The sequence below is a fragment of the Mustela erminea genome, chromosome 2 (assembly GCF_009829155.1).
Source record: "Mustela erminea isolate mMusErm1 chromosome 2, mMusErm1.Pri, whole genome shotgun sequence".
NCBI classification, from domain to species: Eukaryota; Metazoa; Chordata; class Mammalia; order Carnivora; family Mustelidae; genus Mustela; species Mustela erminea.
Window position 1 is genome coordinate 145725684 of NC_045615.1, and position 72089 is coordinate 145797772.

At 34.9% G+C, this 72089-nt stretch overlaps 1 long non-coding RNA gene, 1 other non-coding gene and 1 pseudogene across 2 annotated transcripts; all 3 read right to left on the bottom strand.

Moving 5' to 3' along the window:
* Positions 1–17992: 17992 nt before the first annotated feature.
* Positions 17993–18623, bottom strand: LOC116582678 (annotated as a pseudogene).
* A 12173-nt stretch (positions 18624–30796) lies between these two features.
* Positions 30797–30910, bottom strand: LOC116585376. Its single transcript, XR_004283577.1, has one exon. It is a non-coding gene; the product is annotated as a U5 spliceosomal RNA (small nuclear RNA).
* An 8875-nt stretch (positions 30911–39785) lies between these two features.
* LOC116584045 lies at positions 39786–51814 on the bottom strand. The gene is made up of 3 exons (XR_004283034.1): positions 51798–51814; positions 43337–43340; positions 39786–39846 (listed from the first exon to the last, which is right to left on the bottom strand). It is a non-coding gene; the product is annotated as an uncharacterized LOC116584045 (long non-coding RNA).
* Positions 51815–72089: the final 20275 nt, after the last annotated feature.

Genomic DNA, 72089 nt, shown 5'->3' on the forward strand with positions numbered 1-72089 from the left:
TCAGATCTTTATTTAACTTACCTGATCCCTTCCATGTTATTCAATAAGTAACAAGAAAATGCCAAACAGCACTTTCCACCCACTGTCTCTTCTTGCTGGTTAGATCATTAGGTTTATTTAATTCATTTTTATTTCCCAGGTTACCACAGTCAACAGTATTGTTACACTTTTAGCCATCACATACAGGGAACACTTTTTCTTAATTTCCAACAATATTTTTTTTTTGCACTTTCATTTACATACTCACTATTTCCTCGAAGGTTATCATACTTCACTTCATAAGCTCTTCAGAACCATAGCTTGAAAAACATGTTTTTAGTTTTTTGTTATGGCATTGTCTATTCTGGGACTCCAAATCCGTTTAAGTTTTTCTGACTTCATAACACATTACCACATCATGCTTAGTAGTATTAGACAACTTTTTGTTGTTGTTTTGCTAACTCTGTGGTATAGGAATTAAGACAAGGAACAGCAAGAGTGGCTTTTTGGTTCATAATAGATGGGCCTCATAAAGAAGAATTGAAACCTGGGAACTAAATTCAACTGCGGTTTTGTTCACTCATAATGATAGTAGATCCTTGTTGAAAAGATGGTCATCTCAGTTTTAAACTATGGGACTCTGTATGGACTAAGTGGGACTTCCTTACATGGGGACTGGGTTTCAAGAGCAATGTTCTAGAAATATAATGACTATCACCTGGAACTCAGGTGATATTCTTTTTTTTTTTTTAACCTAGCTTCAGAGTTATACATTGTCATTTCCACTACATTGTATTCATTGAGGCAGCCATAAAATATTGCTAATTTTTAAGGTAAAGGGAAATAAGTTCCACTACATTTGGGGGAGTGGGGTTGTTTGGGACTAGAACTATTTCTGTGTTTGCTTTATGAAAATGACAATGTGCCACAAAATAAGATGTTAAAGTAAAACATTTAAAAACATGTAGTTATTTACAAATGGTTTGTGGATCTAAACATTTCATTGATATGTTGCACTAAATTAGACAAAAAGAGATATAACTATAATTTTTATCTAAACCCATGATATTGGTTTTACATAAGCCAAAACAGGTTTCTTATTCTCAATGCATGATGTTCAATAAACATTGTATTATGTTTTTAATCAAAACAGTATGGAATACAATAGTGCCTTTTATATACATGTAGTTAATAAGATGTTATTTCAAATAAAAAATCCTTTTGCTAAAATATTTGACAACCACTGTTACATCAGAGAAAAAGGGCTTCAAATAATTGTATGTAAAAAAAATGAAGCTTTCAATCTTGAGTCTTAATATACTTTGTGTTAACTACTATCAAGAAAATGTCTTAGCAGTAATATTAAAGGCTAGGAAATTTAACATTCTAAGCATATGTCAAAATAGACAAGGGGATATGTTGCTATGTTTGGAAGGTATGTTTTAAATAAATGCTTTTTCACAAAGACTTAAAGTTTATAAACTATTATGGTTTTAGGTGTAGCCAGTAAGGACCAATATACTAAGAGAGATCTCAGAACATTATCTTATGAATCTGATGGTTCTTTCTGAAGACAAATGGATTGGATGACAAGGAGTCATATGCATTAATGACAGGAAACTCTGTAATCATAATATCAGGAGTGCCCAATATTATATTATCACATAAGACAATAGAAAAATAATGCCACCAGTGTGGGGGTATTGTTTTCAAGGAGTACAATAGCTCTAATATCTATTCTTCACCTCCCAATAAGCAGGGAAACATTGAAAAGTTCTTTGGTCATTTGGTCAAAATAAAAGTAATTTTCCTTGGTAGCTGATAATTATTCAAAGATCTATAAGTAAGGAAAACATGTTAATAAATCAACCTTAAAATTTCAGAGTTTGTAATTCAGTCTTATTAAGTTGGCTTTTGTGTTTATCATTTGTAAAAATATTTTATTGAACTAAGAAACATAAATGGGATTATTAAAATTATGCTTACTTATGAACTAATTCATACTTACATGAATCATTATTTTGTTGTAGTTCTCTCTTCTTAACTGGTAATTGGGACCAAACTATGAATGAGAAAGCAACAGAGCCCATGGATGGTGCAATCAGTTTCATATCTGAGTCTTGGTTTTGGCTCAGGTTGTGATCTCAGGGTTTTGAGATTGAGCCCTGCATTAGATGCATGCTTCTCATGGAGTCTGCTTGAGATGTTCTCCCCCTTTGCTTCTGCCCCTCCTTACCATGTGCTCTTTGTCTCAAATAAAACAAAAATCTTAAAAAAAAAAAAAGACAGTAATGATCTCTGCCTTGAAATGAATGGAATGGAATGGATGCTTGGTGAAATGTGGATTTTCAAAATATTTTAGGAGACATTATCTGCACATAAGTAACTGCTGTATCAATTGCAACAAACACTACTCATTGTTACTGCTATGTAACTCAAAACATTTGACAAGCTTCCTCCTAAATACATCTATTTTAATACATGTTAAACTCTCACAGAACATATAATAATTTTTTCATATTTATGTTACCCAAACTCGTTTTCTTACATTTTGTCAGGAAACTGCTGTCATAGCCCACAGAATAACAAAAGATATTTCTGTAGTAGGGTTTATCAACCTTGCCTTTATTGACATTTTGGACTAAATAATTCTCGGTGTGGGTAGCTTGTCCTGTGTATTGTGGGATGTTTAACAGTATTGGTAATCTCTACCCACCAATAACATCTCCTTTAATTTGTGACAACCAAAAATATTTCTAGACATTACCAAATTTCCCTGGGGGTAAAATAATCCCAGTTGAGAACAACTGTCTATAGTAAATATAGGTTCTTTGAAGAGGAAATATGTGTTCTCTTCTGTGTTTACTAATATCAGAATTAGAAATACAAGGAGAGATATATTCTTCATTAAATGCCACCTTTATTAAAGCTGATAAGGATGGTTATGTGTAATATGTATAATTAACAGAGTTCATATTGCACTGAAAAGTATGAGTCTGAACATATTTTAAAAATCTAGCTCAATTGGGATAAGTACCTATAAGACTGACAGAAAATTAATACAGAAATATTTTATAATTAATTAACTAATATCATCAAAAACCCAATAGATAACAGGAAAACAGGTAATAAAATTAGCTAATTCAAACTTTGCCTCTCTGATTAAAAATTTCATAATGCTTACTAGGTAAGAGGTGGGCCGAGATGAGGAAAAAGAAATGAAAGAAGATCTTGAGTAACTACAGTAATTAAAGTCCTATAGTATAATTCAGGTATGTTTTATTCTCAAAACAAATCTTTGAGTACCATTCTCATATAGACATTATAAAAATAAGGAAAATAGGAGTTGTAGATTTTCAGTAACTTTTTCATGAACACTTACATATCTAGAACAAGAAATTTAGTATTTAAATCCAAATCCCTCTTACCCTGCCATGGTACTACAGTGCTTCCTTTCTTTCTACGTTAAAAAAAAAAAAAAAGAAAAAAAAAGAAAAAGAAAAGGAAAAATAACCAGATACAACCACTGTAAGATACTGGAAGGTCAGATACATGAATCTGCAAGTATAAGGATATGATATAGTCTTCTGTTTGTCTCCATTATTGATTTTTTCCTTATTACAAGGATCCTTTGACTTTTAACCAGACACACTACTTATTTATAAAAGGCTGTACTCCCTATCCTATATTATAGCTTAATGTTTGTTATCATGTAACATAACTAAGTTCAGAGCCAAAGATGTTTGTGAAAGTGATAGAGGCAAATATAAAATACACTCTTAAAGACAAAGTTGTTTATTCTATTTTCTTTATTCTTTTGTTGGTCAACAATGACTGAGAAAATCTTGGAAGCCATGGCTTAAGGACAGTGATATTTTTCACTAGCCATGAGTTGCTTATGGTTAGGCTGTTATTGGGAGCATGAAATATTTAATATAATATTAATATACTGTACGTTGAGTTTCTTTGCTGCAACAACTTAGCTAGTACTCTAATGAATGGAGGGTGCATTTGTAAAGAAGCAGTACAGTACTGAGTTGTTTTTTTTTTCAAATGCTAAATTTTTATTTTTGCAATATCAAGTAGTACAAAACTTAATTATAATTTCAAATGATCTGCACATATCTATTTTTCTGATGGCATACCCCTTTTATCAGTATGACTTTAGTTCTTATTTCAAAAATATCCCACTTCTTATAATTTAAAAATAGTATGAAGATTTCTACAAATATCCATGTGGAGTGCTTGATACTAGATTTATCTTTTCTTAGTTGCTTGAGAAAATTATTTAAGCTGAAAGATAATGATGTCAGGTGGATATTAGATCCACAGGCTTAAAAGGAGAACACTAGATATGGCTAATATATGGGTAAATATAAAATCCACTCTACTTTTTATCTCTTAATATCTTAAAAAATATGATAGGTAAAGAAAAAAATTAACTGTATACTGTGGGTCTTTAACATAGGTGGATCTAATATGTACATGACAACAATAGCACAGAAATCAGCTGGAGGGGACAATATTGTTACAATGTTCTTAAATTCTAAGCAAGGTTATAAAACACTGGATGGAAATAGAATATGATAGTTAAGATGTGTGGTGTAGTTGCTAAAACAACTAGAAAAAGTAATGCAGGGGCACCTGGGTGGCTCAGTGGGTTAAAGCCTCTACCTTCGGCTCAGGTCATGATCCCAGGGTCCTGGGACCAAGCCCAGCATCGGGCTCTCTGCTCAGTGGGGAGCCTGCTTCCTTCTCTCTCTCTGCCTGCCTCTTTGCCTACTTGTGATTTGTCTGTGAAGTAAATAAATAAAAATTTTTAAAAAAAGAAAGAAAAAGTAATGCAAACAGGTATGGGGGGAAAGTGAATATAAGAATTAAAATGGGAGTAGGAAAATGAAAATACACCCCAAAAGTGCAAGAGACAAGTAAAAAGCAATAAAGGTTAACAAAACAAAGAGAAAACATCTAGAAAAATGATCAACATACCTAAACATAATTACATTTAATATAAATGGAATAAGTTAATTAAATGCAGCAATTTTCTGACAGGATAAAATTAAAAACCAAACTTTATTAACATTCTTCTACTAGCACTTTTTAAATATGAAAACACAGACAGGTGTAAAGTAAGAGAATAGAAATAGAAATACTCTGCGAACATTATGAATAAGAATGAAATGGCTATAATAAGAGCAGACAAATTATCTTTGAAGACAAGGAGTATATCACAGCTAAAGGCTAATATTTAATGATGAAAGAAAGTGACTTAGTCAGAGACGTATCAATTATAAATGTGTCAACTACACTTCACTTAAAAATAACCATTAAAAAGTAAAAAAAAATTTATAGATGATATAAATAATCAAGAAATAATTGACAAAAAGGTAGACAAATTCAATAATATTATTTTGAAAGTTTAAACATCATTCTCTCATCAAATGATAGACAAACCAGAACACAATTTGTAAGGATATGAAAAATAATTATGAAGAGAAAAATAAGTTCATAGTGGAAAATCCTAGCGTTTACTATTTTATGCAAATAATCATTTAATACCACCAACATTGGGATAATAACACCAAAATGTACTTATTGATATCATGCATTGAGAGATATGCATCAATTTTGCAGTATTCCTGCTAAAAATGCAAAGCTCAAATCTAACCATGAAGAAACATCACACAAACCCACATTGAGGAACAGATCATAAAATAACTTTGAAAGACTACTAGAACATATCCTTTAAAGCCCATGAAACAAAAAATGTTTCAGACTAAAGGAGAAAAAATTTCTGAAAAAGAGATCTTCCTACTAGAGCACAGCAACTCTAAAGTAATGTCAAGTCAGTCTGACTCCTATTTCATTAGATAATTCCAACTCACATAATCTGAAGTCAAAGAACAAAAATTTAGCTTTAAATCACCATTTTTATACTGTATATTAACAACCATTAACTGAGAACTCAGTTAGCTATAAACTGGAATCTCTATTTCTCAAGACAATAAGTTTCTGAGTATATAAGGTAACACCTAGAATAAATATATTACCTTATATACTCAGAAACTTTCTGAGCTCTAATAATTAGGAGCTCTCTGGGGCTGGATCAGTCCTGAATCTGAAGCTGCTTTGGATGTTGCTGGGCCACTGAATACTTCTGGATTTATACCTTTTAGGAAGCCCATAATTACAGTATATTATTGTATGATCCTAGTTATACAAAGGGCCACTTTGTAACTTTCACATTGATCAGACTTATATTGAATGTTATCAAAATTATTCCGAAGAGTAAAGTTTAAATATGTGGAGTCCACAATGCTATATATAATTTCTAATTTCCTAAGTTGTTCTTACACTTTTTTCCCACTCTTCTTTCTCTTACATTGAGAATGGCAACTCATCTGGTAGTTTTTAAATTTATGGCTTAGGGGCTCCTGGGTGGCTCAGTGGGTTAAAGCCTCTGCCTTTGGCTCAGGTCATGATCCCAAAGTCCTGGGATTGAGCCCCACACTGGACTCTCTGCTCAGCAGAGAGCTTGCTTCCACTCTTTCTCTCTCTGCCTGCCTCTCTGCCTGCTTGTGATCTCTGTCAAATAAATAAATAAAAATCTTTTTAAAAAAATATGGTTTCATCATAAATTGATTTCATGTGTACTATTCCTGCAAGATATTGCATATAATCCAATTACACAATAAAACATGCTTAATTCATGTATTATTTTAGGAAAAAAATATTTCTCCATGATGTTGTAATTATTATTTTAGTATAAAAATACATTTACCCTGAAAAATAAATATCTCCTAAGTATTTCTAAATAGGAATTTAAACTATATTTATAGGTTCAATTAAACTGATGCCCTATTTCACTTTTTAAATATTTTATTTATTTATTTGAGAGAGAGTGAGCATGAGCATGAGGGGGAGGAGCAAGGGGAGAAGCAGACTCCACTCTAAGCAGGGAGCCCAATACAGGACCTTACAATCATGACCTGAGCTGAAGGCAGATGTTTAACTGACTGAGCCACTCAGGTGCCCCAAATTAATGCCCTATTTCAATGTGAGTTTCAAAAAGATTCTATATTTTGAATTTCTTCTTTAATGAGGGAGACAAACCATAAGTGACTCTTAATCTCACAAAACAAACTGATAATAATGAAAAGATAACCTGAATTATAAGTTTATATAAACTCAATAAAGAAATTGAGAACACCCTATTTTAATACACATTCTGACATGTTACTCTGAACCTTATTTTTGCTATGCTGTAACATAAAACTATTGTGCACAGGAGTGTCTGAGAAGGGAGAGAAAGTAGAGTACAGAGAATACACAAGGAAAACAAATTCTCCAAAACCATTGACTGGGAAAACAAGAGGGCCTGATTTTCATAAGGTTTTTCAACCAGTGGGGCTCAAAGACCGAAATTTTTAGAGTCAATGTGCATGGCTGGGACAAAGTCCTAAGGGCACTGTCCTACTCCAGGAGAAAACGCAGACAGAACAATCTGAGGATCACATAAAGCACACAGGGAGGGACTTTTCCCTCTTCCAAGAGTGCGTCTGTGAGAAGTGGCCTTCACACAGATGTCTCTCTAAGGACAAAAGACCCAGTGGGTGCCATATCCTTCCTCAGTCCCTTACCATAAGCTCAAAGACACCTGCTGAAGATGTGAACCTAGACACTGGCTGTTTAGCCTGCTTTGCTCCAAATTCCATGGCCCTGTGCTCTGGCACAACTGCCATTATTAGTGAAACCTACATCAGTCCCAGCCCAGCAAAACCCTCCCCCAGAAGACCAGCATGAATCCCTGCTACACCAATTCCCTTAAGTATTGAGTTTTAAAAGTGAGCAGGCTTGGCTGAGATAGAGTCCAAAGTACATTGCCCTGTGCCAGGCAGGCAAGAAACCCAGAGACAGGCAGCATGAAAAAAACAATCTGAAAAATGCTTAGGACACATAAGGGAAAATTATTCATTCTTCCAGGAGTGCTTTTCTAAGAGCAGCATGCACAGAGACTCCTCTCCAGGGACAAAGGAGCTGGATGGCACCATTTTCTCTCTTGTCCTTCAGCATAAACCAACTACAGTGAGCAGCAAAGTGCCTACACTGGTGCCAAACCTGCTTCCACCAAGCCCCACCCACCTGCACTTTGCTGGTATTGCTTTTCCTGGGCAAGTGTGCCTAAGGACCAGCACAGTAGGCTCTGTCCCCAGAAGATTGCAGACCCCCACCCCCAATACACACAGCACACACGCGCGCGCACACACACACACACACACACACACACACCACAATTATAGACCAGAGATTTCTACAAGATATTAGTTCTAATGGAAGTAACATCAGGTCTCATACAACAAGCAGAACAGAGCACACCTAGTTAAAACTTGTCATACTCTGGCCAAGTTCCAAATACTCCCCACTGTAAGCAAGAAGAGCTTGTGCAGACATCTGGCCTGATGGACAGAACTGTCAAAACACAACAGCAGAGTGCACACAGCACACATCAGAGAAACTCCTGAAGTTCCAGGCTCTGGAGAGTACATGACCTCTTCTTCATAAAGCCATTATTGGGAGTATGGGTGTCTCAGTCAGTTAAGCATCTGCCTTCAGCTCAAGTCATGATCCTGGGATCCTGGGATCCTGGGATTCTGGGATCGAGGCCTACATCAGGCTCTCTGCTCAGTGAGGAGCCTGCTTCTCCCTCTTCCTCTGCTCCTCCCTCCCTGCTCCAATTATTTTCTCTCCCTCTTTCTCTTTCATTCAAATAAACAAATAAAATCTTAAAGCCATTACTCTTAGAAGCAGGAAATATAACAGACTTTTCTAACACATAGAAGAAGACAGAGACTTAGAAGACATGTCGAGATGGAAGAATTCATCCTAAAAGAAAGAACAAGAAAGGGTTATGGCCAGAGATCCAATCAAAAGAGATACAAGTAATATGACTGATCCAGAATTTAAGGCAACACAAGGATATTCATTAAGCTTGAGAAAAGCATGGGAAACATTAAAAAACAAAACAAAACAAAACAAAACAACTTACTACAGAGATAAAAGAAATAAAATTAATCAGAATGAAAAATGTAATAACTGAGATTCAAGACTAACCAGATGTAATCACCACAAGGATGGAAGAACCAGAAGACTGAATAAATGATACCAAAGACAGAATTATGGAAAATAATGAAGCTGAACAAAAGAGATAAGGAAGAATTATACTTCATGAGAGTAGATTCAGGCAAATCAGTGACTCCATGAAACATAGTAACATTCATATCATAGGAGTCACAGAAGAAAAAGAGGGAGACAGGGGACAGTAGGTTTAGTTAAAGAAATTAAAGCTGAAAACTTCCCTAATCTGGGGAAGGAAACAGACTTCTAAATCCAGGAGGCACAGAGAACTCCCTTCAAAATCGACAAAAGTAGGCCAGCACCAAGACATATTGATCTGCAAAATATAGAGATAGAGAAAAAAATCTTAAAAATGGCAAAACAAAAGCAGCCCCTAACTTACAAGGGAAGACAGATAAGGTTAGAAGCAGATCTCTCCACAGAAACTTGGCAGGCCAGAAGAGTGTGGTATGATATATTCCATGTGCTGAATGGGAAAAATCTGTAGCCAAGAACACTCTATCCAGATTGACTATTATTCAGAATAGAAGGAGAGATAGAGTTTCCCAGACAAACAAAAACTAAAGGAGTTCCTGACCATTAAATCAGATCTGCAAGAAACTCACTGAGTGGGAAAGAAAGATCAAAGTGACAAAGACTAGAAAAGAACAGAGGAAGTTTCCAGGAAACAACAACAAAAAATGTAATAAAATGATATTAAATGTATATCTATCAATAATTCCCTTGAATTAAATGCATTAAATGCTTCAATAAAAAGACACAGGATGTCAGAATGAATTAAAAAAAGACACACACACACACACACACACACACCTATAAGTTGCCTACAAGAAACTCATTTTAGACCTAAAGACACATGCATATTGAAATTGAGGGGATGGAGAGACATTTATCATGCAAATGGAAGTCAAAAGAACACTGAAGTAGCCATACTTATGTTAGATGAACTAGATTTTAAGTCAAAGACTGTAATAAGAGATGAAGAAGGGCACCATATAATAATATAGAGGACTATGTAACAAGAAGAACTCAATGGACAGATTATCTAAGCAGAAAATCAACAAGGAAACAATGGCTTTGAATGACACACTGGATCAGATGGATTTAATATATTCAGAACATTTCATACTAAAGCAGGAGAACGCACACTCTTTTCAAGTGCATATGAAACATTCTCCAGAATAGATGACATACTAGGTCACAAATCAGGGCTTAATAAGTACAAAAAGATTGAGATATACTATGCATATTTTCTGACCACAACACTATGAAACTTGAAGTCGACCACAAGGAAAAACTTGGAAAGACCACAATGCATGCAGATTAAACAACATGCTATTAAATTACAAATGGGTCAACCAGGAAATCAAAGACATTAAAAAATATGTGAAAACATGAAAATGAAAACATGAAGAAGACGTTAAAAAATACATGAAAACGAAAACATGGAGGCAGCAAAAGTGATCACATACGGGAAGTATACTGCAATACAGGCCACTTAAAGAGGCAAGAAAAATCGCAAATAAACAATCTACCCTTACACCTAAAAGAGCTAGAAGAACAATAAACAAAACCTAAAGCTAGCAGAAAAAGGAAAATAATAAAAATTAGAAACAATATAAATAAATAAAGGAGTATATAAATGAAATAGAAACTAAAAATAAAACAAAACACAGAACAGATCAATGAAACCAGGAGCTGGATCTTTAGAAAGAGTAATAAATTTGATAAATGCCAGGGCACCTGGGTGGTTTAGTTGCTTAAGTGTGTGCCTTCAGCTTCAGGTCTTGATCTCAGGGTTCTGGGATGGAGCCCCAAAAGGGACACTCTGCTCAGGAGGGAGTCGACTTCTTTCTTTCACTCTCCCTCTGCACTCTCCTTCTCTTAAATAAATTAATAAATAATAAATAAAGTCTTTATTAAAAAAAAATTGATAAACTCCTAGCCAGACCTACCAAAAGAAGGGATGGAATGTAAATTAAAAAAAAAAAAATCACATAAGAGAGTGGAGAAATCACAATCAACACCTCAGAAATACAAATAATTATAAGAGAATATTATGAAAAATTATATGCCAACAAATTGGACAATCTGGAAGAAATGGATAAATTCCTGGAAACATATAAACTACCAAAATTGAGGGTGCTTGTGTGGCTCAGTCAGTTAAGAATCTGCCTTTGGCTCAGGTCATGATCCCAGGGGCCTAGAATCAAGTCCCATGTCAGGTTCTCTGCTCAGCCAGGAGCCTGCTTCTCCTTCTGCCTGGTGCTCCCGCTGCTTGTACTCTATCAAATAAATAAAATCTTTAAAAAACAAAACAAAACAAACAAACAAACAAAACTACCAAAACTGAAACAGGAAGAAATAGAAAACTTGAACAGACCCACAATCAGCAAAAACATTAAATCAGTGATCAAAAAATCTCCCAAAAACAAAAGCCCAGGGCCCGGTAGCTTCCCAAGGGAATCGTACCAAACATTTAAAGAAGTGTTAATACCTAAACACAACAATGGAAGGAAAACTTCCAAATTCATTCTATGAGGTCAACATTACCCTGATTTCAAAACAAGACAAAGACTCCACTAACAAAGAGAATTACAGATCAATATCCCTGATGAACTTGGATGTAAAGATTCTCAACAAAATACTAGCAAAATACTAGCAAATAGAATCCTACAATACATTAAAAGAGCCACCCACCATGATCAAGTGGGATTTATTCCTGGTGTTTCAATATTCACAAATCAATCAATGTGTTATACCTACATTAGATAAAGAAAGTATAAAAATGATATGATCCTTTCAATACATACAGAAAAAGCACTTGACAGGGAACATCCATTCATGATAAAAATCTTCAACAAAGTAGGGACAGAGGGAACATACTTCAACATAAAAAGGCCACAAATGAAAAACCAATAGTTAATATCCTCAGTGTGGAAAACCTGAGAGCTTTTCCCTCTACGGTCAGGAATAGGACAGGGATGTCCACTCTCACCACTGTTATTTAACATAGTACTAGAAGCCTAATATCAGTAATCAGACAACAAAAAGTAATAAAAGGCATCCAGCAAGAAATAAGTCAAATTTTCACTATTTGCAGAAGATATGATATTCTACATAGAAAACTGAAAGATTCCACCAAAAATTTGCTAGGACTTATACCCAAATTCAGTAAAGTCACAGGACAGAAAAATCAATGTACAGAGAAATCTGTTACATTTTTATACACCAATAATGAAACATCAGAAAGGGATATCAAAGAATCAATCCCATTTACAAGTGCATCAAAAAGGATAAGATATCTAGGAATAAACTTAACCAAAGAGGAAAAAGATCTATACTCTGAAAACTATAAAACAGCAGTGAAAGAAATTGAAAATGACAGAAAAAATGGAAAAAAAATACGTGTTCATGGATTAGATGAACAAATATTGTTAAAATATCCATATAACTAAAGGCAGTCTCTACAATTAATGCAACCCCTATCAAAATATCATCAGCATTTTTCATAGATCTAGAACACACAATCCTAAAATTTGTAAGGAGCCACAACAGATCCTGAATAACCAATGCAATCCTGAAAAAGAAAAGCAAATCTGGAGGCATCACAATTCCAGACTTTAAGCTATATTACAAAGCTGTAGTGATCAAAACAGTATGGCACTAGAACAAAAACAGACACATAGATCAAAAGATCAGAATAGAAAACCCAGAAATCATCCCATAACTATATGGTCAACTAATCTTCAAAGAATCAGGAAAAAATATTTAGTGGGAAAAAAGACAGTCTCCAACAAATGTTGTTCAGAAAGCTGGATAGTAACATGTAAGAGAATGAATCTGGACCTCTTTCCTACACCATGCACAAAAATAAATTCAAAATGGAAGAATGACTTAAGTGTGAGACAGGAAACCATCAAAATCCTAGAGGAGAACACAGGCAGTAACCTCTTTGACATTGTCCACAGCAACTTCCTTTACTCAAGTCAAGTGAAGCAAAGTAGTTATGAACTACTAGGACTTCATCAAGATAAAAAAAAAAAAAAAAACCCAAACCAAACTAAAACAAAACTTCTGCACAGTGAAGGAAACAGAAAAACTAAAAGGTAACCTACAGGATGGGAGGAGATATTGGCAAATGATATATCTGGTAAATAATTAGTGTCCAAAAATCTATAAAGAACTGATAAACTCAACTCAAAAAAAAAATCCAACTAAAAAATGGTCAGAAGATATGCTTAGACATTTTTCCAAATGAGACTTACTGATGGCTAACAGACCCATGAAAAGATGCTCAATATCACTCGTCATCAGGGAAATACAAACCAAAACTCCAGTGAGATATCTCCTCACACTCATCAGGAATGGCTAAAATTAATACCTCAGGAAACAACAGATGTTGGGGAGGATGCAGAGAAAAGAGGAACTCTGTCACACTGTTGATGGGAATGCAAACTGGTGCAGTCACTCTGGAAAACAGTATGGAGGTTCTTCTGAAAGTTAAAAAAGGACTACCTTACCATCCTGTTACTATACTACTATGTATTTACCTAAAGGATGCAAAAATACTGATTTCAAAGGATATATATATCGTGATGTTTATAGCAATGTTATCAACAATAGCTAACTTATGGAGAGAGCTCAAAATGTTCACCAACTTATTAATGTATAAAGATGTTGTGTTATGGGGTACCTGGGTGGCTCATTGGGTTAAAGCCTCTCTCTGCCTTTGGCTTATGTTGTGATCTCAGGGTCCTGAAATCAAGCCCTACATTGGGCTCTCTGCTCAGTGGGGAGCCTGCTTCCCCCTATCTCTCTGCCTGCCTCTCTGCCTACATGTGATCTCTCTCTCTCTGTCAAATAAAAATATAAAATAAAGAAAAGATGTTGTGTTATATGTACACAGTGGAATATTACTCAGCCATAAAAAGAATGGAAATCTTGTCTTTGCAATGACATGAATGGATGGAATTAGATAGTATAATGCTAAGTGAAATAAGTCAGTCAGAGTAAGACAAATACCATATAATTTCACTAATATGTGGAATTTAAGAAACAAAACAAATGCAGATAGAGGGGGGAAAGAAGGCAAACCAAGAAACAGATTCTTAACTATAGAGAAAAAACTGAGGTTACTGGAGAAGAACAGGGGAATATTAGAAAAAATGATGGGGATTAAGGAGGACACTTGTGATGAACACAGAGTACTGTATGTTTTGTTTTATTAAGTAGACTCCATGCCCAGGGTGGAATCCAATACAGGGTTTGATCAGGACCCTGAGATCCAGACCTGAGCTGGACACAATCAACCGAGCCATCCAGGTGCCCTGATCAATGAGTGTTTCATGTATTTGATGAATCTTTGAATTCCACACCTTGAAACTAATATTACACTGTATGTTAAGTGGAATTTATTTATTTATTTACTTGACAGAGAGAGAGAGACAGCGAGGGAGGGAACAGTGGAGGGAGAGTGGGACAGGGAGACTCTACACACAAACTACTAGAACTAATACAGCAATTCAGTAATGTAATAGGATATAAAATCAATGTACAGAATCAGTTCTTTCTTATACACTAACAATGAAAATACAGAAAGGGAAATTAGAGAATCAATTCCATTTACTATAGCACCAGGAACCATAAGATACCTGAGAATAAACCTAACCAAAGAGGTAAAAGATTTGTACTTGAGGAGCTACAGAACACTCAGGAAAGAAATTGAAGAAGACACAAAAAGATGGGAAAGCATTCCATGCTCACAGATCAGAAAAATAAATATTTTTTAAAATGTCTATACTGCCCAGAGCAATCTATACTTACAATGCCATTCCAATTAAAATTCCATAGGCATTTTTCAAAGAGCTAGAACAAACAATCCTAAAATTTGTATGGAACCAGAAGAGACCCGAATTGCTAAGGAAATGTTGAAAAAGAAAAACAAAACTGGAGGCAACACGTTGCCTCATTTCAAGCTTTACTACAAAGCTGCGATCACCAAAACACCATGGTACTGGCACAAAAACAGACACATAGACCAGTGAAACAGAGTAGAGAGTCCAGATATGGACCCTTAACTCTATGGTCAACTAATCTTCGACAAAGGGGGAAATATTATCCAGTGGAAAAAGGACAGTCTCTTCAATAAATGGTGCTGGGAAAATTGGACAGCTATGTATAGAAGAATGAAACTGGACCATTCTCTTACACCATACACAAAGATAAACTCAAAATGGATAAAAGGCCTCAATGTGAGGCAAGAATGTATCAAAAATCTTAGAGGAGAATATAGGCAGTAACCTCTTCAACATTGGCCACAGCAACTTTTTTCAAGCTATGTCTCCAAAGGCAAAGGAAACAAAAGCAAAAATGAACTTTTGGGACTTCATCACGTTCAAAAGCTTCTGCATGGCAAAGGAAACAGTCAACAAAACAAAGAGGCAACCCACTGAATGGGAGAAGATATTCGCAAATGACACTACAGACAAAGAACTGATAACCAAGATCTATGAAGAACACCTCAAACTCAACACACACAAAATAGATAATCATGTCAAAAAATGGGCAGAAGACATAAACAGACACTTCTCCAAAGAAGATATACAAATGGCTATCAGACACATGAATAAATGTTCATCATCATTAGCCATCAGGGAGATTGAAATCAAAACCACATTGAGATACCACTTTACACCAGTTAGAATGGCCAAAATCAACAAGACAGTAAACAATAAGTGTTGGAGAAGATGTGGAGAAAGGGAAACCCTCTTACACTATTGGTGGGAATGCAAGTTGGTGCAACCACTTTGGAAAACAGTGCAGAGGTTCCTTAAGAAATTAAAAATAGAGCTACCCTATGACCCTGCCATTGCACTCCTGGGTATTTACCCCAAAGATATAGATGTAGTGAAAAGAAGGGCCATCTGTACCCCAATGTTTATAGCAGCAATGGCCACAGTCGCCAAACTGTGGAAAGAACCAAGATACCCTTCAATGGGCGAATGGATAAAGAAGATATGGCCCATATATAAAATGGAGTATTATGCCTCCATCAGAAAGGATGAATACCCAATTTTTGTATCAACATAGATGGGACTGGGAAGAGATTATGCTGAGTGAAATAAGTCAAACAGAGAGAGTCAATTATCTCATGGTTTCACTTACTTGTGGAACATAAGGAATAATATGGAGGATATTGGGAGAAGGAGAGAAGTGATTTGGGGGAAATCAGACGGGAGAGACAAACCATGAGAGACTGTGGACTCTGAGAAACAAACTGAGGGGTTTGGAGAGGAAGGGAGTGGGGGGTTGGGTGAGCCTCATGGTGGGTATTATGGAGGGCATATGTTGTATGGAGCACTGGGTGTGGTGCATAAAGAATGAATTTTGGAACACTGAAAAAAGATATAATAATTAAAAAAAAAAAGAAAAGGAAAAAGAAAAATGAAGCAGGCTCTTTGCAGCGCAGGGAGTAGGATGAAGTGCTTGATCCTAGGGCCCTGGGGTCATGAGCTGAGGCTGACACTTAGTGACTGAGCCACCCAGCTGCCCCTATGTTAACTTTTATCTGAATAAAAATTTGGAAAAAGAAATAAAAATAATATGTTTATCCATGAATGTGTTTAGTTTGATCTAAATTAATTCTTTTATAAGTTCTCTGGTATAAATAAATACTTAAGAAACACTTGGAACTGCCATTATTCCCATGTGAGGTAGCAAGTTTCTTTCCCTGCCCCTGCCCTTTTAGGAATTTATTTCCTGGTAGAAAAGGAGAAGCAAAGTCAGGCTCCTGTACACTCTAGGAAGGGGGAGGGAAGGGGGAGGGAGGCACAGGGGAGGACTCCAACTTTGGCATTTAGTCCCACAGTTGTCCTGGCTGGATCTGAAAAGGGCCTGCAGGGATGGTGCCACCGAGTCTGGTGAGAGAGGTGGCAGGTCAGGTGCCCAGAGGACAGCCCATATAGAGGCAATAAATACTGACAAGCCACGCACACAACTCCAGGCCGACAGGCCCAGGTAGACAAGTAAGGCTCAGGTATTGGCTTTGTCTGGAAGGACTGTCTGCTGGGGTTGTGGGCTCTACTGTTGTCCACTGGAACAAAGAGGACATAGCTGTGAGGACACTTGGCCTCCAGATGGGAATGGAAGCTCCTTCAGTTTTGACAGTTTGGCTTTCCCCAAGTCCCTGCAGTCATCCCGATAGCCTTGGCCTGGAGAGGTTGCTGGTCAGTTTCTGGTGGACAAGAGAGTAAGACCAGCATGTCCCACTCATCCCTCAGGACTGCAAGTGAGGCAGGGACCAAAAGGGACCCCATGCTCACGCAAACATAGGGATTTAGAGTTTCATATCGGCCCCTACCGCACACATTCCACATGTTAAGGCATCATGGTTAGATGGTTACCCACAGCTGTAGTTGAATTGACTCAAGACAGGTGAAAGCAGGAGGGTGGCTGGCCCCCCAGAGGCCTCCAATCGTGCTCCCATCCAACCCCAGAAGAAGAAAAGGAAGATTCATGGCAACTATGAAGACCCACAGGGACCTAAGCACCCTATGATTCCCTTGGAAAAGCTAGGGCCTTGGATCAGGTTAGGACGGGTAGAGGAACCTGAAGGGTTACAGAAGGGAAGATGGAGGCCTGTGCTGGAGGTTCCCTCTTCCCAATACTCCCCTGAAATAGGCAGAAGCAGTAAGATGAGACCATCAAGGAGGTTGGGTCCTGAAGGCAGGGCCAGGAGGGATGGGAGGGCTGGCCAGGGAGCCGACCTGTCTGCACTCTGATAAGGTGTTGAGGTGAGGGTGGGGGTAGTGGGAGTGGGGCACATCAGAAAAGTCATTCATCTGTCCAAAGGCTTGCTCATCTCCCTGACCAGAACTCAGTCCTCCAATTCCTATTTGATGGTAAGATTCCACTCCCAGGAGAGGTGAACAGTCTTGTCATCTGGGAAGCAGGACTTGTACCTGCCACAATCCAGCATACCCTTGGTGTTTCTACCCTGAGGGCCAGAAACTTGTACTCCTCTGCTTGGGACCCATAGCTTCCCACCAGATCGTTTGTCTTGTCAATCTTGATGCCTTCCCTGTATGTGTGCTGGATGTACATCATGCCAGACATAGTTTCCCAGTTCACTGGAGAGAGATTTTTCTCTGCCCTCCTTCAGCACCAAGGACTGCTTCTTGAAGCTCTCCAGATCACCTGTCAGGTCCAGCTCCAGGGGACCCAGGGCCAGGCTACACACCAGGGTCAGGCAGGCCACAACAACACTGGGTACATTAGGGTCAGCAAACACTGCTACGTGGGCCCAGCAGAGTGTCTTTCTTCTTGTATGGACTCTTATCCTCGTCCAGCTCCTGGATCTCCTGGTTGCTCTTCTGGGAAGGGGGCTTACAGCTGACTGAGTGTTCATCCTCCTCATTCTTGGCTACCCTCTGTGCTAGCTGCTCTGCCACGGGCTCTTGCTTCACCCTGCTCACCTCTACCTGAGTCTGGGACATTGGAGACTCCATGGACCACTCTTGTGCTCCCTTGCTCAAAGAATAGCAAGTAAGTTCTTAACTGAGTATATAATTATATTAATTATTGCGTTAGGTTTTTGTCCGGTACGTTATATAACCTTTGTCTTTGTCTGCTCAGGCTCCCATAACAAAATCCCATAGATTGGGTGGCTTTAACAATAGAAATTTATTTTCTCACAGTTCTGAAGCCTGGAAGTCTACTATCAGGTGTCAGTTTGGTGCATTTTTAACCCCTAAATCTCATGTATCAGGAGAAGTTATTTGGAAAACACACAAAGTAATTATTCTTGTTCAAGATAGAGTAGGGCAGCATACAACCCTTGATGTTTCTCTGACCTCTCCAGAATAATCCAGCATAATTCATTTTAATGACCCCTTCATCTATATTGTAAGACTAGAAAGTTGTTAGTGACACTTTTTTAAATAAATGAAGTAAATGAGGTATAACAAAAGCTGTTCTATCCTAACAAGTCAGCCTCTCTACAAGAATGTGGTTGCTTCAGAGAGGGATTGCCTACAGCATGTAGGGATAATAATATGTTTCTCAACAGCAGAAAAAAGCTGCCTTGCTCTTCATTCCAGGAAAATAGTATTTGAAGCCATTATGTTTAAGTAACACAATATTTAGAACCTATTAATGTTGCTTTTTTTAATGTTTTGTTGTTGTTGTTGTTGTTTTCTGATTGTTTGTTTTTAAATAACGTGGCATTTTACCAAAAATAAAAGAATTGTCATTTTGTGTGTCTGAAAAAATTCTCATCTAATTTTAGAGTAATGTGTTCAGCAATAAAAATTATTGTTTAGATTTAAATTCTTTAAGAGATTTCAAATAGCAAGCAAAGTAAATAAAAAATCTCTGGGAATATAGAACCACATTTTCATATTAAACTATTCATATTTATGTTTAGTGGTTAGAAGGACAAAGAAGGGAAAAGAACTCTTCTATGCTTAACATGTGAGAATAAACATACCAGATAGGAGGGGAAAAAAGCAACTTTATCATATCCTATTATTTGGGAAATCTCTAAATATTTCCTCATATATTTTAGCCTTTATAATATTCTATTTTAATGCCTATTTTCTAATCCCAAACAATCCCTATATTTATAAACTCTGAAATCCATTAAAAAAATGCTTGTTGAATATGTATGCGTATGCATAGTTGTTCTTTCTAAATTGTTAATGCCTTTCTCTTGTGCCTCTGCCTTATTTATGCATATGTAAATATGTATGTAAATACTTAAATTATTGATTTTAATAGTAGTAAATTTAACAGTACTAAATATAAAGATGTTACTTTTATTTCACATAATTTTATAAATAAGTTTTCACTAATAATATAATACAGAAACTCTAACTTTTACGAACTCTGTTAGTAACTCTTTATTACTAACTCTGTTACCCACAGCCACCTATCATCATATATCTGAGAATTTCTAAGATGAAGAAAAAAAAGAAAATTTATTTCTTTCACTATATAGTATCTGCATGCATATGTTATTTATTTACTTTTACTAATAAAAAATTAAAGGAAGAACTATCATATAATTTAGCAATCCCACTTCTGGGTATATATATGAAGGAAGTGAAATCATTACTCAAAGAGTTATCTTCACTCCTATGCTTATTACCGCATTTTTCACAATAGCCAAGAAAAGGAAACAAGCTAAGTGTTTATCAAAATATGAATGCATGGGCGCCTGGGTGGCTCAGTGGGTTAAAGCCTCTTCTGCCTTCAGCTCAGGTCATGATCCCAGGGTCCTGGGATCGAGCCCCACATCCGGTTCTCTGCTCAGCAGGGAGCCTGCTTCCCCCTCTCGCTCTGCCTCCCTCTCTGCCTACTTGTGATCTCTGTCTGTCAAATAAATAAATAAAATCTTTAAAAAAAATGATTAAAAAAAAACAAAAACAAAACAAAAAAATATGAATGCATAAAGAAAATGTGCGTGTGTAATATTTTTAAAAGTTTTATTTATGTACGTATGTATTTATTTATTGGAGACAGGGAGTGAGAGAGAGAAACAGCGTGTGCACACAGGAGGGTGGGAGAGAATCTCAAGCAGACTTTCCGTGAAGAACAGAGCTGGACATGGTGCTTGATATCAAGACCCTGAGGTCATTATCTGAACCTAAACCAAGAACCTAATGCTTAAGTGACTGAGCCAACCAGGCGCCCCATGTGTGTATAATATTATTCAGCCATGAGAAAGAAGGAAAATTCTGCCATTTGTGATAACGTGGAATGACCTTGAAGACATTATGCTAAGTGAGATAAATCAGACAATTACTATATGGTATCACTTAAATGTGAAAACTAAAATATGCAAACTTGTAAAAACAGAGGAAAATGGTGCTTAGCAGGGGCTGGGAGGGGTGGAAGAATAGGAGAGATGTTGTTTCAGGGTACAAATTGCAACTAGTCGATAAGTAAGTCCTGGAGATCTACTGCATGGTACACTAAATATAGACAATAATGTATTTTAATCATCAAACTTGCTATGAGATTAGATCTGAATTATTCCCACTAAGACAAGAAATGATAATTATATGCCATGATAGAGTGCCAATGCTACAATCACAATTATATTACAATATATATAAAGAAATCAATACAATTGTTACACAATGTTTTATGTTATATATTTCAGTAAGAGGGGAAAAAACTGCTTTTATTCTAAAACAGAAAGGTGATAGGAAATTATTTAATTTTGTAATTAAAAACATCTCCAGGGGCATGTGGGTGGCTCAGTGGGTTAAGCCCCTGCCTTCAGCTCAGGTCATGATCTCAGGGTCCTGGGATCGAGTCCCGTATCGGGCTCTCTGCTTGGCGGGGAGCCTGCTTCTTCCTCTCTCTCTCTCTGCCTGCCTCTCTGCCTACTTGTGATCTCTCTCTGTCAAATAAATAAATAAAATCTTTTAAAAAAAATATCTCCAGACGATGTATCTAGTGTTGAATTATTTTATATATTTGAATATGTTCATATATGGGTATCTATACACATATTGTTTGATATAGATCAAATACTACCTTCAAAAAATCAATGCTTTACATCTGATTTTCATAAAAAATTCTGAATCATATGCATTATACAAATTTTAAAAATTTTCATTATTCTGAATGTTGGCAGTCTAGTTTCTAACAGTTTCTTCTCTGTTACTTGTATGCTTAGTGTTAACAAATAGTTGCTAAGCAGAAATACATTATTTTACACATGAAAGACAGATATTGAATAATGTTAGTAAACACCTATAGGATAACTTACAAAACGATATTCTGTTAATAATACCAAGATGCAGAGACACCTGGGTGGCTCACTCAGTTGGGTGACTGCCTTTGGCTCAGGTTATAATCCTAGGTTCCTGGTATCAAGTCCCACAATGGGCTCCTTGTTCACTGGGAAGTCTGCTTCTCCCTCTGCCTGCCCAACCCCTTGGTTGTGCTCTCTCTCTCTGACAAATAAATAAATAAAATATTTTAAAAAATAATTATCCCAAAATGCAGACAAAAGGAAAATAACTAATGGTGTATAGCATGGCATGTACCAATATTAAATACAAATCTGTAAAAAATATTTGTTTTCTATTAGAGTTCAGTGTATATTGGTTATTGTTTTACAAAGAAATCTCACCACTAAAATTAAGCAGTATTTTTTAAGTAAACTGGATATTGAGTAACTGTAGCTAATACTTTAGAGAGAGTATCACTATCTATTCAGTATTAATGGCTTTGAGGTTTCAAAGAATTCATACCATTCTTAAATTCAAAAGCAGAGTTTCCATACCATCATCTTTATCAAAGTATAGTCCGACAATGAATGATTTTTCTTGTGCTTTTGTTATGTATTTTGTTATTGAGCTGCAGGATCAAAATATTTTCTTCTGAATTATCAAAATAAAGTATAACTACATTTATAGTGAATGATCAATCAATAATAACTCCTTTAACTGGTACAGTATTCTAAAATATTTTACACATCTTCTTATCTTCTTCTGAATGCATATAGTAGTTGAATCTTTATTGAAATTAGGAACAGATGAAATCATCATAAAAAATATTAGAACCATTCTTACTAAGTTTTCAAATTCTAATACAGAGTTCCAACTTTACAGGATAGCATGCAGTTTTATACTCTACTCACCTATACTTTGTGGAAGTTGTTTGCAGATTGTCTCCTGGCTGCTCCAAAGAGCCAGTTTCACTGGATTCCTCCTAGGAGAAAGGTCATAAGGAAGAAACCAATGAGATGATATTGGATCGTGTCATCTCTTTTTTAGGAGCGGCTCTGCTTTCAACTGTGTTAAATATTAGATTTCTGAAAATCTTCTTTAAGTGTTCTCTGATTAAAATATCATAAGCAAGTTTAAAAAATAATGCCACTGTAATATGTTTCTAATTTTAACTTTAAATGAAAGATGACTTTCCCCCTTATAATACAGTTACTTTATAGTTTCAAGATTTTTCTTAAGATTATGGGGAATACAATGTTTTAGATGTTGGGAAAGAACATTTAGGCATACAGATGTATGCTCTCTCTGTCTCTCTCTTCTCACACACACACACATATACACACACATACACACATGCACACATACCAGCTGAGAAAGGAAGTTAAATTTATTCATGGTGTCACAGTATGAATCTTTCCTGAGAAGGTCAAGGAGTCTTTAATGCTAAGATGTTACCATTTCTATTACATCCCTCAAAGAGGTAATACCTGTAATACCTGTTACTACCTCCTTTATATAAATAATTTCATAATACAAACTGACTTTTGTCTTCATAATTGAAATCCAAACATCTCTGCTGCACAGCTTAATTTTTTCTAAAATTTTATGCTTTCTATTATATATCTGGGTAATTCTCCTGATTGTTCATTTACTTTATTTGCACAGGCTCTTAGACAATTTCTTTTATGAACAAATAATTTGTGACATAGAGGAACCAGGAAAAAAAAAAAAGGAAAATAAAACCTATGTCACCCTTAAGTACTAGGATGAACCGCATATTTTTCTACTTTATCAAATCCATTAATCGTAAGATATATCATTAATTCATGTATCCATGAGAAAAAAAGATAAACATTACCAATTAAACTATGACATGCTACCTATGCTAAAACTGATTCTAATTTTAGAGATGTCATAATGTTAAAGACATGTACTTAGAACAAATGTAGAAATCGTTCATTTGGTTTTTACAAAAAGCACCACATGGAATGAATTTTTTGTTCTGTTCCTAAAATGGGGAAAATTAAGGATGCTTGGATGGCTCCATTAGTTAAGTGTCCAGCTCTTGGTTTCAGCTCAGGTCATGGTCTCATGTTTTGTGACATTGAGCCCCAAGTCTGGCTCTGCACTCAGCAGTAGTTGGCTTGGATATTCTCTCCCTCTGCCTCTCCCCACTTATGCACACTCTCTCTCCTGCTCTCTCTCTCTCTCTCTCAAATAAATAAATCTTTAAATTAAAATAAGTTGGAGGAAATTAGTACAGAACTCTAAGTAACAACCCGAAGGACACACAACTAATATATAGTACAGTCAGAATTCAGAATCAAAGTTGTCTGACTCTTTGAACCATCTTCTCCTTACAGATTCCCACTTCTTATGAGTTCATTGCAACTTGTAATGTAAGGTAATGATGAAACACTGCTGCTTCACTTCTAGAATCGCCACTCAGGACTCTTATTTAATAGCCCATATGCCACAATCTATAAAGAGACCCTTGTATAACCAAATTATAGATTTTTAACATATTCTTAAGTCATGATTACTAAGAAAAAGATACTGCTTCTCTATACCTAAATCTCAATAAATATTTTTTAAATGTTCCATATCATGATACTTATGGCAAATATAGTACTTTCTACTTAATAGCTTTAAAATGTTTTGATCATTTGGACAAACTGTCAAAGCAGCCATGGCACTGAACAACCAAAGTTGTTTTAACCAATAAACCACACAATCCAATATAATATGACTTTGGCTTCAGCTTTCCATGTAATGAGTTTTAGTGAATTAATGAATCAATGAATTAGTCTTCAAATCATCGAGGCCTTATAAATAGTCAATGTCTTATATACTTAAGCTGGTAGCAATATGAATGTATGCAAATATTTATTGAGTCATTATTATAAACCAAGAACTAATCTAAATTACATAGTTCCAGTTTTAACTATGTAAATGAGTTATTTGTTGAGCTTATATATATATATATATATACACACACACATACACACTCTTATTTTTTTTTAAAGATTTTATTTTTATTTATTTGACAGAGATCACAAATAGGCAGAGAACGAGAGAGATTGAGAGAGAGAGAGAGAGAGAGGAAGGGAAGCAGGCTCCCTGCTGAGCAGAGAACCCGATGCGGGGCTCAAGCCCAAGACCCTGGGATCATGACCTGAGCCGAACCCCACACTATTATTAAGCCCATTTCTTGGATGAGAAAAATAAGAGCTCAACAAAAAACTCATTTACACAGTTAAAACTGGAACACAGAATTTATTCCAGTTTCACAGCCAAAGCTTTTAACCTACCTACAATATATCTTTCTAAGAAGAAGGAGGAATGGGCTGGAACTCTAGAAATCAACCCTGAATTTCATGTTACAAACTGAATTCTAGAGTTTAACCAAATCATTTCATCTGATTCAGTGTAATCTTTGTGAACGATGTGAGTTTCTTTGATTATTCCAGTTTCACTTTTCGCTTAAAATGGGATTTGGTTTGCCTGTGTTTCCTTCTCGTTTGCCCAATCCAAATCTGTTGTTCTGAGTTTTCCTAAGGATTCTGTGTGAACTTGCTTCTTTTTGTTCCAAGGTCTTGAATCCTGATCTTCATGTAGAATGTGGTGTTTTCTTTTATGCTTACACAGCACCCTGCATATACATTTATTAAATGTGCATTGTTAACTAGTGATATTCTCCAAAGTCTCTGAACTTCCTTAAAGCAGAAATGGTATCTCATTTCCAATATATAAACTGAGAGCCTAGCCTGACATACACAAAGCATTTAGTAAATGAATGCTAAGTAGAAGAAAGAAGAAATGAATGAGTGGGCGTTCATTTACTCACTTATATAAGGAATTTGGCTTAGTTGAACATAAGATTATTCTTAGGCCTAAACCCAGTCATTTCTGCCTTTATTGATATATTAAAGGACTTTGTTGATCTTTTTTGACCTCAATCTCCATAACACATTTTTGTAGGTTTCCAACATTCCCAAACTGGCAGAGATTATGACTGCACCAAAGCATTAGCTCTTTTCACTTGTCAGACTCTCTTGCAAATAATTTGGCCCTGTGACTGACATCTTCCTGAGAAAATGTTGGGCAAAGGATTGTATTACTTTCAGGTTTGACCGTTAAGACATCCTGAAGAGCCTAATGGATCTTTCTGGCTCCCCAGTCATCCTGAAGCAGAGAATCACTGAGCCCTAGGGAACAATGGAGCAACAAAATGAAAGACTTCTAGCATCGGAAGCCATTGTTACATAAAAGTGACCCAAAAAGGCCACATGGCTTGTGTCAGGCTGTGTAAGCAATAACTAAGGCTTTCTTATGTAAGCCAAGAGAATTTTTTTCTACTTTTTATGGAAGGTAGGATTAATTACTCCAATTCTAAAACAAACCAATATCTTCAATTACCAGACTAATTTGTTTTTCTCTTTCTCTCTCTTTTTCCATTTTGTTTGTTTCAGGCTAAAAAGAAGAAAATATGTAGAATTAATTCATGGTATCTTAATCCAAATTTTTCCTCTCAGACTTTCTTGGTCAGAGTTATAAATCTGTATAATCTTAGACACATTAGAGCTGCTATTAATGGAAGAGTAAACACAAGAAAATTTCAAACTTACAGTAGATCCTTTAATAATCAATTAAGGCACAGCATATATACTAGTTATTTGTAGACATAACAAACAAGCAAAAAAACAAACAAACAAACAAACAAAAAAAGCATTTCAGATGTTTATGTCACAATGGGTGGTATATTAATATATACTTAAACACATTTTTTTCCTCTACCTGCAGTAGAGGTTTTGCTTTATTTTGAATAAGGAGATATATGAATAGATGATGTAATACTGAGAAGAGAATATGGAACACATGGGAAGGAAACCACACTATAAGGAAGTTGCTTCTAATTTATTATCTCAAGATCAAATATTCACCAAGGCTTGACATTTTATTTTCTTATAGTTTAAGATTTAACTTCCTAAACTCTAATAAGAAATCCCTCAAAGAGAAAGAGAAAAAATGTATTCTTCATTATTATAATTCTCCCAAAGAGTCTTTAAACCAGGGTTAACTTAGGTGAATTATATTTTAAACCATTTGTTAAAATATTTAATGTTAACTCCTAAGTATCTAAAATATTACACTGAATTGGCTTTACAGAATGTTTCTTTTAACTATTCCTTTCAGATAGGATTATGATAAAAAGAAAAAGGTTATGTCATACTCATTTAATTTTTTAGCAAATAATCTCAGTAAGTAGTAATGTTAACATCTAATTTCTGATCTCAAATTTCTTTATTCCCTTATCTGCCTCCCAACATTCACAGGTCTCTTGATTTATCTGTTAAAATGTATAGAGACAGACAAGAATGAAGAAAGAAATGAAAAAACATAGTGAGAGAAAGGGAGAAAGAGAAAAGGAAGGGAGAAAAGGAAGGGTGGCCATAGGGAGGAAAATAACTATCATTTTTATGACGTGTACAGAAGAGGTTGGGAAACAATTTTTTACTCAGAAAAAGCAAATAAGAGAGGAAACCCACAGGTTTAATACAGTGGTTAAATTTGAAAATATGAAAAATCTTGGAAGAAATTCAAAATGACAGGGAGCTGGACATCCATTGCATGGTGGATATTTTACCTTGGCCTCAGAGATCATGGCATGAACATGAACTGATTCGGTTACACATTTAAAACCTTAAATTCAAAAAAGGGATAGTAAGTGAAACACAGCTCATAAAGAAAAAAACAAACAAACAAAAAAAACTTATATGTTACTCTAAATAAGAAAGATAAAAACCAAAAGCAATACTATTTAATTTTGTGTTATTCATTTAAAAAAAAAATTGCAAACACTGATCACATTGTTCATAGATCTTTGGAAACCAGGAAAAATTAGATTTATAAACCTTGAAAACAATGAGTGGTAGTGAAATAGCCTGTCTCAAAGAAGCCATTTAAGTAACTCCCCTAATTATTAAGACCTTCCTTTAATAGATAGTAGACCCAAATGTCTGTGCTTAAATACCCCATTTTTTTTCAAATCACTTTCAGTGGCATTTACTTATACTTTAAAAAAAATCCAATTATCATTACTTAAGCCCACACAAATCCGCTAATTAGTGGTAGAATTTGGACTGAAGCGCAGTTCTGAATCTCAATCTCAGCACCGTCATTGCTATTTAAAACCTCTACTGCTCTGACCGTTGAGATAGATACCTTTCCTTTATGTCTCAGTATTAAACAGAAATGATCAATCTTTTGAGTTTCCTAACCTCTAAAAGACGTTTTTTTAAAAATACTGTTGTGGATCACCTGGGTGTCTCAGTCAGTTAAGTGGCTGCCTTCGGCCAAGGTCACGATCCCAGGGTCCTGGGAATCAGCCCCATGGGAACCTGCTTCTCCCTCTTCCTCGGCCTCTCACCCTGTTTGTGCTGTGTGTGTGTATGTTCTCTCTCTGTTTCTCTCTCTCTCACATAAAGAAATAAATAATTTTTTTAAAAAAATCAAAATCATGTTGTGGGAATCCCCTGGGTGGCACAGTTGATTGAGTGTCCGACTTACTTTTGGCACAGATCATGATCTCAGGATCATGAGACTGAGCCCCTAATCTGCACTCAATGCAGGGAGGGTCTCCTTAAGATTCTTTCTCTCTGGGACACTTGGGTGGCTCAGTTGGTTAAGTGGCTTCCTTTGGCTCGGGTCATGATCCCAGTGTCCTGGGATCAAGTCCCATATTGGGCTCCTTGCTCAGCAGGGAGCTTACTTTTCCCTCTGCATCTGCCTGCCTCTCTGCCTACTTGTGATCTCTCTCTCTCTCTCTCTCACATAAAATATATATATATATATATAAATTTTTTTTTTTTATTTAAAATCATGCTGTGGGGGTCCTTGGATGGCACAGTTGATTGAGTGTCTGACTCTTAGTTTTAACTACGGTCATGATCTCAGGGTCATGAGACTGAGCCCCGAATCTGCACTCAATGCAAGGAGGGTCTCCTTAAGATTCTTTCTCTCTGGGACACTTGGGTGGCTCAGTTGGTTAAGCGGCTGCCTTTGGCTCGGGTCATGATCCCAGCATCCTGGGATCGAGTCCCATATCGGGCTCCTTGCTCAGCAGGGAGCCTACTTCTCCCTCTGCATCTGCCTGCCTCTCTGCCTACCTGTGATCTCTCTCTCTCTCTCACACATAAAAAAATATATATATATATATATATATATTAAAATTTAAAATCATGTTGTGGGGGTCCTTGGATGGCACAGTTGATTGAGTGTCCGACTCTTAGTTTTAGCTCTGGTCATGATATCAGGGTCATGAGACTGAGCCCCACATCTGCACTCAATGCAGAGTCTCCTTAAGATTCTTTCTCTCTCTACCCCTCCTAGTCACGCACTCTCTCTCTCTTTCAAATAAATAAATATTTTAAAAAATACCATTATTGTCTGAATTGTGTCTCCTCGATGCTTATGTGTTGAATGAAAGCCTAACATTTAGTACCTCAAAATGTAACTGTATTTGGAAATAAGGTCTTTACAGATACGATTAAGTTAAAATTAAGTTGTGTTTTGCTTTGTTTTTACAGTGGGCCTTAATCCAATATGAGTGGTATCTGTATAAGAAGAAGTAATTCAGGTACATACACAGAAATACTAGACACACACGCACACAGGGATGACCATGTGAAGACACAGCAAGAAAGTAGCCATCTACAAGCCAAGAAGGGAAGCCCCAGAAGAAACCGACTGCCAGTCTCCTGATCTTGGACCTCCAGCCTCCAGAACTGTGAAAAAAATAAATGTTTGATTTTAAGTCCCCAGGCTGTTGTATTTAGTTCTGAGAGCCCAAGCAGGCTATTATAGACCCAGAGATTTCTCTCTGAATATTTACTAGATATTGAGGAAAGAATGTGCACAATTTTGTATCACTTGCCTGGAATGACTGATGTGAACATTTATGAGATAATGATTATTAAAAAATTAGGGAATATTTATGAGATAACAATTAATCCCTTTGAAAATTGGGGATTAATATTAAAATCATACTAATAGCTATCAACATATTTTTAAATGTTCAAAATTTAATTGATACATTACACAGTTTTCAAAGTAACAGAGTATAGTAGATTAGAACACTCTTTAAAGGTATTCACTGCTGCCCTCACCTTAATAAAGTGTACATCCCTTCTCTGTTGTATTGGGTTGTCACCATGTCTTGTTTAGCCAGTGAGATACTAACAAATGTGATGTAAATTAAGGTTTGAACTATGTGTGTGTAGTAGGGCATTTGTGAGTCTATCATGGCCCTGGGAGAATTTTCCTTTCAACTTGGGTCTTGTAATGTCCTCACATAAAGCAGACTTGAGGCCAATGCATATGGAGAAGCCAAGGTCAGTTCCCCCCCAGTATAAGTCAGTGCTCCCAGGTAAGTCAGGCAGAGATGACCTGATGCACGGGTGAACTGCAGATGCATGAGAGAGAACAAATGAAAGCTGTTTTAAGTCACTCAGTTTTGAGGAGATCTGCCATGTACTGTTAATTGAGCCATAATTGACTGATGTGGAAAGCATTGCAATAAAAATAAATAAATAAATAAAGTTGATTACAATGTAATCAATGTAAATTTTAAATAATATTCAATAGGAAATCAGTATTCTTGTTGAAAATTTAAAATATTATTATATATTTTCAATGAGAGAAATAGAATGTTAAAAATACAACACCTCTCGGGTATTTATTATGTTCTAGGCATAGTGATAACCTTTGATCATTTTATTTTATCTCAGTAATGACACCAAGGTTAAGTATAATGATTACCATATTTTACAAATATTCAGTGATTTTTCACAGGATCATACTGCTAGGATGTTGTAGGACTGGAATTTAAACCCAGGTAATCAGTTTCTAATGCCTGGGCTCTTAACTTTTTTTTCAACCCTGGTAAAACAAGGCATCAAACAACTGACTTAACTCAGAGTTGTTCCTCTCCATGGAAATTTTTAGTGAAAGGTGAAAAACTTATATAAGTTGAAGAGAAAACAGAGCATATTGGGCTGTTAATTTTTATAGCATATCCAGATATCACAGATTCTCTATTTTTTAAGATGATTTTATCTATTGATTTGCCACTCTAACCTAAAATATTTTAATACAAAGAGGTCTTCTGTACACTATACATAGTAAAGATCATGTTTTCATTATATACCCTATAAGAAGAAACTTACCTATCTAAAAAAAACACTTTTTTATGTTTAAGTATAATATATATATATCAACATCTATAATAATTTAGGACTAAATAAGTGTGTGTATATATATGCGTGTGTGGATGGATAGATGATAGATAGAAAGAGATTCATAGATTCTTATCATTAAACATGACTTCTTGCACTTTGCCATAATAGGAATCAGAACTGATGGGGAATTGTCAGGTTTCACAGCTACACTAAAGACAATTGACCTACCAGAGTTTTGCTTTAATGCTAATATCAAGCTGATGGAAATTGAGTAAAATTATCACTTTTCTGTAGCCTTGGATATCTCACAGGTGATCTATTCAAGTTATTACTGGACAAAGAAAGATGAGAGACATGCATGTTAATGGAAATTATCAGAGAACTGAAGTTATTTTCATTAAAAAATGGATAATTAAAGAACTTTGATGACATTTGAGAATGTTTTTGAAACTAGGTCTAAGAATATCCAGAATCCTTAGGTCATTAGAAAGCATTCTGGAAGCTCTAAAATATATTGGTCCTTTTGGACTAGTCCTCTATAAATTCTCCTCAAGGCCCATCTCTACCCTTGCCATCTCCAAATGTCCAGATCCAGGTGAACAAATTGAGTTTCTAGAGAATCGTCAGAGTGTCTAGTGAACCAAGACATGTACAAAGATCTCAAAATATGAACACGAGGAAGAAGTTCCTGTATAGAATGCTAACCAAACATTAGCCAATTAAAAGGCATGCCTAAAATTAACGTCAATGCTAAAAGCAGCCAAATCAAATTAGTTTATCTTAACAGACCAGACGTATACATTCAAAGTGAAAGGGCTTCGTTTATTTTTATTGATCAGTAGTGTTCACCAGAATCTGAAATTCAATATTGACTTGGCCTGAATATTAACGTACCATCTAGTTGAATGATTTTAATGTTTCTCATTTCCCTCCATCATTTAACTCGCATTATACAAATCCATGTTATTCTCTATGATATTGCTCAAAAAGATATAACTTTTTACAGTTTTATTTTTCCAGCTAGGCAACATTGCAGCCTCTCAGCAGCTATTGGTTTGTAGAAATATTTGGATAGACTAGATGGTTTTATGCTGTTTCCATATCTCCTTATGAAACATGGTCTAGTATCTCTTTAAATTAAAGGATTTTAGCCAGGGTTACTTGATTTCTAGTTAAAGATATTCCATACAAATACCAGGCCTAGTCATTTACTCTAATATTGGTCAGCTGGCTGTTTTCCCAGATCATTTAGAATCTTATACTACTAAATTTAAAATACTATTGATTTTAAACTTCTATAGATCAGGTGACTTTTCAACTCTGTGAGTCCAAAACATTGTCAATACAACATAATGCGTATATTACTAAGGACCTGCTAAACCTAAAAATAATATGCAATATTAAATAGGATTAATTGATATGACAATTGGTAAGGTTTTCTATTTGATTTTAATGGAGTAAATACCAAATGCTTTATATGGTATTTTAATCATGCAGTTATTCCAACATTACTGAACGATCTACCCTAAAAGAATTTCTCATTTGATTCTCTTGGAATAATTACTTATTAAACCACTCAACACTGTATATTTAGGATTATGTAAAAGAAAAAGGGGTAACATTCATCTTTTTTCCATATATAAAGGAAATAAGGTACTACTCAGATACTTGGAATTTCTCCAAAACATACAGCTCATCATTAGAGTCAGAAATAGTCAAAACATATCTAAAAGGTGCATTTTCTGCTGATCATTGAACATGCTCTTAAACTGGCAGAAACTGCCTCTGTGGATCTTGAGTCAACAGCTCCAGCTGTGTGTCACAGAGTTCCAAAGGCCATTCTTCCTTTCTTTTCAGGTGAACTCTAGCACATCCCTGCATATTCATAGGCTGTAATGCACTTCTCATTCACTTTACCATTTTTGGTCTCTGGGAATTTCTTTTTTTTTTAAATATATAAAAGGAACAGCGTGACCCCATCTTAAAAATTGAAATATTCGCTGATCTATGGTTATTCCTGTAATATCACAAGTGTTGGTGAATAATTCAAATTAAATAGTTTCCTATATATTCCATTTTAAAGGGACTTCATTTACTTTCTTTCAATGGTTTCCTCCTGTGCTGTTCTCACCCTGCATTATTCATATGCAACCTCACAAATTGCCTTGCATTTGAGCAGTTCTGATATAAATCATAAGGCTATTTTCTCTGGAGGACTTCAGCTTTAAGCTCTACAACTTGTTTTAAAATGAAAACTGTGTTCAATTAAGGTGATTTGTTTGCTTCAAAAAATTAACTATCTTATATTGCCATTTGCAAGGAGAGAAGACTGAAGTTACATTCCTGGGTGCTGAATAATTTTAGAAGTAATTTACTTGCTCTCTCTGACTGTATCTTTGCATCTAGTTTACCCTGTCCATTTATTTGTGGTTAGGTCATATTCTTCAGGATATATAGCTATCAAAAATTCCTTTCCCAACAGTTCTACATTTTGACTTTTGACTGGTTTCTTTGTAAACAAACTAAAACAATGGGTTCTTCTCTGCTTTCAGGTCCTACACTGAAGGAGAGAAACAGGAAATGAATGGAAATGCAAGCAAACTGAGAAATTAGATTCAGTGTGGAGTGCTGCTTTATAGCTGTATTCATTTTTATAAACAGTATTTTAAGAATGACATCACTGAAAATGGTGGAGTAGGGAATTCTATCCATTCCTCCCCAAAAGTAACTAATAAGATGAAAGGCAACCTATAGAGTGGGAGAAAATATTTGCAAATCATATATCTAATAAGGTATTAAATCCAAAGCATATAGGCAACTTATACAACTTTATTTCCCCCCCCTCCAAAAAATTGACTAAAAAATGGGCAGAGGACCTGAATACACATTTTTCCAAAAAAGACATATAAATGTCCAACACAATGGATGAAAAAGTATTCAATAGTACTAATCATCTGGAAAACAGAAGTCCAAATCACAATGAGATACCATTTAACACCTGTTAGAATGGTTATAATCCAAAAGACAAAAGATATCAAGTATTAGCGAGGATGTGGAGAAAAGAGAACTCTTGAACACCCTTGGTGAGGAAGCAAATTGGTTCAGGCCCCTGGGAAACAAAACAGAGATTCCTCAAAAAGTTAAAAATCAGTAGCTGCACTTCTAGTGCAGATTGTTAGAACTGGAGAAAGCAACATGGACCTTATTCTCAAAGAACTGTGTTTATGGGTCTCCATATATCTGGTACATTTCTCAATGACCCGTACAAAGCATTTATTTCACCTAACTTGAAGCATTCCCTGGGCTAGGATGACTTCCCTAGTGGCTTTTGCCAGAAGCATTTAAACTAACAGATATTGGTTACAACAGTCTGGGGCAAGGAATAATATTTGGAACAAGCTTGGGTTACACTTGAGATTCAATCTTAACTAATGGGCCAAAGAAGAAATCACAGGGGATATTAGAAAATACATTAAGACAAATAAAAGCAAAACCACAACACACCTCAACTTTTGGCGTGCAGTGAAGGCAGTGCTCACTTGGAAATGTAGAGCTATAAACATTTATACTGGGGAAGAAAAAAAAAAAGAAAGAAAAAGAAAAAGATTTCTTCAAAAATTCAAAGAAAAGATTCGTAAAATCTGCTGATTTGAAATCAGTAGCCTAATTGTATACTTTAAGGAACCAGAAAAAGAAAAGCAAGGTAAATCCAAAGTTAGCAAAAGAATGAAGTCTAACCCAGCCTCATACCATATACAAAAATTATTAAAAATGGATCCAAGACATAAATGTGAGAGCTAAAACTATAATACCTTTAGTTGAAAATATAGAAGTATATCTTCATGATCTAGAATTTAGTATTCTTATATGAGACCAAAAGCACAAGGAGAAAAAGAAAAACAAACAAAAAAATAAACTAGACTTCATAAAAATTGAGAACAAAACTGCTCTTCAAATGACACTATTAAGAAAGTGAAAAGACAACCCAAAGAATGGGAGAAAATATTTAGCAAATCATAAAACTAATAAAGGTCTAATATCCAAAATATATAGAGAACTCTTATAACTACTCAGTAACAAAAACAAATGCCCAATATGGTAAATGACTTGAATAGACAGTACCTCAATAAGGACATGAAAGATATTCAGCATCCTTAGTCATTGTGGAAAAGCAAATCAAACCTCAATGAGATACCGTATCACAGTGTGTGTGTGTATGTGTGTGTGTGTGTGTGTATTTTTTTTTTTTTTTAAGAACATAAGTATTGGTCAGGATGTGAGAAATTGGAATGCTTTTACATTGCTATTGGGGAGGTAAAATGGTCTGAATAGCCACTCTGGACAACAGTTTGGCAGTTTTTATTATTTATTTATTTTTTTAAAGATTTTATTTATTTATTTGGCAGACAGAGATCACAAGTAGGCAGAGAGGCAGGTGGGGGGGAGGGGGGAGAGCCCAATGCAGGGCTTGATCCAGAACTCTAAGATCATGACCTGAGCAGAAGGCAGAGGCTTTAACACACTGAGCCACCCAGGCATCCCTGGAAGTTTTTTCAAAAAGTTAAACACAGAATTACCGTATGACCCAAAGATACCCCTCCTAAGTTTACATTCAAGGAACTGAAAAGAGGTATTTAAATATATATATACACAAATGTTTACAGCAGCACTACTTATAATAGCCAAAAGTGGTAATAACCCAAATGTCAAAGAACGGATAAAAAAAATGTTGTTGATCTATACAATTGAATATTATTCAGTCATATAATGGAGTGACATACAGATACATGCTACAATGTCAATGTGCCTTGCAAACATTAAAGTTGGTGAAAGAAATCAGACCTAAAATTTGCATTTTATACAGTTTCATTTATCTAAAATATCCAGAATAGGTAAATTGATAGAGATAGAAAGCTGACTCGTGGTTGTCAGTGACTGGGGGTGGGCTGGAGAGGAAGGGGGAATGGTAAGTTACTGTTTAATGAGTATGGGGTTTCCTTATGGGGTTATAAAAATATCCTGGAACTATAAAGGTGGTAGTTGCAAGCATCTTGAATGTATCAAACAACTCTGATTTAGGCACTCTAACATACTTAATGGTTACCTTTATGTCGTATTAATTTTACTCAATGAAAGGTAAATAAATAAAAGTAGCATTTTATCTAAAATGCTAAACATTGGTCCAGGAAGGTCCGGGACTGGTTCATCTTTGGACTGATTTCTGTGGGGAGTTAAGAGCTAAGAACCTTCAGTGTTCCCTGGAGGTTTCCTCTGTTAAGTCAGAGACTAACACTTCCCTTATGTGGGAGTCCTTGGGAAACTTTTCAACTGAATTTGCTTCTATACCTGACACCTTAGCCCATTCTCTGACCAAGCAGACTGCACTTCATAGAGAACTCGTACTATCTAACTTAAAATACATATATATATATATTTAATTTGTTTATTTGACAGAGAGAAATCACAAGTACACAGAGAGGCAGGTTTGTGTATTTTCCGCTTTAGTTTTAAAGTCAGTCATTTTCCCAAAAAGTTCTGCTCCCTTTCATTGAAGAATGTTATTAGAAATCAAGTTCTGGGCTCTAGGTGTGTTTGTTGCTCTTAGGGTTAATGTAGAGCATGAAATCATAATACCTGGCTTGTTAAAATGTAACATGGAAGCTGCTGGGGGCCAGGGAAGATTTCAGAGAAGGGCAGATGCCTTTGGAAGGCCAAGGTCTGTATGACCAGGTTGCCGTAGGAATGGCATGGGGAGTTGCTTTCCCCCAAATCTATCTATCTTTCTTTCTTTCTTTCGATTTTACTTATTTATTTGACAGACAGAGATCACAAGTAGGCAGAGAGGCAGGCAGAGAGAGAGGGGGAAGCAGGCTTCCTGCTGAGCAGAGAGCCCAATGCTGGGCTTGATCCCAGGACCCTGAGATCATGACCTGAGCCGAAGGCAGGGGCTTTAACCCACTGAGCCACCCAGGCACCCCTCCCCAAAGCTTTCTTAGCCCAAACAGGAACCCTGTGATCTAAGAGATGTCTGCATTGTCCCTTAGGCTGTGCTTAGCAGAATTTGTAGAACAAGCGGATTAGCATATGATATCTTTCCTACAAACAGATCCTCCCAGTTTCCGTATGACCCCTTGTCACACATCACTGCCTGAGAAACAGTGATAAAGACTTATCCTGAAGGCCCATAAAAGCAGGGGGCAAAGAACAACAAAGGGTCTTTGTCTCTGAGTGTTGACACCTTGCCTTCTTCTATCACAGCAACTTGTTTGGAGTAAACTTTCATCCTTTGTTATGGGGATTGCTGGCCATTCCCAGCATTTTGCTACTCTAGTGTTGTTGCTTCCAGACCCTTCCAGGTGACAGAACGAGAAATGTATGTGCATATACTACCTTGGGTACATGCAAACATATATAAATATGTGCATATATAACCACCTGTATCTATATTAAATTAAGCACAATTTCCTTCGGATCCCTTCAACTCGCTTTCATAACACCATGGGCCCTTCTAGCCTCCTCTCATTTCTTATCTATCAACTCTCACTCCAGTAGTGGGAAACCTGCCTCTCACCATCTGCCATTCCTTTATTCATTGCTCAATTCAGTACACATGTACCCAGTGCATGTGAATAGCAGCATCGGAACCAATGCATTATGAGAAATAGCTTCATCAACGATAGACTTAAAAACTTCACTCATTTCTAAAGTTACCTAGTTTAGTGCTTCTTTTCCCACCCTCTTCAGAGTGGCTCAACATTTAAAACAGATTGTTGCCCCTTTCTTCATTCCAAACAAGGTTACCACCAAATCCTAATTAACTTTTTAAATTTACATAAAGATTCACTCTTCATTAAAAAAAAAAAAGATTCATTCTTCATGCTCTAAAATTCTATAGGTTTTCACAAATAGAATGTCACTTATTGACTACTGCAGTATCATTCAGAATAATTTTATTTCCCTAAAGGAGTTCCTGTGCTTCAAGTACTTAACCCTTACCTATTATCTCCACTAGCAACCACTAACCTATTTATCGTCTCTGTAGTTTTGCCGTTATTAGAATGTCATATAAATTGGATCAAACAGTATATGGTTTTCAGACTGGTTCATTTAAACATATACATTTAAGATGAACCTGTGTCTTTGTAGCTTAATAGTACATTTCTTTTTGTTAAAGAATAATATTCTATTGCACAGATATAGATATACCACAGATGTTTTTATCCATTCACTTATTGAAGGGCTTATTGACTGCTTCCAATTTGGGGTAACTATAAATAAAGCTGATAATGACATTCCTGTGAAGATTTTCAAGTATACCTACATTTTCAGATGGTTTAAGTATACAGAAGAATAACTGGGGCCCCTGGGTGGCTCAGTGGGTTAAAGCCTCTGCCTTCAGCTCAGGTCATGATCCCAGAGTCCTGGAATTGAGCCCCACGTCCGGCTCTCTGCTCCGTGGGGAGGCTGCTTCCCCCTCTCTCTCTGCCTGCCTCTCTGCCTACTTGTTATTTCTATCTGTCAAATAAACAAATAAAATCTTAAAAAAATAATAAGGAATAATTACTTAGATGGTAAGACTGCTCAGCTTTGTAATAAATTGTTAATGTCTTTCAAAATGGTTTTACCATTTAGAATTACCACCATCAATGAGCAAAAGCTTCTGTCACTCTGCATGCTCACCAGTGAGTGCTATCATCAGTTTGTTCAATATTAGCCATTTTACCAGTATGTCATTTGTTTTAATTTGTGACTCTCTAATAATAAATAATGTTGGCTATCTTTTCATATACTTATTTTCTAATCTGTTTATCTTCTTTAGTGATATGTCTGTTCAGATTTTTTACCCATTTTTTTTAAGATTTTATTTACTTATTTGACAGAGAGAGAGAGAGATCACAAGCAGGCAGAGAGGCAGGCAGAAAGAGGTAGAAGCAGTCTCCCTGCTGAGCGGAGAGCCCGATATGGGGCTCGATCCCAGGACCCTGAGATCTTGACCTGAGCCAAAGGCAGAGGTTTAACCCACTGAGCCACCCAGGCGCCCCACCCACTTTTTAATTGTGCTGTTTGTTTTGTATTGTTCAGTAATTAAGAATTCCTTGTGTATCATGAATATAAGTGTTATCTGTGTGCTTTTCAAATATTTTTCTCCCATTCTATAGCTCATCTTTTCCTTCTCTAAACCACGTATTTAACACGAAGGTTTAAATCCTAACAAGTACTTTTTTTTTTTTATAGTACCTTTGTGTTACAACTAAAAGTACATTGCAAAACATAAAGATACTTATAGATGAAGATGAAAATTATAGTATCTTTCTCATCAGAAATTATGTAAGCATGGGTGGCCTGGGTGGCTGAGTGGGTTGAAGACTGCCTTCGGCTTGGGTCATGGTCCCGGGGTCCTGGAATTGAGCCCAGCATTGGGCTTTTTGCTCAGCAGGGAGCCTGCTTCCCTTACTCTCTCTGCCTGCCTCTCTTCCTACTTGTGATCTCTGTCAAATAAATAAATAAAACCTTAAAAAGAAAAGAAATTATGCAAGCAAGAAGAAAGTGGAGTGAAATATTAAAAATGTTGAAAAAAAAAGTGACTCAGAATCCTTTTACAATGGGATTTTTCTTGAACACTGAAAGAGAGATACTTCTTGCAAAAATACTTAAGAGGGGCACCTGGGTGTCTCAGTGGGTTAAAGCCTCTGCCTTCAGCTCGGGTCATGATCCCAGGGTCCTGGGATGGAGCCCCACATCAGCCTCTCTGCTCAGCAGGGAGCCTGCTTCCTCCTCTCTCTGCCTGCCTCTCTGCCTACTTGTGATCTCTGTGTCAAATAAATAAATAAAATCTTAAAAAAAAGTACTTAGAGAAATAAAAGCTGAGGTGTGCTCACCAGCAGATCTTTCCTGCAATCAATGATAAAAGATGTTTTAAAAGAAGAAACAAATTAAATTAATCAGAAATCTTACTTACTTTAAGAAAGGAATAGTATTAGAGAATAAACAATTGAAAATAAGATAGAGTCTATTTTGTCTATTGTTAATTGACCTAAATATAATGGTTTGGGACACCTGGGTGGCTCAGTTGGTTAAGCATCTGCCTTCCGCTCAGGTCATGATCCCAAGGTCCTGGGATTGAGTCCTGCATCAGGCTCCTTGCTGAGCAGGGTACTCCAATTCTCCCTCTGCCTGCTGCTCCCCTTGCTTGTGCGCGCTCTCTCTCTCCCTCTCTCTGACAAATAAATAAGATCTCTTAAAAATTAATAAAATGCAGTGGTTTATTTAAAGTAATAATAACAACAATGTGCTAGGTTATTATAGCATACGGACAAGTGAAATAAATGATAGACATGTCATAATGGATGGGAGGGAGGCACTGGGAATGCTTTGTTAAGTTATCTACACTCTTAACACCCTTAAGTTAAGGGAATGCTTGTTGAGTATAAGTTACCTACACTCAAGTAAAGCAGTATACGGTTATTTGAAGATAAATTTAGATTACTTTAAAAAAATGTTTTATACTCCTAACATGTTTTAAAAGAACAAGTTATACCTAAGTAAGGGAGAAAATGGAAACATATAATATGCTGTCAATGGGCTGAATTATGTACACTCCCTAAATCTATTATGTCGAAGTCTAAACTCCAGTAACTCAAAATGTGACTGAATTTGGACGTAGAACCTTCAAAGAAATGACTAAGTTAAAATGACACTTTTAGGAAGGGACCTCTTCCAATCTGACTGGCGTCCTTAGGAGAAGAGAGAATCTGGACTCAAAAGTAGATACCAGGGATTCATATGCATGGAAGAAAAACAGTGAGAACACATCAAAAAGGAAAGACTGAAATCCAAGGAGAGAGGCCACAGAATAAACCAACCCTGCCCGTATCTTGATCTTGAAACGTCTACCCTACAGAACTGCGGTTGTTTAAGCCACCCAGTTTATAGTATTTTATTATGGTAGCCCAAGCAAACTAGTACTATACTCACTTAAAAACTATAGAAGAGAGAAAAACAAGAAAAATAATGGTCTGTATATACCAAGTAAAGACAGACTGTCACAGTGGGTTAAAAGAAATTTATATATATATATATATATACACACACACACACACACATACACACACACACACTTATATTACCAAGACCCAGATAGAATAAAAGAAAGGGATAATGGAAGATATATCATGCTGACATTAATCAAAAATAACCTATACTAAGTTAAATTAGTTTCAAACAAAGCAGACTCCAGAAAAAGGAAAATTTTCAAGGATAAAGAGGGGCTTTACAAAATGAAAAAGACACCAATTCTCCAACAAGCCTAACAATTCTAAATGTGTACGCACCTAACAACAGTGTCAACATCCATGACACAAAACTGAAAGAACTTCAAGGAGAAATATTTGAATCCATTATTATAAATGAGATTTCAACACCTTTCTTTCAGTAATTGACAGATCAAGTAGGAAGAATATCAATAAGGATAAAGTTGACCTGAACATCACTATCAATCACCATGACCCATTTATTCCATATTTCTTCCCAAAATTTCACTTCCTTTTTAAAATATGCATTTTAATGTATCAGAAGACTCATGTATCCTCATTTCGTTAATATATTACTTATTTGTACTTCCAGATTGTTTATTAAGCTTACAAGATGATTTATAATTTCTTCTAGACTCATTCAAGAGCTCCTTGATATCCTCTTCTAATTTCATTTTATTGCTGTTTTGTATTTCTAATTTTACTATTTTTTCTTATATTTTACAAGAAGATCTACCTGATTAATTTAGTTTTGAAAGAATACATGGAAAATGAATTGTAGTAAAACATACAAGTTAGAAATTTTAGAGTTCTGTCCTCATTCTTAAAGTTTCATTGGCTCTACATTGTAGGTTTAAAATCACTCAGCAGAACTTGATAAACATCGTATTATGGTCTGCGAGCATGTAGTGTTGATAGTATTTGAGTCATATTAGCTTCCCTTTTATCTCTATTGATTTTTAAGATTTCCTTTTGATTTTTATAACATTAGGGTTTAGTTGAACATGAGTTTTTAGAACATTCACTGCTTAGTATTTCACAGAGCTTTTTGAAGCAAAATGCAAAGACTTTATTCAAACCACAGGACTTTTTATTGCTTTTTATTATTAAACAAATAATATTTATTATTTTCCCTACTTACCACGATCTTGATCCAGTCCTCTTTGATCTCCTATTACATGTATATTGGACCTTATTCATCTTACCTATACGTGTATCAAAGGATGAAAGTTTGGAATGTTTGTTTTCCTCTGCAGTTGTGTGGATTTGTTTCCCTGCCAGATATCGTTCCTGCATTTGGTTATTCTAAAAAATAGCAGAACTTATCCACATGTGTAGTCTTCTCTCTAAAGAAACTGTATGGGAGTGGGCTGGGAAAGGCTATGATAGCTGTGAATGTAGTCATTCCAGGATGCAGCAGAGGATTCAGTTTTCTCTCCTCTTCCTTAACCTCCTCTTTCCTCTTCCATTTCCTTCTTTGTTCCATCCTTTTCTTAATACTTTCCTTGCTTTCACTAGTATTTTTAGAGAGAATGATTAAATGTGCTCCAGTGCCTTGAATCAGATGTCCTTTAAGCAGTTCATTCTGGACCCTTATGAAAGAGTTTAAAGTATTTTGCATGTCTACTTCACATTTTTGTTGAAATTCTCTCAGATTAATCCCTAAGAGTGAACTAATGTGTTCTACTATAGTATCTATGAACATGACTGATTATGAAAATATAAAACCATCAACTATGCTGTACACAGTATAGAAGGTCTCATAATTTTGGTACTATAACATGCCAACCATAGCTTTTAGGATAGTGGTTCTTTTTGCCAATTATGGTTATCTGTCTTGCTTTTGAAGATATTCACTAGGATTAGCTTATATGATCTCTATATCATAGCATAAAAATCAACATATATTTTATCTGATGCAGTTAATGAAAAAAAAATACAGGTAATAGTATTTTTATTTTGCAGAAGGCAAGAATGAAGACTAGTCTACCAAATATCAATCCAAAATTCAAATCTTACCAATAGAGCATTCTATTGTCCCTATAAATTATATTTGAGTCATTACAATGAAGCCCAAATACATTCAAGACCACTGGTGGGTTAATTAGTTAATCTAAATAAAATATTACAGTTTGTTTATCTTTTTTTAGATGACTAAATGAAGAAATCCTATGCCTTTCACCCCCATCCCCTGGGGTCCTAGTACCCTTCTTTCTGAATGGTGGAAATAGTAAATAATAAAATATTTATTTGTAATAAAATAATTAGAAGGCAAAAACAAGATTAAGCATTGTGAGTTTCACCAGATTTTAACACCATGTTTTCAAGCGTTGAGTGAAAAATGGTTGAATGAAAAGTGAATTAATAAAATTAAGAGGAAATACATAATTATACAATCTGAGAACATGCCCGCAGTCCCAGGCTTCAGGAAGACCCAGAAATAAAAACCATTTGCTTGTATAAATGAACAACTGTCATTAAAACATTCAACAATTAAAGACAATTACCCCAAATTAAGGTTGTATAAGGTTGTGCTTGTAATCCTATAAGAGTATAAAAGGAAATTTTATGATTATAAAGCACTTGCCTAAATGATATAAAAATAATTAATGTTATATTTTATCACACCTGGGTCTGAACATTTGAATCTGATTATGAGAATAAACTGAGTTAACTTAGTATATCATACTGTTATTGGACATATCTGGAAACATTTTCCTGATCAATAAGCTGTGGGATTTGTTTTAATCAAATGAACACAGACCTGTGTACCCATTCTATGCTATCTGAACAGAGTTTCTAATCCTTAGTTAGCATTACAATCTTGACTATTATATTTCTCTCTAGAACTAAAATAAGAAATCCTGCCTTTTTCTATCAATAAACTCTCAGCGAATTGCTTCATTAGAACTGAATTATTAAACTTTGTATTTTGATTTATGCTTTCTTTTTTTCCTATTTTTTTTGACATCAGAAGTGATAGAAATAATTGAGTGCATCTAACTTACAAGCCACATTTTTAACTCCACTGTTCCATTTGTTTTTTTAAGACTTTGTATAGGAAGTCAGGTACCTGAATCTTTTTTAGCATTGAAATAAATATACTTTCAAAGTTGTCACTGAGGCTTTGGTCTGTTTTTACACTACTTTTGTGTGTGCACAATAATAGTTCATCACAGTGGATTGATGTTAAATTAAAAATAGGAGATGAAGGCTTTTGACTGATTACTGAAGAATGAGTAGAATATAACACAGTTTATGATGTGTTGAAGCTAAACTGACACTTTCTGAATCTTAGTTCTGTCACTTTTTATATAAGTAGGCAAGTTATTTAAACTCTGTTTCAGTCAACAGATATAGCTATTATAAGAATTAAATAGGTTAATAGATGTTAAGCACTAATAATCAAGCTGGGCACATAGTAAGCACTTAGCAAAAGAGCTAGCTGTTGTTGTTATCCTCTTGTATTAATATCGCTTAATATATTCTCCAAAGCTTATCACATTGCCTACTGGATAAGATCAGTCTCTTTTCATGAACTGTTAAAGTTCACGAGCAATGAGAAATATAACTTGGCACATCCTTAAGCATGCAGTAAATATTTGAGGAAGCAAATAATGTAAGATTAACCTGAAGAAGTTTGCAATTGTTCAGTTAGAATAATCTCAAAGAGGTGATGGAAATGTGAAGTTCCTTTCTAAGACTGAGGTCCTAATGTGCATCTCAAAGAATATTATGTTCACAAAGCCATTGCCAGCTAGTTTCTGTTAAAAGGTGACTGGTGGTAGTATTAGGTTGTGATCTCATGTATGGTATAATTTACTTTATACAATAACTGCTTGGAGCATGGGAAAACAAACACCCAAAGGATATACTACATTATGCTTACTAGCATTATATAAGAAAATGTAACTTTAGTGTAATTAAAATAGAAAGTAACAAATTCACTTTTAAATTTTATGAGCTCCCTAATATAAAACAAGCCAAAGAATCAAATCAAAATAAATAAACACATAAATAAAATATGCGTAACTAACTAATTAATTAATATGGATGATGTAGTTAGTTTCACAGATAAGTTAAGGTCAGAATCTCTATCGTAACTTCTACTTTAGAACAAAAGTAATTGAAATTCCATTGCTGAAATGTTGAAATAACTCTATTGCTGCCTGGGGAAGCTCTGTCCTGAATAAGACACTTAAAATCCACATGGTCCATGTTTTCCTGTATTCATAACAACTGGCCCTTCTCTATTTAAAAGTAAGCTATCCTTTCTGGAATTCCCTTTCTGTTTTGGATCAACTACTTTTCTGAACTATTGTCCTCATTTGTCTCCTCCTTTTTTAGTGGTGGCATAAGATGATTATATGTCTGCCCCAGCTGTTTCTAATTTAATGACTCTGGTTGTCTTTGGGAAATGACTTGGCAACTTTCCTCTTTTGTTTAAATGGAGGCAGAATGTTTTACTATGTAATCACTATACGTTAAACAAAGTTTCCTCATCCTACATTATGCGGATAAGACAAACACATGTTTTCACAGTTGGATAATAAGAGGGAGGAAAGCATTACAATTTAAAACTCTGTCTATTCTGTGAAAGAAAAGAATAGGTTTTACAGTTCATCAAAAAATATATATATATATCTAGTGGAAACAAACAGAAAAATTTTCCTTCTATAAATGTTGTTGAGTAGTTTTTCCTACATTGACTCTCATAAATAATACCAAGTATCATTTTTTTAAAAAAGTGTTCTAATGATATATGATTTTGTCTCTATTAAAAAAAATCAATCTATTTATGTCATCTGCCCATTTTTTTTAAACATAATTATCTGTTTTGTGTGTGTTGGGTTTGAGGAGTTCTTTATAGATCTTGGATATCAGCCTTTGTCCGTACTGTCATTTGGGAATATCTTCTCCCATTCTGTGGGTTGCCTCTTTGTTTTGTTGACTGTTTCCTTTGCTGTGCAGAAGGCTTTGATCTTGACGAAATCCCAAAAGTTCATTTTCACTTTTGTTTCCTTTGCCTTTGGAGACATAGCTTGAAAAAGTTTCTGTGGCCGATGTCAAAGAGGTTACTGCTTATGTTCTCCTCTAGGATTCTGATGGATTCCTGCCTCACATTGAGGTCTTTTATCCATTTTGAGTTTATTTTTGTGTATGGTGTAAGAAAATGGTCAAGCTTCATTCTTCTATACATAACTGTCCAATTTTCCCAGCACCATTTATTGAAGAGACTGCCGTTTTTCCACTGTATATTTTTTTCCTGCTTTGTCGAAGATTATTTGGCCATAAAGTTGAGGGTCCATATCAGGGCGCTCTACTCTGTTCCACTGGTCTATGTGTCTGTTTTTGTGCCAGTACCAGGCTGTCTTGGTGATCACAGCTTTGTAGGAAAGCTTAAAATCAGGCAACGTGATGCCCCCAGTTTTTCCTTTTTCAACATTTCCTTAGCAATTCTGGTCTCTTCGGGTTCCATATAAATTTTAGGATTGTTTGTTCCAGTTCTTTGAAAAATGTCAGTGAAATTTTGATCGGGATGGCACTGAAAGTATAGATGGCTCTAGGCAGTATGGACATTTTGACAATGTTTATTCTTCTGATCCATGAGCATGGAATGGTTTTCCATCTTTTTATGTCTTCTTCAATTTCTTTCATACACTGTTGGTAGGAATTCAAGTTGGTGCAGCACTTTGGGAAACAGTGTGGAGATTCCTTAAGAAATTAAAAATGGAGCTACTCTATGACCCTGAAATTACACTACTGGGTATTTACCCCAAAGATACAGATGTAGTGAAAAGAAGGGCCATCTGTACCCCAAAGCTCATAGTAGCAATGGCCACAGTCACCAAACTGTGGAAAAAAACAAGATGCCCTTCAACAGACAAATGGATAAAGAAGATGTGGTCCAAATACACTATGGAGTATTATGCCTCTATCAGAAAGGATGAATACCCAACTTTTGTATCAACATGGACGGGACTGGAAGAGATTATGCTGCATGAAATAAGTCAAACAGAGAGAGTCAATTATCATATGGTTTCACTTATTTGTGGAGCATAAGGAATAACATGGAGGACATGGGGAGATGGAGAGGAGTAGTGAGTTGGGGGAAACTGGAAGGGGAGACAAACCATGAGAGACTGTGGACTCTGAGAAACAAACTGAGGGTTTTGGAGAGGAGGGGTTGGGGTGTTGGGTGAGCCTGGTGGTGGGCATTATGGAGGGCATGGATTGCATGGAGCACTGGGTGTGGTACATAAACAAAGAATTCTGGAACACTGAAAAGAAATTTTAAAAATAGCATGCAATTTACATATATATTATATGTATTTTCCAATAAATCTTAAACACCATGAAAAAAAAATCAATCTAGTCTCGTACCAATAAATAAAATGGACTTAGGTTTTATTTAATGAAGGAGTTGAGGCATTCTCAATATTTATCCCTAAAATTATTGTTAGACTATAGAACTAGCATATATTTTGTAAGAAATTTAAAGTTCTTGATTCACTTGAATATAACATATATTACTAATTTCAGGGTTTTGATTCTCAGCCATAAACCAAAATGCTACCTTTTTGTCTTCTACTTACATCATCTGTGCTTCTTGATTTTGCATGTCTTCTTTCCTTTTGGGCACATTCCTGTAAATCACATACAACTGTGTGGATGATTCTCTGTATCCTACAGAGCTCTAGGGAATATTTAATCTGTAAATGCTTTACTAAAGCATTGTAAGGAAAGGAAGGTTTGGGTAGAATTGCCTCTACTAAGTAGGACTCACCTGAGAAATAATATATTTTTTTTCCTGTTTTTATTCCTGTCTTCAGGGACTGTATCTTTTAAGAAGAGAGTTGTGAAAAATGTGTATATATGCACATATATGCATATACATATATACACACATCTATATATACAGACATCTCTATATATAGTATATATATAGATATATACTGCTTCTCTACCTCTGCCCCTACTTGCAGGCATACACTCTCTCTCTCTCCAAATAAATAAATAAATCTATAAATAAATAAATAAATGCAAACATACATACCAAGATTCTGATGTCCAGCTTAGATTTTGAATGTCCATTTCACCACTTATGCAGGTACTTGAAAAAATAACTTTTCTTTTTGTACTTTTGTGTTTACCTTTTGTACTTTAGTTTTCTGATATGTAAAGTGGAGTAAATAATAACCTCTCAAATATACAGTGTTTTGAGGGTTGTCATGAAGTCTGTGAGATAATTCAAGTAAATGTCTTAACAAAACTTGTCCAAAAATAAATTTCAAGATCAATAATTATTATTGTTATTGCCTTATCATTATTTAAAAAAAGGTTACCTAACCTCAGAAAATTCAGTCTAATTGGAGAAAGAGGAGTTCACTGGCAATTTTAATAGAACAGGAAGGCTCCTCTGAGAATAATAAAAGAACAAAAGATAAATATACAGTGTATTCTCATTATCTTTCTCTGAATCCTCACAGTTATGAGGTTAAGGATAAACAAAATTGCTACAGCATGAAAATAATCACTAAGGAACTGACAATTTATGAAATTATTCTCTAGAAAATACCTCCCTCTTTCCCTTGCCAGCCACTTAACATTACTGAGTATCCCTGCTCTTCGTCTCAAATTCTTTATCTATCAATAACTCTGTTCACTTATAATAGTGTTCTGTAAACATTAGTCAATGCAATGCAAATGTAATGCAAATTAATTAGAAAGTGAAAATGCATATCCTGCAAGAATTACATTTTCATTATGTCAATAAAATTATATTTGTGGACTATTCCAGTCACATACAAAGCTACTGCCAAGTGCAGAACGTAAAAGGTTGAGCAGTTAACAAAAAGAAGGCAATAGTGATAAAGGTTATATGTTAGTTATTTTCCTTTTTAAAAGAATGCTTTAGAAGTCAAGCTTTAACAAAGCTCTTTGGGGAAACTGGTGAAAACTTCCTGTATTTTAGTAAAAATATACTATTATCCTTTTGTAAATATAATTGTGATAAAAGATATAATTTCATATGATTAGAAATGTTGTTAGAAAAAAAACCTATGCAAAATAGTAGCACTTTTAAAATGTATTTAAGAATCAGAATACAGCTGCCCCCTGTGCTGTCTTGCTAAAATAAACGAGTAGTAAGCTGAGTTTTTAGTTCAGTTTCATTGTAATGCATTTTTTTATTATCTACCCCCAAAATCCCACTTCACTACTGCCATTGACACTGTTCCTTACAAAATTTTAATTCATTTTAGGTGAATTTACTTCAAGTGTCTTTTTCCTATACCAACTGATAATGAGCAGCTCCTGCATTTACCTATTTTAGATACTCTAGTAGGTACAGGATCAGTTAAGAAGAAAGTTTACTTGCATTTGGAAGGACATGTACAACTTCCCAGGGAATATTTGTATGCTATGATAAGGAACTTAATCTTTAGGAGGCCATGCAGATGCATAAGCATGGGCACTGCATAATCAGATTTATGTCATGGAAAGAACATGTACGCAAGTTCCTGCCTGTGGCTGTTTCTCAACTCTCCTCTAATCCTTACTCCCGTAAACAGGTTTGATTGGGTGTAATGGACAATATCTTGCCTCAGTATCACTGTATCACTTGCTTTCTATCCTACAATCTGCTGAAGCCTTTGGTTATCTAACAAACCACTCAGTACTTATGCATGCATACGCCTGGAAATTCTGGAAGTAAATACTCCACGGAGCAACCCTTGGCCAGAGTGTAAGAACCACTGGATAATTACTCCTCTATTCTTCCAGCAGATAATTCTGAGACTCTCGGGGCATTCCACGGTGGTGACCAGCTAGATACCTCACCTGTGCCTCTGTTTTTCCCCTTCCCTTTTCATTCTTTTCACTTGATATCATGTTACCAAGTCAACTCCCTATGGAGAGGAATAGGTCTTATAGAATTCTAAAAGAAGAGAGAAGAAAAGGTATATGGTGATTTTCATAATTCAAGAAAATATAATAAAAGCCTAAACAAAGGCCATAGAATAGCTATGTATGGAGAGATGGAGTGAATTTTAAGAGATATTAAGGAGATAGTGTTTGGGCAACATATTAACTGATTAGATTTAAGGAGCAAGAAAAAGTATGGAGTCTAAGTGGTCTTGAAGAATGTGAGATGTTGGGGCACATTCTGAAAAATAGGGAAGGTTACTCTGAGGAAAAGATGATGAATTAAATATGAACACATTAATTTTGTGGCCACTATGTTTTATCTGTTTAAAAACATCGAGACATCAGTTGGATATGGAGGTTTCTGAATTAGAGCTTTTTTTAAGACACCAATGTGCACAGTAGTTGGACCCACTCATGTAGATAGGTCATCCACAATATATATAGAATAAGGTGAGCACAAAATTGAGGACTGAAATCTGGGGGATAAAATCAGGGAGGGAAGAAGTGGAGATCAGCAAGAGAATGGGATGATATTACAAGGAGTTAGATTCTTCATTAATCCAATTAAAACAAGTATCATTTTTAAAAAATACAGAAAATTTTAAAAAGTTTATAAATTTAAAGCAAAATTATTTAGAGAATGAGTCAAGAAAACTAAGAAATCTGGATTCAAATTACAGATGATTTGAATAAATCCAGCTGTCAAAATATATTTTTGTTTTTGTGAACAAATCGTATTTGAGCAGATAAAAAATATTGCTACAATAAAGTTTTTCAGAAATAGTGGTGTGTTTATTTGTTGATGCAGTCATTGATATGAATTTATTATATAGTTGTGGATTTTTTGGTAGGATTTGGAAGGGCTTGATGAGAATAAAGGTAAATTATGCAGTTATGACCACGAAAAAGGCAGATAAGAATGATTATAATTATAATCACCAATGCAACCAACCTTCATCAGTGACATGTTTGATTCCCATTTGTAGTGTACTAGAACAAGTATTTTAATTAATCTTGAAGCAATACAATGGAAAAACCAAACCTTGCTATTATACAACAGTTGTTCTGCAAGAAAATTATCATTACAAAAGGAGTTTTTGTAATTGGACTATATAATTTCATTTTAATCTTTATAACTGCTTGGGCATAATTTTTAAAGTATAAATACTATGTGGTTTTACAATTCCAAACTTATCATGCATACTTATTGAATGTTTTGATAGTACCAATTTGGGAATATATTATTGAGGTACAGAAAGAAGAGCAAAATAAGTAAAAAGTTTTGATCATGATATATTGCCTTTTTGAATAATTTGTTTTGTCCAATATCAAAAATGTGTCAAAGCTTTTATGGTAATGCTACTGTTTCTTTTTAATGTGGTATTTGATATTAATGCTAACAGACTAATTACTAAAATCCATTTTTTAGCTTTATATTTTAAGTTTCATAGTTTGGGTTATAGCCAGGAACATATTTATCATCTGCAAAAATAAAGCTTTTTTTTTTTTTTAAATTCAGAGTTTTCAATATACCACCAAGCTATGTCTCTTTTTTGGTAAAATGTAGAGATAAACACTAAAACTTGTGTCAATTCTGTGTTATATTAAGACATGTTAATGATTTAAAAATACAGTTTGGGAGGCCTCCTGGTGGCTCAGTTGGTTAAGTAGAAGGCTGTTGATTCTGCCTCAGTTCATGATCTCAGGATCCTGGGATTGAGCCCCATATTAGGTTCCACTCTCAGTGGAGAATCTGGTTCAGGATTCTCTATCTCCCTTTGCCCCTCTCCCTGCTCACACTCTCTTTCTCTCTCTCTTTTTCTAAAATAAATAAATAAATCTTAAAAAAAAATACAGCTCAACTGTTACCTGTAGCAGGTTGCAACAAGTTCCAAATGTATTCCATATACTCAACTTCATTAATAATATAGAAAATATTACTATTTAGAATTTTATATTTTATGAGTTAAAATCATTGATTTATATTTAATATGAACTGTTAATAATCTCATAAAATAAAATGTGAATCAGTTTTGTAAATTTGAGGAATAAATCTTCTTTATCTCTTAGATATGAATCTTACTCATCTCTATGTCTCTGGTAACCAGTATAGTGCTATTAGCATAGCAAATATCTTGGAATTTGTTAATGAATAAATGAAGAAAACTTTAAATTAAGAGAAATCAGACTATACAATAGGACTAAGTATCAGCACTAAATGTTCAAATAAAAACATACCATAGAACCTAATAGAAACATATTTTACAAACATAGTTAACACTGATTTTAACTTTACCCTTTATATATATATGGTCAACAGTAGAAAATTTAATAAACCACTACAATAGGCCTCGAACTCCTTTCTGTATTCTGAATTTTCACCCAAGTGATTTACTCTAGGATGTTCACGATGACTGCCTTTCAGTGTCTCGCTAAGCATACTCTTCATGGATAGTACCCTGTTCTTTGGGTTGTCTTCTGAGTCTAACAAAAATGGCATTAGTTCCTATTGATTTTACTTGGAGATTTGAATTTTTTCAATAAAGTTAATCTAATAAACTGATCTATGCTAAAGATAAATGTAATTTTCTCTAGCCAGGAACAGATATTTAACAGGTGCTTTCTAGAGTCAATAACTTAATCCAAAAATGGTGCTAATTTCCAAGATTTATATCATAATCATGGGTGAATTCCCTGAAAATGAAAAACCTAAGTAATATATGATGGCTACTTTTAAATATTAAAAGAATCCTTGATAATAGAAAACAGATATATTTGTTTTGAATTGCTATAAAGATGTAATTATTGGGTATATTTACATGGAAAAAGTATCTTCAAGAGATTGTTTTCAATTAGGGTTTCGCATAAATGGTGTTGTTGCCTTATATGAAGTCTATGTCTTTAATGTTACTTTGTTTCTCTAGATTTCATTCAAGATCTCTTGTGCTATAAATTCTCTAAGGAAGATGACTTGTCTTCTAAGTCATTAAACTACCGATATTTTAGTGCAGGATTCTTTGTTTTGTTTTCTAGTTGTATACATTGCACTTTCTATCATTTATACCTTGTTGAATTCTCTGAAGACTTGTCAAACTCAACAAATCTTAAACTGAATTACCTTTCTTTTCACTTCCATTTCTTTTTTTTTTTAATTTTATTTATTTTATTTGACAGAGAGAGAGATCACAAGTAGGCAGAGAGGCAGGCAGAGACAGAGGGGGAAGCAGGCTCCCTGCTGAGCAGAGAGCCCGATGCGGGGCTCGATCCCAGGACCCTGAGATCATGACCTGAGCCGAAGGCAGCAGCTTAACCCACTGAGCCACCCAGGCGCCCCACTTCCATTTCTTTAAAAAAAAAAATCTTTATTCTAAGGAATGACACTCATCTATCTTATTGCCCAAACCAACATTCTGAATAGGTTTTCAATATAATGGAGATTTAAAGAGGCTGGTGTTTGATGTCAGATTATCCAAATTTGAAGATTTGTTATTTGGGAATTGGACAAGATAATTCAGTACTCTGAGTATTTCTCCCCATATACAAAATTAGCATATAATTACATTGTTCTTAAAGCTATTTTAAGGATTAGAGGAGACAATCCCTATAAAGTACTTAACATATATCCTTTCTTATAAAGCACTTAATACATATCATTTACATAATTTCTTATATGTATTAATTTAGTCATCTCTTATCTAATCAGTTATAATTTATAAACTTGCTTTTTAAATGATTATTTTGTCTTTCACTTTACTTTCCTCTGCCTTTGGTTTTCCAACACTCAGCAATTTTAATACAGAAGCTTCCTAACCTTCTCTAGAGTTTTCCTTTCCCATATACTTGAAAAGCCATGACCAGATTATCTTTCCAGAATATACATCTATTATCATCCCCCTATTTGAATTGCATCAGTAATGACCTCCTATCTTGAGATTAAATTCTAAACCCCTTGGGAAGGCATCAAATTTTTAATTCTACTCATCTCTTAGTTCTCCCACATGTATTTATTTCATAACTCATTATACTAAACCACTTGTACTCATTTGAATGTGCCAGATTTTTTCACAGATTTTTTTTACAGTTTGCACACACTGTTCTCTTTTTATTCTATTGTCTTTGCCTTATTTCTTCTAAAAACAACAACAGTAACAACAAAAATCTATAACCTTCCAAAAACTGTTATTTTGTCTTCAAGCTGGATGAGGTTCCTTTTCTCCATGTCCCCATAGCTTTGTGTGAAAATATCTTAGGTTGTTTATAATGTCCAGGTATTGTTATGTACAACATGTTATCTTGTATTTTTATACTTATGTTATTTGGTAGTTCAGAATGAGAAGGGAGTAAGGGCAGAGACTGGACATTCTAAGTGTGCATCATAGTGCCTGGGACTTACTCAGGGTACAATAAATGTTTGCACTTATTCTCTGCAATTATTCAGCCCAGAATTACTGAGTTTTAAAGAAAAACACTGCTGGATGTTAGATATACAAAACTGTTATTTTTAAATCTCTTGTGCCCCTTAAAGTTAAAATTTTAATACATTGTTGACACTATGAAAAAATGAAGCACAACTAACTATGATACGGGAGATTGATCTTCATCTCACCACGTGTGAGTATCACAGAATTTCTGCTGACCCCCAGAAATGTGTCAGAGAGATTGATCCTGTTCTCAACATCTCTAACACCACTTCCTTTAACAGTATACTTCAGAAGTTACAGATATTTTCATAGTTTTACACCTCTTTTTAGATCTTCACAGTTGAGACTGCTACGTGTCTGTAATACTCTTCAGCTCTGTATTTTTTGCCCAAAGTGTGATAAAATGTCTATATAGTGGCCCATAATTTGTTGAATTGTTCTTGTGAGTAGGTACAAAAAATCATAAGCAGAAAAAGCCATGTATTTATTCTCTCATTTCCAAATCAAGAAATTTGAAATATAGCTATGTAAATCGATTTTACTGGTATATATACCCAACAGAAAAATTTAAACTGTAAATCTGATTGTGAAGCTGAGGAAGACAAAGTTTCTAACTCAAAGAACATATTTATTCCTCAGGATTTTCTTGGAAAAAATTAAGATCATAATCTTATGAACAAAAACATATCTATATGTAGATATCTAGTGCAGTAATTGCATTTATTCAAAAGAGGTAAAATTATTTGAGTGACTCATCTGACTAAATTTTTAAAAAAATCTAAAACTTATTTTTAATTATAAAGCATTTCTTTATACATTGGAATCAGTAAGGATTTGGTTATTTTCAAAATTATAATTCCAGGACTTTATTTCCATTCTGTTAGAAAAAAAAAAAAAAAAGATTATTCCCACTTTGCTTTTTTCATGTAATTTTTAGTCTTAGGTTACAAAACTAAGAGCTGAGAAAAGGCAATTCAGTTCTTATGTGTCTAATTTTTGAACACTTTTAAAAAAAATTTTGGCAATATCTGAATATTTTTTAAACACTGAAAATACTTTGTGTAAGTATAATAATAAAAACAATAGAAATGTTCTACAATAGTAAATAGGACTTTTAACAACAATTATCTTTCTATGTTAGTAAAGAATATTAAAGACTAGGCCCAAACTAAAATGGACTAAAAATGATGAAAGGAAAAAAATCTGTGTGCTAACCTATAGCTTGATCTGCTTACATACTTATAAATTAATTTTAATCTTATAATCCCCTATGTTTAGACAATAGAATATATTGGTGGTGAGCTATTTGTACAATCACAATTGATTCTAGCCATACTTTTCCTCGTGAAAACATATTGTATGAAAATATAGACCTTGGAAAACCTAAAGTATAATCTCCTTATATATCTTATGATTTACTCCATAAATCAAATGAATCACTTCTGCTTTCAAAATAAAATGGTAGCTCAACCCAGTTTATTCACCCATTCAACAAATATGGACTGTTGTACCTGTCCTGTGTTCAGTATATTAGAAATGTCCTAAGAATAAAAAAATCAAGCATGGTTTCTGTTCTCACAAACCTTGGAATTTAGTGAAATAAATAGAGTAATATTTTAAAAACTACTAGTGTAAAGAGCACTTTTACAATTTACTAGTATAAATTGCAACTTTTATAAAAATTCTCAAGAGTAGGTTTGATATAGTACTGTGAGATCCAGGGCATCTGACTTATTCAGAGAAATTAGTGTCTTCCTTCAGGAAGGCTAGAAACTTAATTGATATTTGAAGGATGATTAGGAAGAGTAACAAGTCATGGTAATAACCTCTACAAAAGCACAATGAAAGAAAAGGAAACCAGTATGGAGAAAAATATCAATAGTGAGAATTATTTAGCAATTTTTTTTAGACTAAATACAAATTACAAAATGTAATGAGAAAGGTAAAAGAAAATCTACAAAAGGTAGAAATCAGAATCAACTATAAATATAGAGAGATTCTAATTTTAATTAGATTTTTTTTTAGAGTATGAACCCCCAAAAGCCAAGGCAATCTTGAGAATTAAAAGCAAAGCTGGAGGCATCATGCTTTCTGATTTCAAACTATATTATAAGATATAGCTATTAATGCAGCATGGTATTGACATAAAAACAGATGCCTAGATCAATGCAACAAAATAGAGAGCCTAGAAATAAGCTATGTAAATGTGGTCAATTAATTTATGACAAAGGAGCCAAGAATACACAGTGGGGGATGAGGAGTCACTTCAATAAATGGTATTGGGAAAACTAGACAACTACAAGCAAAAGAATGAAGTCTGACCACTATCTTATACCACACATAAAAATTAACTCAAAATGGATTTAAGACTTGAACATAAAACCTAAAGTCATAAAACTTGTAGAAGAAAGCATAGGTAGTAAGCTACTTGACAGATGTTAGCAATGATTTTTTAATCTAACACCAAAAGCAAAAACAACATAAGCAAAGATAAACAGGTGTGAATACATTATATCTAAAAATTTCTGCACAGAAGATAAAACCATCAACAAATGAAAAGACATCCTACAGAATGGGAGCAAATATTTGCAAATTATATATCTGATAAGGGGCGAATATCCCATATATGTAAAGGTTCAAACATCTTAATAATGAGAAAAGTGGGCAGATGGTCTGAATAAGCCTTTATCCAAAGTAGACATACAGATAGCCAACTGGCACATGCAAAGATGAATCATTACTCATCAGGGACATGCAAGTCAAAACCAAAATGAGGCATCACGTCACACCTATCAGAATGGCTAGATCAAAAAGACAAGAAATAACAAGGGTCAGTGAGAATGAGGAGGAAATGGAAACTTCACACACACTTGTTGCACATGTAAATTGGTGCAACCACTGTGGAAAACAGTCTGGAGTTTCCTCAAAAAATTAAAAATAGAAATACCATGATTCAGTAATTCCACTATTGGGTATTTGTTCATTATTTACAAATAACCAAAATATGGAATCACCTACCTTAATATCCATGGATACATGAATGAATAAAGATGTGGTATGTATTACAATGGGATATTACTCAGCCATAAAAATGAAAGAGAGTTTGCCATTTGCAACAGCATGGATGGACCTAGAGGGTATTATGCTACATGAAATAAGTCAGACAGTGAAAAACAAATACCATTTGGTTTCACTTACAAGTAGAATCTAAAAACCAACCAAACAAATCAAACAGACTCTCAAATACAGAAAACAAGCTGGTGGTTATCAGAAGGGAGAAGAGTGGGGGATGAGCAAATAGATAAAGGGACTGAGAGATACCAAATTCCAGTTATGGGGTGCCTAGGTGGATCAGTCAGTTAAAGGTCTGCCTTTGGCTCAGGTCATGATCTGAGAGTCCTGGGATGGAGCCTTGCATTAGACTCCTTGCTCCGAGGGGAGCTTGCTTCTCCCTCTCCCTCTACCTGAAGATACCCCTGTTTGTGTGCTTTCTCTCTCTCTCTGTCACATAAATAAATAAAAAATAAAATCTTTGAAAGAAAATCCAGATATAAAATAAGTAAGTCATGAGATGAAAAGTTTAGCATAAATGATACAATCAACAATATTGTACTGACATTGTATGTGACAGATAGCAAGTACACTTATCATGGTAAGCATTGAGTAATGGATACAATTATTGAATCAATAACCTGAAACTGATATACCATTGTATGTCAATTTTACTTCAACAACAAAAAATGTAGACTAGATTTTGATATATGGCATGACAGAGGTCCTGGGAATGCTCGTGTTCTCTTTGTTAATGGTGCCTCTTGTGTGTGTGTGTGTGTGTGTGTGTGTGTGTGAAAGAGAGACAGAGGGAGAAAGAGATGGAGTCAGAGTAAGGAGAAAAATAGCAAATGTGAGATGAAGTACCAAAAAAAAGTGTGAATGTTATATACTTTTCATAGAGGGAATTTTTTTTTTTTAGTTTTAAATTCAATTTAATGAGACTACATTGTTCTTTTCCCCCTTTTCAATATATTTTCCTTAAGCAGCAGTTGCATGTTTTCCTTTTGGCAAAAGTAGAGATGTAACATATTCTATCAGGTGACCATATTAAATATTTGATTTTCTTCTCAATGATTCCTTTTTCTAAGATCTTATACTACAAATAAATATTAATAATTGTCCTCAGCACTAAAGTTGAAATTTTTCTCCACATCACATCTATCTTCCATTCTGAAAAATAGTATTTGATTCTTTTATTATCTGCTAATGTTTGTCATAAATAAGACATACTTGTCTAGAAGAGAATTCATAGATTGTGGTTTCCTGCCAAGTTTCATTGAGAAAGATAGATATATAATGCAAGTTTTCAGTTAATCCAGTCAGTCAGGCTGTATAGCTGAGTTGGAGATTTCATTTCTCTTATTTCAGAAAGCAATTATTCTATGTGAAATATAAAGATTTTAATTAATTATAGAAAGTACTCATTATCTCCCATCTTTTTTAAAATTTTTAAATTCAATTAGGCAACATATAGTACATCTTTAGTTTTTGGTGTAGTGTTCAATGATTCATTATTTGTGTTAACACCCAGTGCTCATCACATCACAAGTCCTCCTTAATGCCCATCACCCAGTTTACAACTTGAGTATTGAGTATGTATTTGTGTTACTTCAAAACATATTGTTCTCATCAAATTGTTATACAATGTTTTCTTTCACACATCTTTTTCTGTGAAGTAGAATATGCAGACTCTGCTACAATTATTTGAGAGTTCATAAAATAGGTTAAATTATAGCCATACTTATCATTATGATAAATGGGAAGATAACATAGACTTAATTCACTACAAATGTTTAGCTCTAAAACATTGATGATGTGTCCTTTAGATATATGTCTAGATATAATTTTAATGTACTACTATACAGTCAATATTATTCTATTGGTTAATCTTTATTATAGTAATAATAAAATTGAATTACTAACATTTTTCACTTGAAATTTATTTTTTTCTAATTCACACTATCTTTTTTTTTTTTTTTTTAGTTCAGGTATATAAAATAATTCTATCAATCTAAGTGCTCTCCTTTGATGCAGAAGTTGTGTGCGTGCCTTAGCTCAGGTTGCCATAACAAAATACTGTAGGCTGGGTGGCTTAAACAACAGAAATTTATTTTCTCACAGTTCTGGAAGACGGAATTCTGAGACTTTGGGATGCCAGCATGGTTGAGTTTTGGTGAGCACCCTCTTCCTGCTTTGTTCTCACATGGCAAAGAGAAGGGAAGCAAGCTCTCTGGTGTCTCTTTTTAAAAGGACAATATTCTCATTGTGAGGGTCCACCCTAATGAGGTCATCTAAATCCCAAAGGCCACCTCTCCATCACATGGGGATAGGACCTCAACACATGAATTTTAAAGGGACACAATTCAGTTCTTAGCACATGCATTTTTAAAAATTTATTCAACAAATATATATGTAGTACCTATGTACTGGATGCTCTTTTATGCTTAAGCTCATTTTTTTCTCAGAAATGTTCCTATTTTCCAAGTACACAGGCTCTTGCTATACTTGACTAAATTTCAGCAAAACACAGATGAGTAAAAAGAAACTTCATATTTCCTCTTCTTCACATTAAAGCAAAACAAAACAAAAACTCATGACATGTACGGTTGTATACTATGAACAGTGCATTATAATAGAAACTTTAAAATCTGTACATATTTGTATTTATATAACTATGATCAAGCAACTTGAGTATATTCAATTTGAATATATTCAACTCAACTCTGAAGTTACTGAACTCGTATATGAATATAACAGCATGTAAACTATATTAGGAATTAAAATGTAAATATTCTTGTTTGTATTGAAGAATGATAAATACTTGTCATTCTTATATTATCTAATATAAAACTATTATCTAATATATACAATTATTATATTATCTAATATAATAAAAGGTTATTGAGCACAAAAAGTATCTATAAACATGCTAGGTCTATAATTTATTTTACCATTACTTTTACTTGCCAGAAATGTACCTACAAGTCAGATTTCAGAATTGAATTAGAAATTCTTTTTGATCCCTTGGAATTAAAACTGTCTATTTGATATAAGAATAGATTACTTCACTATAATTAATGATAATTATAAAAACTTCAAGAAAAGCTGAACTGTTTTTCTCTTGATTTTTCTTACAGTATAACAAACATTAAAAGTTTTAGCATAATAGTTACAAGAACAGAATAGTTTGGAATTGAGATAGTTGGAGTTTATATTCTCTCTAAAATTTACAAGCTGACCATTGGAATATTATATAAGTCTCTTTGTTCATTTTCTTCATCTTTAAAACTAAAATTATAAAATGTAATACTTATTATACTCTGTATTTGTTTCCTATTGCTGCTCAATAAATTGCTACTAATTTGGTGGCTTGAACACAAATTTATCTTAAGATTCTAAAGATCAGAAACCTGAATGAACCTCACTGGACAGAATCAAGCTGTCAGCAGGGCTGTTTCTTTCTGGAAGCTCTAGGAAATAATCCCTTTCCTTAACCATTCCTAGTTTCTAGGGACTCTTGCCTGTGGTCTCATTCTACCTTCTTTTTTTTTTTTTTTTTTTTTTTTTGCACCTGACTATGTATTTTTATTTTTATTTATTTTTTTATTTTTTTATTTCCAGCATAACAGTATTCATTATTTTTGCACCACACCCCGTGCTCCATGCAATCCGTGCCCTCTATAATACCCACCACCTGGTACCCCAACCTCCCACCCCCCGTCCATTCAGAACCCTCAGATTGTTTTTCAGAGTCCATAGTCTCTCATGGTTCACCTCCCCTTCCAATTTCCCCCAACTCCCTTCTCCACTCTAAGTCCCCATGTCCTCCATGCTATTTGTTATGCTCCACAAATAAGTGAAACCATATGATAATTGACTCTCTCTGCCTCCATCAGAAAGGATGAATACCCAACTTTTGTAGCAACATGGACGGGACTGGAAGAGATTATGCTGAGTGAAATAAGTCAAGCAGAGAGAGTCATTCTACCTTCTAAGTCAGGAATACCAAGTTGAGCCCTTAGAAAAAATCACTCCAAATTTGCTTCCCATTACATTGTCCCCACTTCTTCCATCTGACATATTTAAAGAACACTTGTGGTTACATTGGGTTTACCTGGGTAATCTAGTATAATCTATTTATCTTCTGATTAACACTCTTAATTTTATCTGCAACCTTAATTGCCCCTGATCATATAACATAAAATATTTACAATTCTCAGGAGGCTTAGAATATGCACATTTTGGGTGGGGAGGGTATGTTATTCTGCCAACCACATATACATTCCACATGCCGGAAGCTATACTATATCCTTCTGAGAATTAAAACTCATAAATTAAAGTTATGGAGTATGCACTTCATCTTCACAGGAACCTATATTTATGGTATTATTATCTTCACTTTACAGATTATTCAACCGAACATAATATTAATAAGTGCCTCAGAATATCACATCTAAATATAGAGATAGTGTCAGGATTAAATGATATATACAAAATTCTCAATTAGGCTTTAGCACTCAGTACATCTTTTTTTTTTTTTAAGATTTTATTTATTTATTTGACAGATAGAGATCACAAGCAGGCAGAGAGGCAGGCAGAGAGAGAGAGAGAGAGAGAGAGAGAGGAGGAAGCAGGCTCCTTGCTGAGCAGAGAGCCTGATGCGGGGCTTGATCCAAGGACCCTGGGATCATGACCTGAGCCGAAGGAAGAGGCTTTAACCCCCTGAGCCACCCAGGCACCCCAGCACTCAGTACATCTTAATTATTATGCAGTATTATCTTGGTCTGTATCATTCTTATTCTATGTTCCTTAGAGCACTCTTCTTAAATAGGAATACTCTGCAGAAATAAACCACTGTGGCTTCTATTTAAATATAACAGATTAAATCACATGTTTACAACCTCTCCTTTCTGAAAGCACTCTGAAAGCAAAATGGATAAAAAGAACAAAAGCGTATAAAGTATACAAGAATAAAGAAAATAGATAGAGCATGACAGCAATACTTTTACAACTGGAAATCAAATAAGTCATAAGTGACTTAGAAAAGCAAAGAAAATTAAACCATAAGCCTGCAATTGGGGAATTTGATGTGTAAGATGAATCACAACACAGAATCCTAGAAAGTCTAAGAAATTGGAGGCACTGGATTCTTGACAAAATATAGCTGCATTTAACACAAATTTGTATTAAAAAGTCCCACAGAAGCAGTGATAGCTTATTTCTATGCCCTTCTCTGGAGAATTTCCTTTGTCTAACCCAAAGTTGCCTGGGAGTTATATTGCCTCCACCCCCAAAGAAAGAATGCAACGTATTACTGATAAAAAGATACAAAATCAATCTACGGTGAGTTTTATGTTCCAGATCACCACCATTTCTCTCCTATGGATCAGGTCTAGGCTACAATTTTATCTGAGACCATAGTCATTTCACTTTTTTATTCAACCTCCCTTACTTTTATGTTTGTGATGAAGATAACCTCCCCTACTAAATCATAAGTGTCGATATTCCTGTATTAGGCTGTGCTGTTTTGGTACCTAACCTGAGACTATGGGGCACTCTACTCAATATCTGAACATGGAATAAAATTCCACAAACTAGAAATTAAGAGCTGAGCCCCATCCTCTCAGCTCTAAAAATGCTGAGTTGTTAGACTTCAACACTAAATTTAGGGGATTGGAAAATTTCTTTCTAGGGAATCATCAATCCAAGAGAAAACAGCTACAGATATTGAGAGTTGAGGTTATCTAAACAAAAGGGCAAAACTAGATCACTTAGAGAAAAGTCTACTAAACATACTGTTCCCCCATACATAGATCACAGATTTCAATTAAATTTTTATTACTTCTCTCCTACTTAGTCATCATGAATCATTGGATATTTGGAGAAAATCTCCTGTGGGTATGTGTGTATATATACATGTATATGTATGTCTCTCTCTGTATATAGATGTGTGTGTGTGTGTATAAATATATATATATAGAGAGAGAGAGAGAGAGAGAGACAGATAAAAAGGGAGGGCAAGAGAGAAAGAAGGAAATTCAATTACAAGGAAATAAAGATAATACAGGGAGAAATAAATCAATAAAAATTATACTAAATATGGTACAGCCATAGCTACTTGAGAGATTATTTTGGTGGCTCCTTATGGAACTAAATATATATATATATATTTGTTTAAGATTTAATTTATTTATTTGACACAGAGAGAGAGAGATCATAAGTAGGCAGAGAGGCAGGCAGATAGAGAAGGGGAAGCAGGCTCCCTGCCAGGCAGAGAGTCTGATGTGGGACTCAATTCCAGGACCCTGAGATCATCACCTGAGCCGAAGGCAGAAGCTTTAACCCACTGAGCCACCCAGGCATCCCAGAACTAAATATACTCTTATCATATGATCCAGCAATCATTCTTATTAGGTCCACATTAAAACATATGAGTAGATATTTATAGCAGCTTTCTTCATGTTTGCCAAAACTTAGAAGCAAATAAGATGCTTTCCAATAGATGAAGGTATGAACAAACTGTGGTACATCAAGACAATGGAATATCATCCAGCACTAAAAGGAAAAGAGCCGTCAAGCCATGAAAAGACAAAGGAATTTTAAATGCATATTGCTAAATCTGAAAAGCTACTTAATATATGATTCCAACTAAATGACATTCTGGATAAAGCAAAACTATTCTACACACTAATGTTTCAACAGTGTTCTCAATAGATATTTAGATTTATTTATTGCATAAAATAAATAAATCAATAAAATAAAGAGTTAAGTGCTATGAAGAAGCTAACCATGGAATTGGTGTCTCAATAGGCTTATTAGTAAAGTTGTCTGTGAAAAGGAATTATTTGAGCAAAGACAAAAAGAATGATTTAGTAAGGATAAAACCAATTGCTGGGTGCCTGGGGTGGCTCAGTGGGTTAAGCCACTGCCTTTGGCTCAGGTCATGATCTTAGGGTCCTGGGATCGAGTCCCACATTGGGCTCACTGCTCAGCTTCCCTCTCTCTCTCTGCCTGCCTCTCTGTCTACTTGTGATCTCTCTCTGTCAAATAAATAAAAATAAAATCTTAAAAAAAACACCAAAAAACAATCGCTAATGCATTTGAAGTAAAATAGAATATTCATATAAATATACACATAGAAATGTGTATTTGTATATACATATATATATACACACACACAAGTGTGTGTGTATATATAAAGCATGTGTATACGTATATATACACACATACACATATTCTGCAGACAGAATGTGCATAAAAAACATACATACAAATGTGTGTGTGTATACATATATAGTATTTTTTTTATAAAGTAATAATTAGGTCATTCGATAAAGAAAAAAGAACATAAAATAAGAAAAGCTAAGATAAAAATAACTGCATATAAAGAGAAAATTAAAAGAATCAAAGGTTCACTCCATAAAAATGAATTTAGAAATATGGAACAAATGAATAATTTTCCAGGAAAATGAAATCTTCTGATTGCAAAATGATTGGAAAACCTACATAATTCAATTATGATTAGCTAATGAATAGAAATTATCAAAGAACTACCCATCAAAATGTATCAAGACAGTTCTATCAAATTTTGGGGGGAAAAGGATCATTCTGATTCCATTAGCAGTATTTCAAAGGATATAAGAAGAAGAGAATATTTGTGGTCAAAAATATCTATTATACACAAAATAAATACAATATCAATTTTATGCATGGACATCTTTGCAAATATTTTAATATCAGCAAACCAAATTTAGCAGCACATTAAATAACTAATATATTAATGCATGACCATAGGGTATAAATTATCAGTATCAAGAAATTTATTAACATTTATCTTATCATTTACATTATTATTTTGATCAAAAATGAAAAACCAGATTGAAAAAGAAAATCAAGACCCATCCATGCTCTTTTATTCTCTTAAATCTATGAAGATATATGAGAATGATTTAATGGATTTTTACATAGATTTTAATGTAGGAAAATGTTTCCTTCCACAAAGTATGTTTATTTTGCCTTATGACATAATGAGAAGTGTAAAACTTGTCATGGTTTCCCTATTTCCTTGGCCTTCAAGAAACTAAATTTTGCTTTCAGTAGAAATATGTTTCTGGCATATTTATTTCTCACCTCTTTCCAAAAGATTTCTAATTAATATATTTTTAAAATTTTTCCATCTTTACTGAGATATAATTGACATATAATATTGTATTTAAGATACACAACATGATGATTTGGTACATATATCACATGAGATGAATACCCCAATAAAGTCAGTTAACATCTCCTTATGTTCATATAATTATCTCTGGGAGTGCATGAGCGTGTAGTGAAAATCAAGATTTATTCTCTTAGCAACTTTCAAGCATTTAGTTAATTATAATCATTATGTTGTTTATTTGATTCGCAGAACCTATTCAGTTTATAGCTGGAAGTTTATACTCTTTCACTAATATCTCATGTTTTCCTACAGCCCACGATCCTTTGATGACCACCATGCTAGTCTCTTTTTACGAGGATTTTTTTTTTAGATTCTTCATGTAAGTGTGATGATACTGTATTTGTCCTTCTCTGACTTATTTCACTTAATATAATGCCCTCAAGGTTCACCTACATTGTCACAAATAACAGTATTTCCTTCTTTGTAAGGTTGAATAATATTCCATAGTGTGTATATACTACATTTTCTTTGTCCATTTATCCATCAATGGACATGTAGTTCTATTATGTTCTATTGGTCTATGCATTTGTTTTTATCACAGAATCATACTATATTGTTTACCATAGACTTATAATATAGCTTGAAATACTGTGATGCATTCAGCTTTTCTCTTTCATAGGATTGCTTTGGCTACTCAAGGTCGTTTGTGATTCCATACGAATTTTAGAATTTTTTTTTTCTCTTTCTGGAAGATGCCATTACAATTTTGGTAGGGACAGCACTGACTCCATAGATGGCTTTGGGAAGTATGGATAATTTTAACAGTATTAATTCTTCCAATCCATGAATATATCATCCTATTTATATCTTCAATTTCTCTAATCAATGTCTTATAATAATTGGTGTACAGATTTTTTTCACTTCTTTGTTTAAATTTATTCATAAGTACGTTATTGTTTTTGATGCTTTTGTAAATGGAATTGTCTTTCTCAAATATTTCATTGCTAGGGTATAAAACATAACTGAATTTTGTATGTTGATTTTGTATTCTACAACTGATATCTTTTATTAGTTCTAATAGCTTTTTGTTTTTATTTTAGAGTAGTCTTTAGGATTTTCTAAAAATAAGACCATCTGCAAACAAACAAAAATCACTTCTTCCTTCCCAACTTTTATGCCCTCCCCTTTATTTTTTTTTCTTCTTAACTGCCTAATTACTCTGGTAAGACTTCCAGTACTATGTGGAATAAAAGTGGTGAGAGTAAGCATTCCTTTCTTATTCCTGATCTTAGAAAAAAAGCTTTAACTATATTTAATTTTTATTAACATATAATGTATTATTAGCACCAGGGTTACAGGTCTGTGAATTGTCAGGCTTATACACTTCACAGCACTCACCATAGCACATGCCCTCCCCAATATCCATAACCCAACCACTCTCTCCCTAGCCCCCTCCCCCCAGAAACCCTCAGTGTAAGTTTTGTAAGATTACGAGCCTCTTATGGTTTGTTTTCCTCTCAATCCCAACTTTTTTTCATTTTTTCCTTCCTTACTCCCCAAACCTCCCACGTTGCCTCTCAAATTACTCATGTCAGGGAGATCATATGAGAATTGTCTTTCTCTGATTGACTTATTTCGCTCAGCATAATACCCTCTAGTTCCATCCATGTCATTGCAAATGACAAGATTTCATTTCTTTTGATGGCTGCATAGTATTCCATTATATATATACCACCTCTTCTTTATCCATTCATCTGTTGAAGGACATCTATGTTCTTTCCATAGTTTGGCCAATATGGACATTGCTGCTATAAACATATGGGTGCACATGCCCCTTTGGATCACTACATTTGTATCTATAGGGTAAATACTCAGTAGTGCAATTGCTGGGTTGTAGGGTAGCCCTATTTTGAACTTTTTGAGGAACCTCCATGTTGTTTTCCAGAGTGGCTGCACCAGCTTGCATTCCCACCAACAGTGTAGGAGGGTTCCCCTTGTCTCCCCACCCTCTCCAACATCTGTCATTTCCTGACTTGTTAATTTTAGCCATTCTGACTGGTGTGAGGGGGTAGGTTGCTGCCTGTGTTCTTCTCAAGAGTTTTGATGGATTCCTTTCTCACACTGCATCCATTTTGAGTCTATTTTTGTGTGTGGTATAAGGAAATGGTCCAGTTTCGTTTTTCTGCATGTGGCTGTCCAATTTTCCCAACACCATTTGTTAAAGAGACTGTCTTTTTTCTACTGGACATTCTTTCCTGCTTCGTCAAAGATTAGTTGACAATAAAGCTTTAAATATTTTTTTTGCTGGGTATTAGTTGTGGACTTGTCACAAATGGCCTTTATTATTATGAGATGCATTCCCTATCAGTTTGTTGATTCAACATGAAAGGATGCTGAAATTTGTGAATTTTTTACATCTATTGAGATGACTATATGACACTTATTTTTCATTCTATTTATTTGATGTATAACAGTTATTGATTTGTTTATGTTGTAACAGCCTTGCATCCAGGTGATGAATTCCACTTAATCATAGTATATGAGTCTTTTAATGTGTTGTTGAATTTGGTTTGCTAATATTTTGTTGAGAGTTTTTGTTTTTTATGTACTTCAAGGATATTGGCCTATAGTTTTCTTTTCCTGTAGTGTCCTTGTTTGGCTTTGTTATTAGGGATATGTTGGTCTTGTGAACTGAATTTGGTAGGGTTCCCAATCCCTCTACTTTTTGAAAGAGTTGAAAATGATTGTCATTAATTCTTCTTTAAATGTTTGGTCCTGAGCTTTTCTTTGTTGGGAAGGTTTTGATTGCTAATTCAATCTTACATGGGCTGTTTGGATTTTCTTTACTTTTTCTTTTTCTTTTTTTTTTTTTTCTTTTACTGTTCAGTCTTCTTCTTCTTCTTTTTTTTTTTAAGATTTTATTTATTCATTTGACAGACAGAGATCATAAGTAGGCAGAGAGGCAGGCAGAGAGGGAGAGAGAGAGAGAGAGAGAGAGAGAGAGGAGAAAGCAGGCTTCCTGAAGAGCAAAGAGCCTGATGCAGGGCTCTATCCCAGGACCCTGGGATCCTGACCTAAGCCTAAGGCAGATGCTTTAACCCACTGAGCCACACAGTGCCCCTACAGTTCAGTCTTTGTAGGGTGTGTGTTTCTAGTACTTAATTGTTTCTTCTAGGCTATCCAATTATTTGGAATATAATGTTTCATAGTTGTTATTTATGATCATTTGTATTTCTGTATTATCAGTTATAATATCTACTCTTTCTTATTTTGAGTCCTCACTTTTTCTTGGTCTATTTTATCAGTTTTGTTTATCTTTTCAAAAAAAAAAAAAAAAAGCTCTATTACTTTGTAATATTTTTTTAGAACTCAGAAATTGGGACACCTGGGAGGCTCAGTCTGTTACGAATCTGCCTTCAGCCCAGATCATGATCCCAGGGTTCTAGGACAGAGTTAACCCTGCATTGGGCTCCCTGCTCAGGGGGGCCTTCTTCTCCCTTTCCTGCCCCTTACTTCTTGTCCTCTTACTCTCTGTCAAATAAATAAAATCTTCTAAAAAATAGAAAAGAGAGAAATTAAGAATTTTTACATTCTAGGATTCATATAGAAAATATGAATAATAAAAAATAACTAAGAAGTATTAAATCATATCTAATGCCTAAATAAGTAAAGTATATTATTAGCAAAAAATATGAGATATTTTGGAGAGACTTAAAAGCCCTGAAATAATAAAAATATTTATGGGAATAAAATATATGATGTATATACCTACTCAAAAGGAGGAAAATGAATTATCAGTTAATAATTCCATAGTTGGGGGAACTGTGAAGAATTAGTATACATACCATCTATTTTATACTTAGCTAAATTCTGAATGACCAACTGTTTAAAAGTAAATAATGAAATCATGAAAATACTGAGATCACTAAGATAATTTCTTCATGTAACAAATAGATTATAATATGACATGTCACTCAAAAATGATAGAATGAAAGACCTTTAAAAATTAAAAAATGTATAAAATAAATTATCAGTATATAGACATATATAAATCAATTAATAATACAAAACCTGTATATTTAGAAGTATCAAAAATAATAATTAACATATTACTCTTAGCAGTATAAGGAAAAGTTACTTATGAATCATACAGATGGCATAACTAAAGAAAAAGACAGTGGAAAAAAATAAAAAAATAATTCTACATGGGAGGGAGGAGTCAAGATAGCGGAGAAGTAGCAGGCTGAGACTGCTTCAGCTAGCCGGAGATCAGCTAGATAGCTTATCTAAAGATTGCAAACACCTGAAAATCCATCGGCAGATCGAAGAGAAGAAGAACAGCAATTCTGGAAACAGAAAAACAACCACTTTCTGAAAGGTAGGACCGGCGGAGAAGTGAATCCAAAGCGACGGGAAGATAGACCCCGGGGGGAGGGGCCGGCTCCCGGCAAGCGGCGGAGCAACAGTGCACAAAATCAGGACTTTTAAAAGTCTGTTCCGCTGAGGGACATCACTCCAGAGGCTAAACCGGGGCGAAGCCCACGCGGGTTCAGCGTGGCCTCAGGTCCCGCAGGGTCACAGAAGGATCGGGGGTGTCTGAGTGTCGCAGACCTTGCGGGTATTGGAACGGGAAAGCCGGCTACAGAGACAGAGCCGACAGTAAGCTCACAGCTCGGTGTTACCTTGAACTGGTCGCAGGCTCGGAGAGCTCGGAGTGGGGCCGGAGGTCAGGCAGACGGGAGTAACTGGGCGCTGTTTTCTGAGGGCGCACTGAGGAGTGCGGCCCTGGGCTCTCGGCTCCTCCGGGCCGGAGACCAGGAGGCCGCCATTTGTATTCCCGTCCTCCGGAACTCTACAGAAAGCGCTCAGGGAACAAAAGCTCCTGAAAGCAAACCCGAGCGGATTACTCACCCCGGCCCCGGGTAAGGGCGGTGTAATTCCGCCTGGGGCAAAGACACTTGAGAATCACTACACCAGGCCCCTCCCCCAGAAGATCAACAAGAAATCCAGCCGAGACCAAGTTCACCTACCAAGGAGTGCGGTTTCAATACCAAGGAGAGCAGCAGAATTCGGAGGAGGAGAAAGCCAAGCACGGAACTCATGGCTTTTTCCCTGTGATTTTTTTTTAGTCTTGCAGTTAATTTAATTTTTTTCTTTTTCATTTTTTTTTTTTTTCCCTCGCCTTCGGGTAAAATTTTTTTTTTTTTTAACTGTTACCTTTTTCTTTTTTAACGATTTTTTACTAGTTTATCTAATATATATATTTTTTCTTTTTTACATTTTTCTTAGGTGTTTTCCTTTTTTTTTTTAATTCTTTTCTTTTCTTTTTTCTTTTTTTTTTTTTTCTTTCTTCCTTTTTGAACCTCTTTTTATCCCCTTTCTCCCCCCTCACGATTTTGGATCTCTTCTAATTTGGTTAAAGCATTTTTTCCTGGGGTTGTTGCCACCCTTTTAGTATTTTACTTGCCCCTTCATATACTCTTATCTGGACAAAATGACAAGACGGAAAAATTCAACACAAAAAAAAGAACAAGAGGCAGTACCGAAGGCTAGGGACCTAATCAATACAGACATTGGTAATATGTCAGATCTAGAGTTCAGAATGACAATTCTCAAGGTTCTAGCCGGGCTCGAAAAAGGCATGGAAGATATTAGAGAAACCCTCTCAAGAGATATAAAAGCCCTTTCTGGAGAAATAAAAGAACTAAAATCTAACCAAGTTGAAATAAAAAAAGCTATTAATGAAGTGCAATCAAAAATGGAGGCTCTCACTGCTAGGATAAATGAGGCAGAAGAAAGAATTAGTGATATAGAAGACCAAATGACAGAGAATAAAGAAGCTGAGCAAAAGAGGGACAAACAGCTACTGGACCACGAGGGGAGAATTCGAGAGATAAGTGACACCATAAGACGAAACAACATTAGAATAATTGGGATTCCAGAAGAAGAAGAAAGAGAGAGGGGAGCAGAAGGTATACTGGAGAGAATTATTGGGGAGAATTTCCCCAATATGGCAAAGGGAATGAGCATCAAAATTCAGGAGGTTCAGAGAACGCCCCTCAAAATCAATAGGAATAGGCCCACACCCCGTCACCTAATAGTAAAATTTACAAGTCTCAGTGACAAAGAGAAAATCCTGAAAGCAGCCCGGGAAAAGAAGTCTGTAACATACAATGGTAAAAATATTAGATTGGCAGCTGATTTATCCACAGAGACCTGGCAGGCCAGAAAGAGCTGGCATGATATTTTCAGAGCACTAAACGAGAAAAACATGCAGCCAAGAATACTATATCCAGCTAGGCTATCATTGAAAATAGAAGGAGAGATTAAAAGCTTCCAGGACAAACAAAAACTGAAAGAATTTGCAAACACCAAACCAGCTCTACAGGAAATAT